At 51.4% G+C, this 71,541-nt stretch overlaps 1 protein-coding gene across 1 annotated transcript; it reads right to left on the reverse strand.

The window, feature by feature from the left end:
• Nucleotides 1-29,492: 29,492 nt before the first annotated feature.
• SDHAF3 (succinate dehydrogenase complex assembly factor 3) lies at nt 29,493-56,646 on the reverse strand. Its single transcript, XM_012551497.2, has 2 exons — nt 56,356-56,646; nt 29,493-29,890 (listed from the first exon to the last, which is right to left on the reverse strand). Exons 1-2 carry the CDS (start codon nt 56,527-56,529, stop codon nt 29,708-29,710), a joined length of 357 nt encoding a protein of 118 aa, XP_012406951.2. The 5' UTR covers nt 56,530-56,646; the 3' UTR covers nt 29,493-29,707.
• Between the last annotated feature and the right edge of the window lie 14,895 nt (nt 56,647-71,541).

Here is a 71,541-nt window from a genome sequence, read left to right on the forward strand (position 1 = left end):
TGATTCATCATACAATATTGCTGTTACTGTTTACAATGTTCTCTCCCCTCTCCCCCCTTTAAATCTCTTTGGAATACAGATCAAAGCAGTGGATCAAAGAATATACACAGTTTTGGGGCCTTTAGAGCCTGCTAGCATAGTTCCAAATTGCTCTCCCGAATAGCTGGATCTATCCACAACTCCACCAATAGTGAGTCAGTGTCCCAGTTTTCCCATATCCTCTTTAACATTTATCATTTTCTTATTGCATCATCTTAGCCAATCTGATGGGTATGAGGTAGTACCACAGAGTTGTTTTAATTTGCATTTCTCTAATCAAGAATACTTTAAGACATTTTCCCCACATGATTATAGATAACTTTGATTTGTCTGAAAACTGCCTGTTCATATCCTTTGACCATTTATCAACTTGAGGAATGACTTGTATTCTTATAAACTTGACTTAGCTCTCTATATATTTGAGAAAGGAGGCCTTTATCAGATACTGTACAATTTTTTCTCCAGTTTTCTATTTTTCTCCTGATTTTGTTTGCATTGTGTGTGTACGAAACCTTTTTGATTTAATATAATCAAAATGATCAGTTTTCTATCTTGTAATGCTGTTTCTTGTTTGGCCATAAATTCTTCCCTTCTCCATAGAGCTGACATGCAAACTATTCTATGATCCTCTAATTTGTTTATGATATTTCCCTTGAGATTTAAAGTCATGTACCAACTTTTATCTTTTCTTGATATAAGTTGTTAGATGTTGGTCTAGACGTAGTTCCTGCCATACTGTTTTTCAGTTTTTTCAGGAATTTTTTTTAATCAAATAATGAGTTTGTTGCGGTCATTTATTACAATGTTGTATCCTGAACCTATTCCACTGACCCTCCCTTCAACTTGCGTGCGCGTACACACACACACACACACACACACACACACACACACACACTATTTCTTAGCCAGCACCAGAATGTTTTGATAATTATCATTGTATAATAGAATTGTGGTATAGGTAGACCACCTTCCTTTACATTTTTTTCAATTACTTCCTTAATTTTCTTGATCTTTTATTTTATCAAATTAATTTTATTACTTTTTTCTAGTTTTATAGAATATTTGTGTTAGTTTGCTTGGTGTGGTACTGAATAGATGAATTTAGAATTGTCATTTTTATTATATAGACTCAGCCTCATCAAGAGCAAGTAATATTTTTCCAATTGTTTAGACCTGACTTTAGTTGTGTAAAAGTGTCCTGTAATTGTGTTCATATAGATCCTGGGTTTGTCTTGGCAAGTAGAAGTATTTTGCATTGTCTGCAGTGATTTGAAATAGAATTTCTCTTATCTTTTCCTGCTGGACTTGTAGGTGATGCATAGAAATGCTGATGATTTAAGTGGGTTTATTTTATTTCCTACATCTTTCCTAAAGCAGCTAGTTATTGCAACTGGTTTTTTTCAGTACACGGTCAGGATGCATCGGACAAGGCCAGGTGGGGTGATGGGGGTCTACAAGAGGAGCGGGGGAGGGGCCTGGCTCAGACCCTCTGGTGAAGAGTCCCCATTTTCAGTGGGTGGTCGCCCACCTCTCAGATGAAGGCTCTCTTTTTTGGTCAGTAGATATTTGAAATAAAAAAAGAAATTATAAATGCAGCGGCTGCGCCTCCCTTTACGTTCCTGTCTCCTGTTCTGAACAGAAGGAAGATGGAGGTTGTTCTGGGAGTTTTTGGGCCTCTGAAAAATCCCTGGTGAAATGAGAGGTGACCCAGACCTGGGGGTCCACTCCCCTCACTTTGCTTCCAGTCACACTGGGCACCTTGGGCTTCCTCCTACTAGGGCTGCCTTTCCTGAGAAGATTCCCTCCAGCCCAGAGTCTTGGGCACCCCTGGCCCTGGCAGAGATTGGGCTGCTCCCGCAGTGGGAGACATGGCAAGGAAGGAAGGGAAGGGGCACTTCTGAAGCACCTACTATGTGCGGGGCACCAGAAATGCTTTGTAAATGTGTTCATTTAATCTCCCAACAACCTCGGGAGACAGAGCTACTGTTATGCGCGTGTTAAAAAATATAACTGAATAAACAGAAGTGGGCAGAGATGGAGGGATTTGCCCCAGTCCCAGAGCTACGTCTGACCTCAGGCCTTTGGGCTTCCAAGTGGTGCCATGTGGCTGCCGCTGGGGACAGAAAGGAACATCCCCACCCCCCTGACCCTTCCTAGAAGTGCCGTCCCTGCACCCGAAGGCCCAGGGCCCTGGAACTTTTGTTCTGAGCCCCGACCTTTCATAGAGCCCCCACTGGGCCCCTCTGTCATTCTGGAGATGCTGCCCCGACAGTTTTCCATGAGAACAGGGGCTTGTGTTGCCTGAGTGAAAATAGCTCCACGATCTCAGCAGTTTGGATGGAGCCTGCCCCAAGTCCCTGCCCCAGCTTGCTGGGTTTCTTTCACACACACCATTTTCCCTTTAAGAACGGGTTGTGTATTTATGCACAGCATTAAAATAGGCCGTGGTAAATTGGGGCAATTTTTAATTCAAACCAAATAAAGCCGTCTCCATAAATGCAACATTTGTTTTGAACCAGATCAGACCCAGCAGTATTGGGGGGGGGCGCAGCTTCCCGGCCCTTCCCCTGCTCCCCGCTCCTCAGAGTTGGGGTTCCGGAGCCGGGGCTCAGCGTCCCTCCAGAGCCGCAGGTGGACGGTCCCAGCAGTCGCCCGACCCCATAGCGGAGCATTTGGCACATAACAGGCTTGTTTATGGCATCTAGGCAGGAAGCAGCTCTGTCACCCTAAGGCACCTGCAGCCATCCTGGCCCTGGAGCCGAGTTCCCACAAAGCCCGGGGGGCAGAAGGAGGAAGACGAAACTTTCCCTCTGCCTCAGAACGTGCTCCGTCTCCTGTGACAGGTGACAAAGGAAGCGGCTGATGGGCCGCCCCCGCTGTGCTATCTTTGCCATTCAATCTGAGCACGGTGGCTGCTGGGTCCTCTGCCAACCTGTCAGCCTTCTCCACAGCGCCAGGCTGGCACAGCTGGGAGCTGCTCCATCAGGGAGCCGTCAAGGGGCAAGAACGGGCCGGACCGCAGCAGAGCGCTCCAGGGCACTGGGCAACGCCGGCAGGCCAGAGCCAGCTAACATCGTGGGCAGCATCCGCTGGGCGCCCGCAGGTGCCCACCTGCTGGTGGTCCCTCAGGTCTCTGGGCGAGGGGAGAGCCACACATTCCCGAGAGTCGAGCGAGAGGCAGGGAGGTGTGGTAGTGAGCACCCCTGGCCCAAACCCGGACATCCACTGGCTACGTGAGCCTGGACAGGCGAAGGGGCGCAGGGGGCAAGGCACCGAGCTGGGAACCAGCTTCCAATCCAGCCTCAGTCACTGCCCAGCCAGGCAGTTTCCTCATCTGTGAAATGTGTTTGATTCCCAGAGTCATCATGGAGATCAAATGAGTCATTCAGAAAGGTCTTTGCCAATTTTAAAGCTCTGTTGAAATGCCGGGTGTAGCATGATAGGGTGAGCATTTCCAGAGAGCTTTAAGGTTCACCAACTTTGTTAGGACACATGACCTTTCTTGACCTCAACATTCCCATCTATAAAAAGGGATGGTGACAGAAATATTGCCCACCAGAGTCCTCACGAGAAGAGCCCTCTATACCCCAGAACGTGGGCTGTCCGTGAGAACTCTGAGGGTCTCCCAGGTGCCCATCGGTGTCCCCGGCACTTACGGCTACTCTGACCCTGCTGCCTGTGGGATTCTAGTCCAAGAGAGGCTCCCCACCCCGGCCGGCCCACTTTGAGCCCCCCCCCCCCCGCTGGCCGGCCCACTTTGAGGCCTCAGGGCCGTGTTGAGGGGCTGGGGCTCAGAGTTGTGCCAGTTGAGCAGAAGCTCTGGCGGGATCTGCCACCTTAGAAAGGTTCTGCATTTGATGCCAGCAGAAATAACAATAAGGGAGGCAGTTGGCCCCCCGATCTCTGAGGGGCGGCACAAAATGGCACTGCCCAGTGACCAGAGATGGCAGGGCCGGGGGCTCTGAAACAAAGGCAGAGACAAAACGGCCCCCTCCCCATGCTGCCCGTCTGCTTCCGCACCAAGGGGGCAGGGCTGGAAAGTGCCAATGAGGGATGAGAAGAAGTGCAGTTTTTATGTCATCCATCACTACGCTAACGACATGGTTCTTGTCCCACGGCTGACATTGGGCCGCAGGAACTGAATCCCAGCAGGTCATGAAGCTGCAAGGCAGAACAAAGCCCCAGATAAAGGGACTCACGTGCTCCCTGAAGAGACAGAGCAAGGTTGAATGAGCTGATTTTGCCATCCAAAGGCAACAAAAGCTCCATTTCCTGGGCCACTGGGTCATGTCGCACTGTGCTTATGATAAATATTTGCAGAAAAGCTCCATGAGAATATCTGCCCTTTATTGCCAACAGCAACTTCAGAGAAGGCAAAGAGCTTTCTGGAGACCTCAGGAAGCCCCCCAAATCAATTCACAGTCACTCCAACAGTCAGTGAGTGACTCCAGTGCAATGAAGATGGTAGAAAAATGTGTTGGAAAATAAAGAGCTGCAGGAAGAATGGAGAAAGAGCAGTCTCGAAAGTCAGAAAACAACAACAAAGCCACAAACTCCCCAAAGTGACTGGATGTGAATGGAAGGGAAAGGCTGGTCGTTGCCGAGGGACTTATTCAGGAACCTAAGTCATAGCCGCTGATTTCTTAGACCAAAGGCTGCAATCGGCCCCATAATAGAAGAAGAAAGAATAAAACCAAGAAAAGATGACGTGTCATTGCACCAGCACCATTCTGGCTGACTTGAATTCTTCATATTGCAAAACAAGGAGCAGCAGAAGGACAGAGACTGACCCCGGCTTCCACTGTTTCCTAAGGAAGTTTATCCTTCCAAAGTCCATCACCACAACCAGGAGACCGAAGGGACCTGGAAACAGACGGCCCTCGACCTCCTTGTCTGACGGGCCCGTGGTAGCCGGGGTGCAGAGCGTCGCTTGTCTGGGAAATCAGAGCAGGACCAGAGCCGGGACTAAAGGGCAGCCGCTGAGTAACAGTAATAACGGCCCACAGCTAACGTGTCTGTGGTGCTTCAAGGTTTGCAAAGCACGCACCTGTAAACAGACGGGCACACACAGGCGATAGTATGTATTTAAATATGTAATCTTTCCGTTGCTCACGACAAGCCTGCGAGGAGGCTGCTGCTCTCATGCCCGGAAGTGAAGAAACGATGGCTTTCTGAATTCTGAAGAGGAAAATAATTCACCCACAATTCCCAGCACACATCGCTGCAGAGGAACAATAATCCTGGGCCACCAGAAGAGATGAAGCAAGGGATGAAAAATCAACACGTAAGGGAAAGGAGTTTGGGAGGAAAGAATATGAGGAAGAGTTTGCAACTGAGGGGTGGGAGGACATGATTATGGGGGTCCCATTGAAGAGCTTGATTCTCAAACTCTCTGGAAGGGGGAGGATACTTAGAAAACTAATGAGCCTTGTTGTTAGCGTGAGGGAAAAAGCAGCCAAGAAAATGTCGGTGTGGATCCATACCTTGACTCTCATCTAAATAAATTTTATGAGAATAAGCTACACACCTGTCAGTGCAAGTCAACGAGCATTTTTTTTAAAGCTCCTACTGTGTGCAAGAACCTGAAATAGGCACAAGGAATAACAAAGAAAAAACAAAACAGTCAATTCCTGCCTTCAAGAGCTTTTCATTCCTCTGGGGGCCCAACAACCTGAAGCAAGTCAGTAGAGAGCAAGGGCAGTTATACATGGAGGAGTGGCGGCCATCTGGGACCAGGAAAGGCGCTGGGTGTGAAGGAGCTCGGCTGTGCTTGGAGGGAAGCAAGGATTCTAGGAGGTGGAGGCAAAAAGGAAGCCTCCCCAGACATGGAGACCATCCGGGTAAAGGCCTGGAGATGGAAGAGTAAAAGTCCCAGAGCCAGTTTCTAAGATTATAAGTTGCCAAGAAGTTGATGGCAATTTCTTCACTGGAAATTTCCCGCACCAATGAAACCCCAAGTCCAGACCTCAAAGGGAGGAAGGAGGGACAGACAGGATGGCAAAAACGTACTTTAACATCAGGAAGGTTTAGGTTCAAGTTCTACCTTTGACTGTGTCAGCCTGCACAAGCCACTTTTTATATCTCTCAGTAACATGTACTTGGAATATATTCCAATCTAATTTCCAATACATATCCCAAGTGAGAGAAAAATGGCAGACCTACTTTGGTGAAGTGAGTCCTCACCAGGAGTCCCCACCCCCATGGAAATGTCAGGGTCTGGATAAAATTAAAAATGCAAGTGGCCCTGAAAATCTGCCGCCCCCACAAGATAGTGGGAGTGTGGTTAGATGGTCGCTCATCTGAAAAAGATCTGGAGGTGTGAATGCACCACAAGCTCTGTCCGGTACCCGGTTGGGTGAGATGGCAACCAAGAAGTGCTTTGCTGGGCTGCATTATGAGGGGCCGGGTGGGAGCCCCCTGTGCTCTGCCCTGGCCTGGGCTTGTGTGATAGCAGAGCAGCCAGCATCTGTCCCCACTGTTGGGTTAGCCAAGTACGCTACCCCACAGTCCCCCTCACCATAATGCCGGTGCTGTTGTGATCTCCATCTTACAGATGAGGAGACTGAGGGGGCAGCAACGAACTGACTTGTCCAGGGCCTCGGCGCTTGTGTCTCTGGGCTCTTTTCCAGCTGCTTTATTCCGCCTGTAACGCTCCATGGCCGCTGTGGTAACCCTAACCCTAAATGCCCAGTTTGCGCCTCCCAGCTGAGGAGCCCTGGGTGAGCCGGAGGGTGAGGAGCTGGACAGCTCCCAAGCAGGAAGCCTTCACACCACACTGCTTCTGCCCGCCCAAGGGACCTGCCCAGGAGCACTGGGGGAAGCTACAGGGAGAGAGAGCACCGCGGCCCCAAAGCAGATCGGTCCCAGGGGGCCATTCTGGGCAGTACTGCAGTGCAGGAGGGTCCAAGGCCGCCCAGCTCCGCCTTGGCTTTGGTGCAGGGACCTCTCCGGGGAGGGCAGCCTCTGAGGGCACTTCTAGGGCCGGGGGGCTGAGATCCGAGATGTGCCCGAGGCTGTCGTTGGGCCAGGGGGAAGCTCAGAGCGACTCCACAGGTGGCCAGGTGCTGACAGGTGCCCAGGTGCTGACAGGTGCCCAGGTGCTGACAGGTGCCCATAGTACTGACAGATGCCCAGGTGCTGACAGGTGCCCACGTGCTGACAGGTGCCCACGTGCTGACAGGTGCCCAGGTGCTGACAGGTGCCCATAGTACTGACAGATGCCCAGGTGCTGACAGGTGCCCAGGCACTGGCAAGTGCCCGGGTGCCAGCAGGTGCCCATGTTCTTCTCCGCCCGTGGTTTTCCATTTGAGATGGGATCCAAGGACTTGCTGACCATCCCCGCACTGGAGCAGATGACAGTGAGAGCATGTAAGAATGCAGCCTCTGACAGGTAAAAAACCAATGATGATGGGTTTCCAGTGGGGTGCCTGGGGGAGTCCTGGTGACTCACCCTACCCACTTGGAAGGACAGGAGTGCAGAGCATCTCCGGGCCCATCTCGCCAGCCCTGACTTTGCCAGTCAGGGAAACCAAGGCTGCCCAGATCCTTGGAGTCGGGGGGACATCTGGGCCCTGCCGCCCATGAGGGGACCGAACCTCGGGGGCTTTAGGTAAGTTCCGGTTCCTCTCGAATCCTGGGCTTTCTCTGATGGAGCACACAGAGGGACGGAGGAGTGTGTTTGGGAGGGGCAGCAGGGTTCATGACTGCGCCAGCCACACACAGTGGGTGTGTTTGGGTGAACACACTGTGCTCCCGGGACTGCCTGGTCCCCAGAGCAGCTGAGCTGGGCAGTCCTTGCCTGGTTCAGATCAAAAAGCCTTTCTGAGTCCCCCAGTTGTTAGTTTTCCAACCCGGAAACGAATCTCCTCCCACTTGTTCTGTGCTGGTGCCACGGTAAGCAGGAGGAGGGGACTGGGGGTGAGAACATCATGTTAAAATTAACATTTATTTTTCCCTGAGACAATGGGAGTTAAGTGACTTGCCCAGAGTCACACACTAGGAAGTGTTAAGTGTCTGAGGTCACATTTGAACTTGGGTCCATCAGCTCGGGCTCCAGAGAGTCAGACCCACACAAACTGGCTGGAGCTGAGCAAGAGCTCTGGGTGGCCAGAGGAGCCTCCGTGGCCGCGGGGCAGAACCAGCTGGGTCTCAGTGTCCTGGTGATTAGGGAGGGGCTGGGTCTGCACCCTCCAGCTCCAGAGCATAGGGATCCTAGCAGGCAGGGGATGGAAAGGCCCCGGGGATGACTTCCATTGACTCATCTGGTGGGCGGCAGCCCCTCTGGTCTGAGTCTCTTCCTGGAGCCTCCAAGCAGAGCCAGAATAAGACACCATTTTGCAGTTTTCTTGGGTTTCCTCGTGGGTTCCAGAACCTTTTCCAGCTTCAGGTGGGGTTTTGTCCCCATTGACTCCCTGGGTCCTCACGCAGATGGGAGGTTCTGGAACCCACGAGAACCTTTCCCAGCTTCGGGTGGGATTTTACCCCCATTGACTCCCTGGGGCCTCACACAGGCCCCCCCCCACAAGTGGGAGGTTCTGGAACCCACGAGAACCTTTCCAGTTTCTTATGACAAGACTGGGGCAACAGCTAGGGACCACAGTATAGGAGGTAGTGCCTTGAGAAAGAGGAAGTTAGAAAATAAACACAGAATTGATGAGAGGTCGGGAGCCCCAAAAGGCATTACACACACTTTTATGTCCTCCAGTGCTTCTAAACCCAAATATTCCCATGTGATCCGAGTCCTGGCCAGGCTACAGCTTGGTTTTCTTGGGAATTTAAAATCTGAGGGTAGTGTTTGGGCCAGCCCGAGATGCTCCTTCATTGGTGGAGGTGAAATGGAAGCAGGTAGCCATGAAGTCTTAAAGTTCTTTTCACAGTCTCATTGTCAGCCATGCTCCTTCAGTGTCAGATGTTTCTTAAATCTTCTCCTTTGTTTTGAGGTTTTTCTCTCTTTCTGTCTCTCTCTGATGGACGATACAAGAGAACCCTCTCTCCCAGGCAGTTAACCTATCTGGTCCCTTCTATTTACCACTTTGGGGATTTCTCCGCATCATCTGGCAATTACCTTGGAGCTGTTTGCCCTGGACACTGCCCTGTTGAGTTAAAAAACAAACAAACAAACAAACAAAAAAAACCGTGTATTCTCCCCAGTTGTAATCTCTTTGTGCCATGTGATTATACCAGAACCTTTCCCAGCTTTGGGTGGGGTTTTGCCCCCATCGACTCTCTGGGTGCTCACATAAGTGAGAGGTTCTGGAACCCAGGAGAACCTTTCCCAGCTTCTGGGGACCCCCACTGACTCCCTGGGTACTCCCACAATTCCCATTTTGCAGATGAGGCGCCTGAGGCTCCCCTTAAGTGCTACGGCAGGAGCCCGTTGTTGGTAATCACCACCACTGCTGCTATTAGTATTATTGGCCCACACACGGCAGCAAAGCCGCTCCCCCAGCATCCGCCTGGGCCCCACCTGCTCGGCTCCCACGACATTTGGGTCCTGGCGCCTCGCATGCTGGGAAGCGGAGCCGGCCCAGCTCCCGGTGCCTGGCGATGATTCCCCCCCAGAGCCCCCGGCAGCACTCCCGGCCCCTCCGTTTCTGAGGGCACATGGCAGGGCCGGCGTCTGCCCTAAGGGATCTTTACCTCGCAGCCTCGGGATGCTCTCCCTCACTGACTCTCCCAGAATCCCACCCGGAGCTCCTTATCTGGGACAGAAGACGGCTTAAATATTAATGAGTGCGAGAGACGCAGCCTCCGTGTTTCTTTCCATTGGAACTTCTCGGGGGGATTGCCCAGAGACCGCCTGATCCAGCGGCAGACAGAACTAGGGCCGGGCCTGCAGGTGCCGCCGAGCGCCCGGAGCTGAGACGGGGCGGCCAGGGCCCTTATGCCTGGGACCCGTTATCCGCCTCGGGCAGCAGAGGGCCAGGAAGAGCCTGGGCTTTTCATGCCCAAACTGTCCCGTGCCCTGGGGAAGAAAAGTGTGGCCCACAGGAGGGACTTGGGCGGCTGCTGCCTGTCTTGGGTCTTCCACTGAAGCTGCTGGGCCTGTAATCCACCACCAGATGGCGGAGATCTTCTTTGGCGGTTCCATGGCCTCTGCCACCTCCCACAACTCACAGCCAGTGATGGGGCTTTCAGCAGGGAACTGCTTTCCTGGGAGGCTGCAATGCTCTGGCCCTCCCCTGCTCCCACCGCCCATACGCCAAAGCACCCGTTCCTCACGTCTCCCTCCCCCCAAAGCTCTCTAGGGCTCTGGCTTAGCCATTGGGGGCACCTTGCTTTAAGCTCTGGCTTCCTCTGCTCTCCAATCTCCCCGAAACCTCTTACGATATCTCAGGAGCACTCGAGGTGCTGAGGGGCCTCCCCTGACTTTTAGCACTGGGGAAGGGGAGCGGTGGGGAGGCCATTTCCACTTCCCACATTTTCCAAAAAGAGAAACACTTTTCAGTCCCACTACATAGAAAAGGCACCTGAGTGCCAGCGAGCTAGCCAAGGACTCGTACCCACTGGACGCTGGCTCCTTATTTTTTGTACCCGCTAGAAAAGCTATAGCCTAAAGCAGAGGCCCGGGACTACTCGGTGTCTTTGGAATGACCAAAAAGAAAGTGGTTGGAGATATGAGGGCTTTTGCGGTTTGGGGAATGGCTCCACCCCGGCCTCCTTCGGCCTCTCCACCCCGGCCTCCTTCGGCCTCTCCACCCCGGCCTCCTTCGGCCTCTCCACCCCGGCCTCCTTCGGCCTCTCCACCCCGGCCTCCTTCGGCCTCTCCACCCCGGCCTCCTTCGGTCTCTCCACCCCGGCCTCCTTCGGTCTCTCCACCCCGGCCTCCTTTGGCTTCTCCACCACTTCTTTGGCCCATGGGATTCTTCTTTTGATGCTAGTTTCTGCATAAGAAATTGTGTATTTTAGGGCTTGTAAGATAGCGTTTTTAAAGCCAGAACTCTGAAATGCAAGCGGATGCAGTTTTTCTTTCCTTTTAAAGAGTTTTAATCAGTTAAGCTTCAATATTCATTTTAAAATTAATTTTAAATAAATTTTAAAATGAGATGTCCACCACACCCGGATTCCTGTAGATGCAGATAGCTTTTTTGTTCTTCTCCAGGCTACAGGTTTCACGTTTTCCTGACTTAGAAGGTAAAGGAAAGGGGAAATAAAGACATGGGATGTTTGGCTAAGAAGCGAAGCTCGGGGGTCACATAGCTCAAGTTTAGTCTTGGGGGCTTGTCCCTCGCCCCACGCTCTGGGTCACGCCCTCCCTCAGGCTTTCCCTGGAGAACGTCGGAAGTTAATTCATGTCTAAACCTCCTCAGCTCCCAAGGCAAGAACTCGGGCTGAAACCGCACTCGGCGCATTGTAGGCTTTAGTTAACATCCCCCTCCAAAACCCGGACAAAGGACTAGCCAGACGGCCCTCCTCTCTCCGGGACTTCCAGCCTCCCAGGGGCCTGGGCAGCCTCCAGAGCTGCTAGGCTGATTCGAGGGGAAGTCTTCCCCCTTTCTTGGTACCCACAGCGCTCTCGCTTGGGGGACACTCGGCATTGCTGGGGACTGCAGTAGTGCACCCCCATGGCCCCCGGGGCCTGGGCAACCTCTGGGGCCCGTGGGAGCCGCCTTAGGTGGAAAACCTACCCCCCCCCCAAGCAAAAAACGAAGGAGCCGGGAGAACCCCGGCTTCTGGGGCTTTCCTGCAGAAGTCGCTCTTTGTGCAGAGCCACAGACTTGGACAGGGACAAGTCCAGCAGGAGGCGCCACGCCGCGCCTCTGTCCATGGTGCTGCTCCGGCTCTCGGGGTTCCAGAGGCTGGGCCCAGGGACAAGTCCAGCAGGGGGAGCCACGCTGCGCCTCTGTCCATGGTGCTGCCCCAGCTATAGCTTAGGCCCAGGGAGAAGCCCAGCAGGGGGCGCCACGCTGCGCCTCTGTCCATGGTGCTGCCCCAGCCATAGCTTAGGCCCAGGGAGAAGTCCAGCAGGGGGCGCCACGCCGCGCCTCTGTCCATGGTGCTTCCCCAGCCATAGCTTAGGCCCAGGGACAAGTCCAGCAGGGGGCGCCACGCCGCGCCTCTGTCCATGGTGCTGCTCCGGCTCTCGGGGTTCCGGAGGCTGGGCCCAGGGACAAGTCCAGCAGGGGGAGCCACGCCGCGCCTCTGTCCATGGTGCTGCCCCAGCCATAGCTTAGGCCCAGGGACAAGTCCAGCAGGAGGCGCCACGCCGCGCCTCTGTCCATGGTGCTGCCCCGGCTCTCGGGGTTCCGGAGGCTGGGCCCAGGTGTTCCTGACTCCAGGTCCCTTTGCTGCATCAGCTCCCAGCCCCCCCCCCCCCCACTCCCTTGCTGCCATCCCTCTAGGGAACCAATACTGTGTGCGCACCTCTCTGCCCTTGTCCTCCTCTCCAGCTTCTGTCTCTGCTTGAATGTGAAGGCCAAATCCAAGGGTACGGACTGGCCGTTAGTCATTAAATTACCCTCCATGGGTTTCCTCCTTGATAGATCAATGTGAGAATTTGTGAGAGGGGCCCTGAGATCCAAGGCCTTGGGGCCAATCCTGACTTTGAAACTTGTTACCTATGCGACCTTGGGCTAGAGGTGCCTCAAGTCCCTTCTGTCCTAGGCCTGGGGGCCAGGAATCCATACCCTTTAAAACCACATGCGTTTTTAAACAAAACGCCTTCTCCCTCCTCCTGTTGAGCACTGCAATTGAGCACTTGCTAAAAGCTCACAATAAACGTCGTCGGCCGTCAAGCAAAGTCCCACGCTGGCCACGTCCCCCAGCGCAGGTCTCCTTCTGGACTTTTAAGTTCGTCACCTTCCTAGCACGAGGTGGGCGGCGTGAGTCATCTTCAGAGCTGTTTTGCTCTTTAATTTTATCACTGCATAAATTGTTCCCGGCTGTGCTCACGTCACTCTCCTTCGGACCTCAGAGGTCTTCTCTAAAACTATTCATTTCACAATTTCTTGTGCCACGATAACATCCCATTATATCTGCCTGTTACAAATCACTTAGTCATCCCCCACAGGCAGGCGCTGCCTTAGCTGCCCACGGGGTAGCTGCCACAAACCCTTCGTTCACGTGGAGCCTTTTCCTCTCTTTCATCTGTCTGAGCCGTGGGCCAGTAGCTAGCCACGCAGGATCAAAGGGGATGCCCAGTTTCGGTTTTTTAGGATGTGGTTCCAAATTATTCCTTCGAATGGCTGGGCTGGCCGTGCATTCTGTTCTGCACCAGTCACGCCAACATCTGGGGTTTTTGTCCTCTTTCTATCATCTTTGCCAGGCTGATGGGTATGAGATGGAATCTGCTGCTCCAGCTTGCGGGATTGCACAGGCTGGGTGCAGGGACAAGTCCAGCAGGAGGCGCCACGCCGCGCCTCTGTCCATGGTACTGCTCCAGCTTGCAGGATTGCACAGGCTGAGTCCAGGGACAAGTCCAGCAGGGGGCTTCACGTTGTGCCTCTGTCCGTGCTTTAAATGGTATTTCTCTAATTATCCCTGATTTGGAGCATTGTTTTCATATAGATATTGAGAGCTTGGATTTTTTCCCCTTTGACAACTACTTATTCCTATCCTTTGGTCAGTTGGAAAATAGCTCTTCATCTTATAAATTGGAATCAGGAATTCATCCTTCTCCAGATGAATAAAGTTCTCAGGAAGGGGGCAAATGGGAGCTTCCCCTGCTTGTCTAGGGGACATGTGAGATCATGCCTGGGCACCCGAATGCAAAGAGGAAGGACCTAAACTCTTGAATGGTTTTCAAAAGTGTCTAAGAGGAGCCTTCTTGAGAGGATTTGTCTTTTACAAATGTGAACCGATAACCGTCCTTTCCTCATGCTGTAGAACAAGTAACTGGAACCTGAGGAGGACGCCATGGTGGCAGTGAGCCTTGAGCTTTGCAAACAGGGCAGAGGACATCTGAGGCCGTGCTCCGCCATTTGGGGATGTCAGGGGCCATCTCCAAACCTAATGTCTGGTGGAGTTTTTAGATGAAGGGACCAACATCCATTCTCTCCAGTTTCTCATGCTGAGCAGACATTCTGGAATCCCAGAATGAAGATAGAGAATTACTGGGGGTTGGAGAGGAAGCACAAGGACCATCCCCCAGAATTACTGAGTTCATTTGAGGGGCAGACATTGTGCTAATGAGGCTATGAAGGCTACGGCCAGCTTCCCGTGCTGCCCCCGCAAATAGCAGGAGCGGGGTTCTCTCTGGTCCAAGGAGGTGGGCCACCTCCACAGTGGCTCCTTCAGTTGGTCTTGGGAGGGCCATGTAGCCCAATATCTGAGCTCTGCTGAGGACCTTAGAAGGAATTTAATGAGAAGTTTCACATGGACTTTGGACAGGACAAAACCAGATTGGCTCAGGTGACTGAGAAGAGAGCAGCATGGGAAGGGAAGTCCCAGGTGACAGGCTCACGGAGGTCTGGGCTTCCAGAAATGACAGGGCTGCATGCTGGGCTCCATGAAAAGCCGCAGATCCCATGAGAAAAGCCAATGACCAGACAGAGGCTGGAACACTGGCCAACACCAAGGCACCAGAAGGGTAAAATGGTCACTAATCAACTATATTATTGGTATATTATATTGAGTTTGAAAGCAGCTCAGATATCCTATGGCCTCATCCTCCATTTGACAGAAGTGGCAACTGTGGCCCAGAAAAGAGAGGGCCACGGTCCCCCACATTCTCAGAGTCCCTCCCGGGTCATCACAGGAAAGCCTGACATACTCAGTCTCATAAAACTCCTTGGGAATTCTGGGGCAGATGGGGGAACTGAAGGGACAAGATTTCTCCAAGTCCAAGGCAAAAGTGACCATGTTCCCCTCTTGGGGGTGTCTCCAGGGAGCACCTAAAATCCCTCTGGATGGGAGGTTAGAGGCCCAGGTTTCCCAATCAGTCTCTGACATCTTCCCCTAAGATCTAGGACTTCATATGGTCTTTACAGGGTGAGAGGGGTGGGCACCATGTACTGTCATCCCAGTTACATAAATTGGGAAAGGCTGAATCCCTGTGGCCAATCAGGGCTTCCAAAGGTTTTTGTGAAACTCGCTAAGTGTGTCCCTTTTCAGGACCTCCCAAATACTGAGGGAGACAGAGGTGAGCCTCTCACAAAGGGTCACAGCCAGCAACTGTCTGAGGCTACATTTGACTCGGTCAAACCAACTGAGGCTGGAGCTGAGCTTTGTGGGGAGGGTGGAATGGAGGGAGTGGGCAGGGACGGCAGGCCCAGGGTCCCAGGCCATGGCATTGGGCCCAAAGATTATGGTTGTGCCAGTGGAGAGAAGGACCCTGTCCAGATACTGGGGAGAGAGACCAAGACAGAAGGGGAAGGCGAGTGATGAACCGGGGACTCCCACCTGAGCAATGAGCAGCCAAAGCCGAAGGGGGGCCTGTTTGGGGCCAGGAGGGTTTTTAGACTTCTCTTTTACTCAAAGAAGTCCAGTTGGCTTTTGGGGGGGGTTGCTGGGGGGTAACAACAGCAGCTGCCTCCTATGGAGGTTTGAGGATGAAATGAGGACAGTTGTAAGATGTTCAGCCCGGGGCCTGGCGCACAGTAGGCACTGTAAAGCTATGCCAATGCTGGTTAATTGCTATTTTCTGCACCTGGGCCATCCAACACCGTGAGAGCCCCCCAGCAGGGGAGCGTGGGGCGGGGCTCCTGGCTGCGGACAGCAGACCCCCACTCTTCCAGCATTGGGGGGGACTCTCAGGACCCTCAGCCTGGGCCACCCCGGGACTTCTCCCGTCAGCCCCATTCCTGCTGCCAACCCACAGCTGGGGGGGGCGGAGCTTGGCGTTTGCCTTCTTCAGATTTCTCCCCAGGGGCGGGAGATCCCCCTCTGCGGCCCTCCCTCCCCCCTTCCCCCGCTGACTTTCTGAGGAAGGCAATCCCTCTCGGCCGCCCTCCCCACGGAATCATTTTCTCTGGGGCGGAGGCTGGGGTGTTGTGCGCATGGAGGGAGGGGCGGGAGGGGGGAGAGAGATGAAGAAGGGGAGGGCAGGGAGAGGGGGAGGGGAGAAGAGTCCCCCCCCCTCCGCCAGGCCGGGGAGGGCCCCCGAGCTCTTCCCTCTGGGGCTGAGGAGGAGCAGGGCCCCGAGCTCCAAGCCTGCGAAGCCGGAGCTTTCTCATCAATGTTGGGGAGCAGGGCTTCCCTCAGGAGGAAGGAGCCGCCGGCCTGGAGGCCCCAAGGTCTCCGCCAAGCCTTTGCCTCCAGGGGCTGCTTGGTCGGGACTGACGGGATGGACTCGGGGGTGGGAGGGAGGAGCCGCCCCCCCTCGCTCCCCTCTCCCAGCGCCCTCCCCCTCCCCCCCTGCCAACGCGCCCTAACCCCCGGCCCCCAAAGAAATGCCTGCAGGGCTTGGCTGCTGTTCCTCCCGGAGGAGCCAATTTCCAACTTTTTCCCCGAGACCCGAGAAGCCTCTGGGGGCGTCTGCTCCCGGCCCCTCAGAAATCAAACAAACAGCGGCCCCCCGGGGCCACTTAGGCACCCGCAGCGGAGAGGGAAGCTTTGCTAAGTCAAACCCGGGGCCCCCGCGTGCACCCTGCCCCTCTGGCCTGGCCCCTGCCTCCCGCTCCTCTCGGTGACTCCAGAGAGATCTCCAGGCACTTTCCAGTGACTTTGTACAGAGGACAAGCTGGAGCCAACCACAGCTCCTAGTAGATGCTCTGGAAGGGGGGAAGTCCAGGAGGGGCAACCGTGTTGGCCTTCGGGCCTGACCCCGGGGCTCAAGCTCCAAGCAGAAGGTCTAGAACGGTCGCTGGGTCCTTCGGCCCCCGAAAATTCGGCCGACCTCCAGCAGAGAGGGCTCACCGCCCCTGTGGTGCCTTTGCCTGGGTCACTTAGTGTGTGTGTGTGTGTACTTTGGAATTGACCTTGGCGGTGGAAGGAGGAAGAAAAGAGGTAAGGAGGAAAGGGAGGGGAAGGGAAAGAGACAGAAGAGAAACTGAGGCAGAGAGACAGAGAGGAGACAGAAAGAGAGCAGGGAGGGCCAAAGCCAGAGACAGAGGAGAGGCAAGAGACAGACAGAGACAGACAGAGACAGAAAGAGAGAGGAGAGAGAGAGACAGAGAGAAATGGGGAGAAGCAAGAGACAGAGAGAGAAGAGAGACAGAGAGACAGAGGAGAAGCAAGAGACAAAGAGAAAGGAGAGAGACAGAGGAGAGGCAAGAGACAGAGAGAGAGAGATAGATTCCCCCTTTGGAGAGTTCAGGATGGTCTCTACAATCCCTGCCCTCAAAGAGCTTACAATCCGACTGAGCCTGATAGTACACAGCTCTTAAAGGGGCTATAGGAGAGGGGCCTGTTGGAACCAGGGCCATGGGGCAGAGGGGGAATGGGGAGTGAGGCCTGGGCTCTCCCTGAAATCTGGCATAGCTGCGCAGTGCAATGTCTCCCGCTGTCCCCATGGCTCCTCCCCAGTGGGTTCACCCTGGGGCAGTCGGGGTGCTGGCCCTTTGCTGCCAAGCCCCGCTTTGCTCCATCCAGCCTGGTCTCTCCCTCCCCGTACCTCGGCCGTCCATCAGCGGGCGCCTGGCGCTGTGCCATTTCCCAGCGGCGCCATGTCCCTGGTAATGACTTCTCCTGGAAGCCTCGCCCTAACCCAAGAAGGCTGGAGCCAAAGCAGCCTCTCGGTCCTGGGCTGGCCAAGGCTCCTGGCCCTCAGCTGGGGCGGCAGCTGGGAGGGCTCACTAGGTGACTGATGGAGCTGCCACAGGAAATTGCCCCCGGCTGCTTCGTGCTTTCTCCCCCCGCCCCCGTTGGGCCTGTGCAGACTCGGGCCTGGGCGACAGCCAGGAGGGGGAGGCCGGTGGGAGCGGCGGCTTCCGTCTGGCCCCGGCTCCCGCAGCCTGCCAATTCCGCCGAATGGGGCCCTGGGGTCCCCTGAGCTGGGCAGGGCCTGGCTGTGGCTCCCGCTCTCTGGAAGTCAGCGCTGAATAATTTAGAGGCTGGGCAGCGTTTCCTGAGAACTCGGCCTCTGGGCTGCTCATTAGCAGTTTTTGAGGCGCTGTGTTATTGCCACAAAGTCCTGATCACCAGACCCGGGCCCTCAGGGCCCAGCGTTCTAGGCACATTTACCAGGCTCTTGCAAGGAAACGTGGGCTCCATCTGTCTGTGGAAGGGCTGAGGGAGCCCTCCCCTGACCCAGCCTGTCTCCCCAGCTCATTTTCCCGGGACTCGGTGTCTCCCGGAGTCGCTCTGTCAGAGTGAGACGCAGCTGTCCCTGCCATGTCTCCCTGGGCTCTAACCCTCAGTGCCGGGTGGGAGGCGTGCTGAGCAGGGGCTGTCAAAGTGTCAAAGCTCCGCCTAAGGGAGCACTAAAGAGGTCCCTGAGTGACAGGCTAAGTGAGGAAGACAGCCGCCCGTGATAAAGGCTTACTCAGCTCTCCTCCTGTCCCTAGTTTTATGGGTTCTGCCTGAGCTGGGCTGGGGGCTGGGGCAGGAAGTGGTGATTGTCAATCTACAAACCTCAGCAACGCGGGGCTGGAGGAGCTAATCTGGGAGGTGGAGGTCGGAGCATGAGACCGGAGAAAGAAGGGATGAAAGCACTAGTCAGCCTCAAAACTGGTGGCCAATCCGAGGTCCCAAGTTTCTCTGCTTCTTCCTTCTTTGCCCTGGATGCTGCTACGTGCCCCGCCGTCATCCCAAGCTGTCACTGGAGATGGCCATTGGGCCACCCTCTGAAACAACTCTCTGCTGGCAACACACTCTCGGCTTTGATCACAAAGGCTCAGCTTTGAGAAAGGGTCTGTTAGGACAGAACTCTGACCCCCAGGAGATGTGGGTCAGCACAAATACACAAGGAGAACCGGGGCAAGTTGAGGCAAAGCCAAGTCTCCAAAGGGCAGCATGCCCTGATATAAAGACTGGATTCAAGAACTCAAGAAAGAGAGAGGGACAAATAAAAAACACTATTCACAAAAATCAATGCAAATCTCAGTCTTCTAAAAGAAGTAAAAAGAGGGACTCAAAGAAAAATCGGGCTTTCCCCAAGGACTGCCAGATACCTTGAAGAAATAAAGCAAAAAAGTTCTTAAAATGGAAGAAGAAACTCTCTGGGGAAAAGAATTTGAGGGACAAATATAGTCCTGTGATATTTAAAAAGTTTGAGAGCCATAATTTCTGGATAATTAATAATTTTATGAATAATACTAATAAAAGAGGTCAGTGGCACTCTTGAATGCTAAACATGCTTCATGCTTCATATGCTCTTGGAAAAGATGCACCTGAGTGTGGCAATCAATACCGATTGGTCAACAAGTAATGGGAGAATGAATATTATAATGAGAGGTGGGCTTATTCATGATACATGATACTGAGCACCCAAATCTTGGTCAAAGATCTTACTTTAGCTTTCTGGGTACGCCCTGATTAAATTTCCATATCACCCAAGTGACAAAATGGAGAATCCACATTTTCTTCTAAACCCAATCAGCAGAAATCTATCCATTAGCCTAAACTTAGAATTTCTTTACTGTCTCCGATTAGATTTAGCTGGGGTAAGTCATTGTTCAAGATTCCTCACACAGGTTGATTTATGGAGGAGGAATTGGGGGAAAATCTTTAGTTCAATTCAATAGTTATTAAGTACAAGAGGGAAATGATCACTTTTCAGTTCAGAAGAGAAAGTGGTAAACCTCCCCCAAGAAATGGCTCCCTGAAGATGAGACCAAATCAAAATCAGTGGCTGTACAAGATAGAGAAATATTGGAACAAAACTAAAAAGCTGAGAAAAATGAAGATGTAAGAAATCAGACTTCAAAAAACAAACAAGGAGAGACTTTTAAAAACACTATCCTCCCCAAAAAACCATCAAGAAATCACAAACCAAAACGGCCCAGAGGACAAAGTAAAGGGAAAATGATCTAGCTCCCCAAAATCAAGCCCCCCAAATCTGACTTCTTGTGCCCAAGAAAAGATACCATAATCACCTAGAAGCAAGGTCCTCAAGTACCAAGGAATTTCCATCAGGATCCCACAAGATTTGGCAGCTCCTCCCATAAGGGAATGCAAATCTTAGAACACAATGCTCCAAAAGGTAAAGAAGAAGGACTTAAAGCCAAGAATAATTTCCTTCGCAAAGCTGAGAAATCTTAGAGGGAAGCCAGGATCTTTAATGAAATGAAATACTTTAGACTTCCTACCGAGAGGAACAGAACAAGAAACTGGAGTGCAAGGATCTGCCAGAAAGTACTGTGCTAACATTCTAATGAGTGAGAAGTAAATATCCCTTTGGCACCCGAAGGTCTTCACTGAGTTCGGTGAGACAGGCAGGCTTCTGCCTTCTGTTTGGAGCATTTTTAAAGGAGAGAGAGAGGCTACTCTACTAAAACTAGGATCCCCAGGACCCTTGCCCGGTTTGGGGCATCAGGTGCATCTTAGAAAGTGAGTGTCCTTGGAGAAATGGAAGGGTGGGTTTGGGTCCATCCTTGAGGGCAGCTAAGTACTTTAAACCTGGAGTCAGAAAGTTCTAAGCTAAAATCCAGCCTCAGATACTTGCTAGCTGTGTGACCCTAGGCAAGCCACTGACTTTGCCTGCCTCAATTTTCTCAATTATAAAAAGGGGAGAATAATAGTTCTTACTTCCCAGGACTGTTGTGAGGATCAAATGAGATAATATTTGGGGGTTTTTTTGTTTGCTTAATTTTTGTGAGTTTATTTATTTTTAATACACATTGCTTCATGAATCATGTTGGGAGAGAAAAATGAGAGCAAAAGGAAAAACCATGGGGAGATTAAAAAAAAAATGAAATGAACTTAGCATGTGTTGATTTACATTTGGTTTCCCTACATCTTTTTCTGGATGCAGATGGTATCTTCTGTCCAAAATCTATCAGGGTTGCTTTGGTTCACTGAACCGCTTAGAAGAACGGAGCCTTTCATAGCTGATCATCACACAGTCTGGCTGTTATTGTGTGCAATGGATTCCTGCTTCTGCTTGTTTTGTTCAGCATCGGTTCATGTAGATCTTTCCAGGCCTTTTTATAATCAGCTTATTCATCATTTTTTATCGAACGATAATATTCCATTTCAAATGACATAATATTTGTAAAGTGCTTTGTAAGCCTGAGAGTGAAATGTCCCCAGATACAGTTCTTATTGTTACTTTCCGGTGTACAGACAGAAAGGATTGATCTTACTTTAGCTTTCTGGGTACGCCCTGATGCCTCAGGGAAGAACACAAACAGGGAAGCTTCTGAAAGCTTGATGCATGATGACTTGTGGTCATTTCCTGTGCCACTAATGAGCCTGTACATGGGAGCTCTCATTTAAACTTAATTAAAAGGCAATAAACTTGCACTTGTTTTCTCCAAATTTGCCTTCTTTGTTCTATCTGAATAATAATAATCGTGCTTTGTACAGTGAAGAAAGGCATTAGACCCCTTCCCGTCTCATGGCTGAAGGGAACTCGCTTCATTGCATTTTCATTAATGTGATGAACGCTCATCAGCAGTAATCACGGCATAACCGGCTCCCCGAAGAAAATGCATTTGGGATGAGCCGTCTCTCTTGCCGGTGATGGAGGCCAGCCTTTCTCCTCCTGGTGTGAAGGAGGCTGTGGTCTCAGAGAATGAAATGCTGCAAGACCACAGCCAATCCATCATTTTGTAACAGGGGATGCTCTTCCCAGTCGCACCGATATCCCATAATCCTTAGTTTGCTTATTTTGACCCCTCTTTTACGGGTCAGTTTCCAACACGGATCCCAAAGCAAGAAACACCCCTTCGATCCCCTTAGATCTGCTGTGATTGTGGCTGTTTGTGTTCAGTGCATCCTTGGGCATCTAGCAATTGCTATTCTGCCCCATTAGTAGACAGAGACACAAATCCTTTTCCATCTTCCCCCGTGCCTTTGCTCACACTCTACCTGCCATCTGGAATGCCCCCTTGCCCATCCACCCCCCAAGTCTCGGCCATTCCTCAAGCCACTTCAAAGGTGACCACCACCTTTTCCTACGTAGAAGATGTCATGTCTACCCCTTGTTAGTTACGTGACTCTGGGCTCTGCTGTTGTGTTCTTACCTAGCCTGACTAGAAAGGGTTTGAGTTCTCAGCCTTTGGATCTGGAGCCCAAGCATCAACCCACAGATACCCAACCCACACACTCAACATGGGGAAATATTGTCGAGGGATCTGGTCCAAGTCACTGTCTAGGTGATCCTGCCTCCTCTTGGTGGCTTTTTCCTATCTGTATAATAATAATAATAAAAATGATGAGGAGGAAGAGGAAGAGGAGGAGGAGGAGGATGGTCCCAGCTGCCCATCAGCAGGAAGAGGCTATTGTGAGGAGGGGTGGCCAGAGACAGATTGACTTGTGTTGTGATTGAGCCCATGGAACTTTGGAAGAGATCTTGGGGACCATGTTCTGTGGGTACAGGCGATGCTGAGCTCCCATCCAAACAAGGACCCCAGGGAGCAGCCCCTGCCGTCAGAGAACTTCTCGGGGAAGACAGAGCCAGCCCCTCGTTGGGGAGCTTCTGTGGGGAAGACAACATGTATGCATACAAGTAGCACGGACTAAACAAAAGGTAACTCAGGGAGGAAGGGTGGGGAGAGCTGGGTCCTGGCGGAAAGTGACCTTGAGCTGAGTCAAGAAGGGAGGAAAATTTCCCAAAGGAAAATGGGAGTGTGGCCCTGGCAGAGGCGCGGAGATACGCCCCGCTATTGAACAGAAGCTTTCTTTCTAGAAGGGTCAGGTGGGAGCAGGCCCTTGGCTTCCTCTGCAGGTGGATTCAGTCCCAGGACAGAGAGAGGACAGGACCTTGGACCCCTGTCTGAAGGCAGCTGCACCATCCATTTACCATCCAAATCTCAGGCAAACTGGAATAAAAGTGTTAGTGCGGGGATATCCCAGAGCAGCCCACGCTGAGCTCTGTCCAGCATCTGTTTCTGAGACCAGGGTAAGAATTATGGCAGCTAGTGTTTGGGAAAACACTTGACAAACATCACTTTGCTGGATGTCTACAGCCTGATCCCAAGTGTCTGAGGCCCTATAGGTCCAAAGCATGGCACTGAGGGATGGCACTCATGGGATGGCATCAAAGAAGTGATACTGAAGGGATGGCACCAAGGGGATGGCCCTGAGGGGATGCCATCAAAGAAATGATACTGAAGTGATGGCATCAAAGGGATGGCACTAAGGGATGGCACTGAGGGGATGGCACTGAGGGATGGCACTGAAGGATGGCACTGAGGGATGGCACTGAAGGGAAAGCACTGAGGGGATGGCACTGAGGGATGGCACTGAAGGATGGCACCAAAGAAATGACACAGAAGGGAAGGCACCAAAGGGAACGGTATCAAGGGCGGGAACTGAAGGGGTGGCACCAATGGGATGGCTGGCACTCAGTGAACAGGGGCCGTGCAGTTCAGAAACAGGAGGACAGCAACAAGTCCACTATTTCCTGGGGGAGGGGGAGGGAATGGAAGCCAAGGGAAACCAAGTGGGAAAGGACTGGCGTGGCTGGGCTGAATCATGAGCCCCCACCAGGAAGCTCGCCTGCAAGCATCAGTGACAGACACAATGAGCTCAAGGCAAGGTCCCAGGGCTCTGGGAAGGGGTCTGGACTTCAGCTCTCTCTGCTGTTCCCCTGCATCTCTGTGAAGCTTTTCTATTGGTTACCATAGTGATGGTGCATTTTCTTCCCAGTCTGTGGGGATGGAGGCCGGGTTTCTCTCACCTCCGTTATCATTTAAGGCCTGACTTTTCCTGTGGCCTTAGGAGTGCTGCAGGTGCGGCCGGTCCCAGTGAGCCGGCTTCCTGAGCTCAGCAGGTCTGGGCTGGCCGAGCTCGGCAGGTCTTCGCTCTCAGCAGCCGGACGGGCCCAGTGCGGGCTCATCTCTGTGCTGAGAGTTACCCTGAGGACACCGGGGGTTCTCAGACTTTGGGGCGGCTTCAGAAACACTTCTCACAGAAAGGTTTCTCACAGAAATACGGGGGGGGGCGGGGGCGGGGAAGAGAATCCTGTAACAGGCAAGCTCCGGAGCTACAAGCCGCGTGCTTTACTTCGGGGAAGGAGGAGCCCTCTGGTGGGCACCCTGCTCCTGCCAAGGCAAGATGGTGGCCACCACGCCCTCGCCTTGCTGGGGAGATCACGGACACACCCGCAGGTGAGGCGCGGCCTCCCCCCGGCGAGAGCTCGGGCCTTAACAAGTCACAGAACGTGGAAACAGTCAGTACCTACCCACATACCTGTGTGCTAGCCAGTGCCCATCTGCCCGTGTGCTAGCCAACACCCGTCTGGTTAAGTTGCCCGAATGCTGCCAGCTCGCTCAGATTGTATTCAGGGCCTGTTCTCTTTAAGTTACATGATTGATGAAGGACATTCCTTCCAAACCACGTCTGGCTGCTTTTCACCGAGTAATTACTATTCTTAATTAAACGCTAAATGGCTGTAATTAATACCCCCCCACACACACCATTGTCGAGGGGATTCTTCATCGATCCGAGTTCAGTCTTGCTTCCCAGAGCCGGGCATGGGCCCAGAGCCATTGAAATTTCCCCCTCAGCCCTCAGAACAATTCCACATTGTCCCTGCCTGGGAGGAGCAGCCCTGCCCCCTGCCCGGGGTCAGCTTTTCCCAAGGCCTTACTGCAGGGCGCCAGGGAGCCCCTCCCATTAGGGGGCTGAGGCTCTTCCTCAGGCAGATGGGGGCCGGCTCAGGATGCGGGTGTGGCCCCTTTCCGGAGTCACTGCTAGGGGTGGGCAGCAGGACCTGCTGCAGGCTACCCCCGGACCTCCATGGCCAGGGGACGGCGGGAGGAGGGTTAGACCCGCCCACGTGGCCTCTCTTTCCCAAATTGTACTTTGTTGTGAGGTGGGAGCTCTGCTCTGGGAGGCGGAGGGTCCTCACAGTTTGATGGTGACTGAGGAAGGATTTACAGTTTTAGAGGGGACATTTTCAATGGAGTAATGGGGCCATAAACCAGGTTACAAAGGGCTGAGGAGTGAATGGAGAGGAAAGAGAGCCAGGCAGTGCAGAAAGCTTTTTCAATTTGTTGTAAGAAAGGGAAAAGATACGGAATGATTTGATTGGATGGTACTGCTTTGTAAAAATCAATTTAATGATGAGGGAAGTCTGGACATGTTAGAAAGCAATAGGAAAGGAATCGATGGGAAAAACTGAAACTTTAGTGAGATAGAGGATTACTGAGGATGCAATCTGGTACTTAAAAAATACCCTTATCTATATCACCAATTTATCTCTCACCTCTATAGATAGGTACCATCATCTATCTCTATCATCTGGATGGATATCCATCCATCCATCCATCCATCTATCATCTCATCCATCCATCCATCATCTTGTCTATCCATCCATCATTCTAAATATGTTTCAATCTCTTTCACCTATGTACCGGTACGTCCATCCATATATATATCTATGATTCTACCTATTTCTATCCATCAATCCTCAATCTATCTACCTATCCGTCCGTCCATCATCTATCTAACTGCCTATCTCCTTTAACAGTTTTATTTCAAACATACTTTAAGACTTTTCTCCTTCCATTCCGTTACTATTTATTTCCTCTTGCTTTTCAGTTACTTTTTCCCTATTCAATTTGACACTGGGGCCTTTGGAGTATATGAGTTCATCCTGATATTTCCTTTCAGCATCAATCCCCTCCTTTGACCTTAGCTGCCAACCAAGTCATTTCTTCCTTTTCCTCTCCTTTCACGCCTTGGGAGGCGGAGTTTTGTACCTGGAAGGAGCAGTTTTAATAGCTGATTCACTCTAGATGACAGCGGACCCACTTGGATAGCACTGATTCTTGTTTGTTCTTCCTTTAGAGCGGGGAGGGGAGGATGGAACAGTTTGGGCTTTGATATGCAATTTTCTGAGACTGCCAGGGCATGGAGCCCTCAGGGCACGGGGCTTCCCCTTTCCCCCAGCCCACGCCCACACACAGAAAGTCCCCATACAGGTGGCACGGAGAGCATCCCACTAGGGATGTGGATGGCTCCAGCCGGCAATGCCCACATCCCAAAGGGACGGGAGAACTTTGGGCTTCGCCCTAACCCTCCCAGGCACCCAGTACCATCCCACCACCCTGCTCCCCCCGGCCCCAAACTTCTCTGAGGCTTTAGAAAGTTCTTGTGACCCCTGGGGATACTGGTCTGTAATACACCTTCTGTGGAACATCCCCTGCCCTGGGATGAGAAACCGATTGGAAGATTTGTGACCCAGCCTTAATCACTGAACCACATTGCCTCAGTCAGACCAAGACCTTTAACAAACAGGCCGGGCTCCCACTGCATCCAGGGCTATCTCCAGTGATCCTGATCTCTCTGTGGCCACTGGACCCAGATGGCTCTGGAGGAGAGCCCTCTCTCACTTCAGTCCAGTTCAGTTGCTTGTCATAGCATGGTCACCTCCCTAAAGTTGTGGTCCTTTTTGAGAAAGACAAACAACAATTAGAATATAAAAGGAATCTGGTAAGGGGCTTTCTTTCTCCAATTCTGAGACTAATTTGTATAGTATGAGCCCCAATTTTTCTTTAAGTTTGATAAAATCTACTGTGAATTTATCAGTTTTCTCCTCATCTTTGGTAGTTCCTTTAAAGCCAGTTCTATTTCTTTTTTCTGAGACTGGATTATTGAAGATCTGTTTGATGGTCTGCTAATTTGAGTATTTTATATTTTGAAGGTAAGCCTCTATTTCTTTTGTGTTCTTGGCTTTATTAGTATGTTAACCATGCAAACTATGTTCTGATCATTTAAAAAAATTTCTTCTGGTTTGATTGTGATTTTACTTTGTACATTTGCTATTTTGTTGATTTGATTTTCTTCTTTTAATCAGGTTGGCTAAAATTTTATCAATTGCATCAGTCTTTTAGTTTAGTTTTGTCATTTATTTGTCATTTCAGTAGTTTTTTTGTTTGTTTCTCATCTATTTTTCTTTCAATCTTTAAAATCTCCTACTTTGTGCTGATTTCAGGTGTTTGTACTTTGACTCTAACTTTTCAGAATGCACATTCAGCTCATTAATTTGCTCTTCTACTTTGTTAGAGTATGCTAGGAGGGACGGCTTTCCCCAAGGACGGCTTTGGCTGCACCCCTGCTACCTTGTTTCATCAGATCTTTTTTCTCGCCTAATTAATAATTGTTGCTCTGATTCCTTCTCTGCCCTGCTCCTTCTCCCGGCTCCCTGGGAGTCGCCCCTGGGCCGGAAAGTTTTGGTCCCGCGGCTCCTCTGACCATGGTTTTGATGTGAAAGGCTCGGTTTCCCCTCTGCGCGGTTTCCCTGTTACCCGAGGGACTGTGGATGTCCGTCTTTGCAGGGTCAGAAAGCGCCTGTAGTAGCCGTTAGACGGGCTGACACGGCCGGCGCTGGGTCTGTGTCTGTCAGCGCCCTCCGGCCGGCAGCTGCCCCGGCCGTTCTGCACAGCGCTGGTCGCCGCTCCGGGGGGCAGACCCCATCAGGACGCGGCGTGTCTGCCGGGGCAAGCCCAGACTGAGCGAGCCAAGGAGCCGTTCGGGCCCCCGCGGCTGCGTCTGAGACAGTCACCTTGGTTCGGGCCCCGAGTCAGGGCTCCAGCTTCGGTCCGGCTTGGTCAGGCTCGCGCTCCGTCCCCGGCGCCCCGTCCCCGGCGCGCTGCCCTCATGAGGGCTTGGTCCGCGCAGCCTTTCCCTGCTGCTCTGACCCTGACACAGCCCGCACCCTCCATGCCACCGGCATTCACGGGCGGACGCGCTCGCGTGGGGGACCCGAGGAAGAGCCTTTCCCTCCCCTGTCCCGTCAGAGCTGCCTCTTGCGGCCCCGAGTCAGTCTCGGGCCTCCACCCCACCCTCCCTGGGATACCCAGTGAAGTGAATCCAAGATGGCGCAGCTCTGGTCCGACCCCCGCCACGGAAGACCTCCAGCTCCAAACAGCCCCTTAACAAGTGTCCCCACGGGATGGGAGAAGCCCCGCCGCTTCCTGCACTTGGGGGATTCTTGGGGGAAAGCATTCAGGCCCTGGGAGCGGCTCCCCTCTCTCCCCACTAAGGGTGTGTGGGGGAAGTCTCTGCCTTTCCTGCCGAGGAGGGGTCTCCTATGCGAGGAGGGGTCTGGGGGAGGGGAAGCTTCCAGTTTGCAGATTTTAGCCTCCCTCTGCAGCTCCAGAGACCGTAAAACTCTGTTCTCCAAGGACACGGTAACAACCGGAGGGATTGGAAGGGGTGCCCCTTAGGAGCCCCATGGCGGCCCTGGAGGAATGGGGCTTCTAAGGAGACCTAAGGGGAAACTGAAGGAAAGGGGACCCCGCAGGGCGGGGGTGGGAGGAGCGTGGGACGTTAAAGAGCCTGCTGCGCGCCCTTGGCCGATTCCGTCTCTTGGGTGGGAGAGGCCCTGGGGCGGGCAGGACTCCTCAGCAGGGCCGCGGGCCTTCCTGCGGGCCCTCCCCGCTCCCCAGATCCGCCCGGGTGTGCGCCATCCTCGCCCCTCCACAGGACCCCCTCTATCCCGATCAGCAGTTATCAGTGAGAGTCCTCTCTCTGTGCTGCTGCCCAAGTTCACGCGCTCGTTGCCGGAAGTGAAGGAAAGGCCCGGTTCGGCCTCCTCCTGGTGACCGGCCTCCTCCTGGTGACCGGCCTCCTCCTGGTGACCGGCCCTGTGGGAGGGACCCCACTCCACGACACGCCCCCCCTCGTCCAGCAGGGCGGGGAGCCAGCTTCCGGTCCCTTAGGTCACTGCCGGGAGGGCCTTGCTCTGGCCCATCCTAAGCCTGTCCATGTGATGCCCTCCCCGCTGTGAGCCGGGACGGGCCGTTGTGCTATGTCAGCTTATGTCAGCGGGATCGCTGGGGCTTTGGTGCAGGTGTTCCTGGAGGGCTGGGCCCTGGGTGGGGCGTCTCAGGGGAGGAGGCCCAGGGTCCTCTGCATTAGGGGGCTGCGGTCCCTTTAGGGACGTGCCACCGGCCCGGGCCTCTCCCGGGCGCTTTTGCCGTAGGTGGGACCGTTGTAAGCCCCACAGCTCCGGGGTAGTTCCCGTCTGAGCCCCGGGGCGGGAGTGGCTCAGGGCCGGGGAGTCTCTGAAGCGCCTGCAGCGGCCGGCGCGGTCTTCTGCTCCCTTCCAGAGCACGACCCCCCAACCCGGGGAGAGGGAGCGCGGGCCAGGCCTCCGCCACCGTCCCCGGGCGCGGCCACGCCCGCAGCCTCTCGGCCCTTTCTCGGCTCCGACCGCAAGCCCGTGAGACCGCAAGCCCGTGAGACGGGGCGCGAGGAGGGGGCGCGGCCCGCGCTCCAGGGGCTTCTAGGAGGGGCGCGGGGCTGGCGCGAAGACCGAGTCTGAGGGCCCGGCTAAGAGCGAGGGGCCCCGGCTTTGGCCCTTTAAGTCTCTGCCCACACGGCCCGGCCCAAGCACGGACTCCGAGACAGAAAAGCAAGAGCGCGCCCAGTGGCGGGGCGGGATCCCATGTATTTGACTCTCGGCCGCTCGGATGCAGGGAGTGCTGGATCTCAAGGGATCGATATTCGGCGTGCCCCAGATGGGGGGCCCCCCACCCCCCACCCCCCCCCCCACAGTGGCTCCTCCCAGCAGGGGGCCCGGTGGCTCGGTTGGTCCAGACGGGCCAGCTGGGCGGGGCCAGCCAGGTGAGCAGGGCCAGGTGCTGGGCCAGCCAGGTGGGTGGAGTCTGGCCGGGAGGGGTCAGCCGGCTGGGCGGGGCCACGTTGGCGGGTCCAGCCGATGGGGGGGGGCAGGCTAGCTGGGCGGGGCCGGGTCTCTGAGGCTGAACTGGCGGTTGGGTTTGGTGGCTTCCTGCATCAGCTCCTGCAGCTGGCCGATCTGCTCCGGGCTGAAGGCGTCCAGCTGCTCCTGGCTGAGGCGGGCGCCCAGCTGCGCCCCCTCGGCCCTGGTCTGCTGGGAGAGCACCGCCGCGTACCCCTGGGGGAGAGAAGGGAGGGTGAGCTCCTGGAGCCGAGAGCGGGACCCCGGACGCCCCTGCCCCTCCCGCAGGGATTTGTCCGTCTCACAGATGAGCCGGGCTTTCATGCAGCCCTAAACCCGCAGGGAGCTTAAAAGCATCCCCCAATATACTGATAAGTAAACTTGGGCCTCAACTGGTCTGACAATCAGCACTGATTAAGCGCCTACTACATGCCTGGAACTGTGCCAGGCACCGGCTGAGCGGCTAATCCTCCCTTAGAGCTCCGGGGGACTCGGGGGTCGCAGGTCTGATCCGCTCCCCTCATTGCAGAGATTGGGAGACCGAGGGGGTTCGCGGGGCATCAGGGGAAAGCATTTGCTAAGCGCCTCACCACTACTATTTTTTTCGTGGAAGACATGTTATTATTACCCCCATTTTACAGAGGAGGAAACAGGCAGACAGAGGTTTTTGGGGCGGGTTCAGGTTTCTTCCTTCCTCTGGGTAGTTTGTAGCATTAAAAGTGAAGGAGATTCTCTTCTGAGTGCTGAGGCCCCGCTGCCATCCCCACTCTCAGCCCCCCGGTCTCTGTGCCCCCTGCACGCCACGAAGCCCAGGGAACAGAAACCGTCAGGGCACCTCATTAGTTAAGCCGAAACCACAGAAGTGACCCAGAAAAAGGAACGCTTGGGATCCCCCCCCCCCCCCGAGGTGATAGGCCTTCACTGCGACCCTTTCAGGACCTGCTCGTGGCCTCAGGCCAGCCCATCCAAGGTCCAGGGCTGGTCCCTTCTCCCACAGCAGCCAGGCCCCTGCAGCCCTCCCCAGTCCCTCCAGCCTCCATTCCACTTCTTCCCAACCAAATCCCACTCTCGGCCTTGGCTCACCCCACTGCCAGTGACAGCTGGTATGGCAGCCGCCTACCCAGAGTCCTTTGTGGACACCCCCCCCCCCCCCCCCCCCCCCCCCCCCCGCGCCCCCCCCGCCCCCCCCCCCCCCCCCCCCCCCCGCTACCCCTACCTGGGGCTCCCAGAAGCTGCAGCCCGCCCACACCCCGATAACACTGGGGGTACCAACAGCCCGCGGGTGTCGGCCCCAAGCACGGGAAGACTTCCTGTTTGTGCCAAGGGCATGAAAATGGTGGAGGGCCAGGAGCTTGGCCTGACACGGAAGTGGCCAAGGGGGTCCGCCACTTCCCAGGCCATCCCCGGAGGTCTTGACCTTTGTCCTGCCCTGGACACCGATGAATGTGGTAGAGACAACAAGACCCATGACCTCACACAACTAGGCTCACTTCTGTCAAATTAATGTATGATGAGGGATGATTCCAGAAAGATGGTGGAGGAGTAAAGTTAAAAAAAAAAAAAAAAAAAAAAAAAAAAAAAAAAAAAAAAAAAAAAAGCTGCTTCTATGCTAAAAAGTAACATGCAATGGTTCCCTGCCCAGAGAGAATTTACAGAAGAGCTCAAAAAAGATTTAAAAATCATATGAGAGAGACACTGAGGAAAAACTTAAAAAAAAAAAAAAAAAAAAAAAAGAACCATCCAAGAAGAGCAAGATTATGAAAAGAAAGTCAACCAACTGGAAGAGGAGATCCTGAATCTTAGGAAGAAAATGACTCTGAAAATTAAAATTGGGGAAGGGGAAGCCAGGGAAGCTATGAGAGACAAAACAGATTATCAAGAATGAGAAAATAGAACACAACGTGAAACATAAAAACAACAGATCTGGAGAACCGATCAAGAGAAAATCTAAGAACAATCGGATCACGTGAAAGTTGTGACCAAAAAGAAACTTGATACAATTATATAAGAAATATCCCAAGATAATTATCCTGAAATGTTAAAACAAGAGGGGAAAGTAGAAACAGAGAAAATCACCACCTCAACGAGATCCTACAAAGAAAACTTTCAGGAACATTAGTGCTAAATTTCAAAACCCTCAGATCAAAGAGAAAATTTTACAAGCATCAGCAACCATCATAACAACAACAAAAAAAGCAACAATTCAAATATGCTGGAGTTACAATTGCATTTGCATTAGACTTATAAGTGGCTACAATAAAAGGTCAGGTCCTAGAATACCATATATCGACAATCAAAAGAACTTGGGTTGTGGCTGAAAATATCATATCCAGCAAAATTAAGTATACGGTTGAATTGAAAAAAAAAAAAAAGTCATTTAATGAACTGTCAGATTTCCAGAGTTTTGTCTCAAACAAACCAGGACTCGATAGAAAACTTGACACAGAAGAGCCAATATCAAAGATTACTTTTAAAAGGCTCATTAAGGACAAAGTGTTTGTTTTATATGTGAAAATATAAACCATGTCTAAGATTGTTATTAGTGGTGTGTGTGTGTGTGTGTGTAGGGAAGTGTGATAAACAGGGAGAGAAAGATAATGGAGGGATTCAGGGGACGGGGTGGGGAGGAGGGAGATTAAGTTCACAAGGTTAAGCTGGTGAGTTAGCAGGGATAGGAAACCAAGATATCTACAAGCACAGTAATAAGGATCTAGAGTAGAATTTATTAGAGAAAAAGGGGCTAGTAACAATCCCAGTCAAAGTTTTAAAAAAGTCAATCAAGGAGAAGCCTACACTTTACAATAGCCATATTATTTCAGACACATATGTGCGTGTGTGTATGTAGGTGTATATCTGTGTGTTCATGCGTGTATATGTGTATACATGAACATATCTGTGCTTAAGTGCAATCTGCTTGGGGAAGGGGGGACGGAGGAGAGGGGAAAAAAGAATAAAGTAAAAAAGGGCATAGCAGAAAACAAAAGAAAACCCATAAGGAAGCAAAGGAAAGCTGGGCAGCTCGGAACCCACGGTGCATATTTACCACACAGGCTTTCCTGAGACAGACACTTACTGTTATGCGTTCTGAATCCTCCCTTACGGTCCGCGGCACAGGGGACAATGCTTTTGCTTTTCTATTTTGCACAGAAGTTTTAAATAAATACATTTTAAGAAATTAAAGAAAGCAGAGGCTGAACCAGAGCTTTTCAGACCCAACATTTTAAACCTTTAACTTTAAATCTGCATCATACCCAGCATGACGTTGGGAGACAGGATCAGCCCCAACAACGCTGTTCACTGTAGTCACAATAACCAGGTTTTCTTCCTGTAAGACGGGTGCCCGCCCTCAGCCAGGGCCGTGATATTCGGGGGAAAGTGTCCCCACACCCGAGTGGCAATGACCGGCTTGCACAAAATCCTGTTAGGATTAAAGGTCTGGCACAAACCACAGGAACATGGCAATTCGCAGCCATGGGAGGGGGCACCGAGGTATCCAACGGCCTGGCATCCGAAGAGCGAGGCTGGTGACAAGGAGAAACTGCCCCCAAAGTCTGTCTGTTTTTGCTTCTGAATCCACACCAGGCAAGGCGACCACCAGAAATGGGCACGTGTGCCCGGGGCCAGGGCATGCTGAGCCGCTACCAGTGAAGGGGAAGAACGCTGACCCTCGCCCCGAGGAATGGCCATCCTGGCTATGGGCTCTTCGTTTTCCTGGCAGCTTTCTGCTACAAACGACCCTGCCAGGGAACTCCTTCCTTTTCAGACAGACTTCCTCAGTGAGGAGATAAGGAAAATGCCTATTTCCACAAAGCCTGAGGGTGCCTCAGGTGCCCAGAGCTGACAGGCTGCTCCATCAGGCAGGCTGGGGTTTTCAGGTCAGGCATCTAAATGCAACCGATTCCTCCAGTCCCTAATCCTGGCTAAATCCAGGCCTAAGGCTGTACAGAGTGGCCACCTGCCTAGACAAAATCTTGGGGCAGGTTTTTCATAAAAGATGAAGGCAGGGGAGCTAAGGAAGGGGAGGGAAGGGAGAAGTTTTGGAGGCTCACCTCCAGTATTTTCTGAGAAAAGATGGGGAAATCCTGGACCTTGCTCCCTGGCCCCTGAGGAGCTCATTGTATAACCTGAAGCGCACCTCCAACCCCCTGCCCCATCCAGCCCCTCTCCCACTTTGAACCTGCCCTGACTCCTACCACTGCACTCTGGGAAACCTGAGGATCCATCATGTTCTGACCCCAAAGTAATCCACATTTGCCAGATTCACCATGAAGCTGTTCCCAAAGGACTACTTAACAGGGTTTAATGAGGTCTCGTTTTGTTGTAACCAAGGAAAAGGCGCCCACAGACAAATGTTCCGGATAATCGATGGTGCAGGCACCGGGGGGGGGGGGGGGGGGGGGGGGGACAGCGGTTCAATAAGCCCCAAGTGTTAGCGGCAGCCGGCCTAAAGCGGAGATACTGAAAACATCAAGACAGAATGTCTTTCCTGAAGTCATTGTAATTTACAGAGCCGCGTCTTCTTCAGGAAACAGACTGGGCTCCCCCTCGCTGCTCGCCCAGCTGGTAAGGGCAGCAGGGTGGCACTACCAAGCAGCTGGCAGAGGGAGCCATGGCAGGGGCAGTACCAGTCACCCAGCTGGCAGAGGGAGCTTGGCGGTGTGTAGTACTGCAGAGCCAGGTGTCAGGAGAACTTTAGTCTGTCAGGGAGAGTGGGCACCATGGCACCAGTCAGCTGGCACTGCTATTTCTCTATCACTCCAGAGGGAGCTGCAGCTGCCCATTACGAACCTGCTAGAATACCTGCTTGCCCTACATTCACAGGTTGGCTCCTAGAGCCCGGGAGGCGGGAGGTCCAACACTGTCTTAGACCCTCACTGGCTTAACCTCAGTTCCCTCGGCTATGAAATGTGGGTGGCCAAAAGCCCTGCCCCCCAGGCAGCCATTACATCCACAAGACGGGAGGACAGGGTCAGGAAGGCTGGGCCCCGGGGTCCTCCCTGATCGGGGAAGAACGCCGGGCTCCGGGTGCAATGCGGGGGAATTGGCAAAGGAAGGAGGGAAAGTGAATGGCAGTTTCCTGGGGAAGGGTCCGGGTGAGGGTCCGGGGCTGTTCGCTGGTTCAGTTGTCCTGCTCACGACCCGACTTGATACTGAGGGCAAGAGCACCACAAGGAAGTGGGAGGGGCCTTTGGGTATGGGGGCCTCCCTCTGCTCTCCCAGGTGTGGGGGCTGCAGCCGGCCAGGGCTTGGGGAAGGTGGGCAGTGAAAGGCTGAGGTCCGAGAGAGCCGGGCCGGGGTGGGGAGGCCTGGAGGACAGCACCTAGGAAACCCGACCCCAAATGCCTTTTAGAATAAAAAAGGGCTCAATATGATTACAGGTCTGGCCATCACTGACCCACATGCACCTAGAAGGGATGCGGGCTGCCCGGGATGTGCATCCCTCAGACCAAGGGAAGCAGAAGAAGCCACCTGCCGACCTTCCCACCCTGCTGACCTTCCCACCCTGCCAACCTGCCCACCTGCTGACCTGCCCACTGTTCCCCGGCTCCCAGGGAGCCCACACCAGCCAGGCAGCCCTCACCCCCACGCTCTCACTGACTGGAATGGCCCCAAGAAAGACTGACATTTCTATGGATCGAAGTGGGGTAGAAGGAATCATTGTGTCCCCCGTCCTCGGGTCCAATCAGCGTTAATCAGGTGGACAGAGTGGCTCCGAGTTCTGTGGAGAAGGCCTCCCAGCCCTGAGCTCGCTGGCTTCCCTCGGAGCCGGGCCGCCCCCTTGTTTTACCTTGGGCTAGTGCCCAGGGCCAGCTTGGCGGAGATGACCGGAGGGTCCCTAATTTATCTCCGAGCCCCCGGACCAAGCACTTGTCCCACGGGGGCAGTGGACCGCGCCCCCCGTGAGCTGCCCCTCACCGACCACAGCCGGGACCCTTTCCTCCTTCCCTGTCAGCCCTCACAGCTCCCGACCTGTGACCCCATGTGACCGATTCAGTCTGTGACTGGCTGTTCTGGAATGGGCCGACGCATCCAGCCCCACGGACAGGCCTGGAGGGAGGAGACATCTTGGATCCGGAGGAAGCCCCGAGGTCCCCTTCCCTTCTGGGGCCGAGGACCCTTTAGTGCCTCAGTTTCCCTCGTTGTTGGTGGGATCATTTTAATCTGCCCAGAAGGAGGGAAGCGGGGAAGGAGGGAGGGAAGGAAGGAGCACGAACCTCCCTCACAGAAGCTAATCCCAAGCATGCGGTAGCCCAGTAACGCAGCCAGAGACTGAGGAGAGGAGACCCGCAGGAAGAGCACACACAGAGGACCCCCCTATGCCCCCGGGGCAGGGGGAGGCCAGACCCCCAGCACAGAGCAGGCGCCGAACCTCGGTCCGAGGCAGCGTGGCCCGATCGTCCAGAGCCCCTCACTCCATTTGTCCGCGAGCGCCCGTCCCCAGTGCCGGGGGGGGGGGTGAGGGGAAGGGGGGCAGCTGGAGAAGTCGGGCTCGCCTCTCTGATCCGAGAATCCTTGTGTGTGGGCGCCGGGCCCTTCCCCGCCTTCTCCTCTTCCTCCATTTCTCCCACTGTCCTAGAACTGGAGGGACGTGTTGGGGGCTCCCCTTGGGAGAGGTCTTGGATCCGTTCCGGCCTGCGGGGGCGCAAGGATCAACCAGCTGCAAGGAGGCCAGCTGGCCCTGGCTAGCCGGACACTTCCCCGGCTTGAGCTTTTCATGGAAGGGGGAGGCTTGTTCGGACCAGCGCCTGGCCAGGAGGTCCTCGCCCCTTCCAAGCCAAGGGGCTCACCCGCCCTCCTCGGGCCTGGTGGGACCGGCTGCCCCAGAGCACTAGCCGAGCCCTCCCTCACCGGTCCCAGTGAAGGCGAGCGCTCCCTGCCTCCCCCTCCAGCCGCCCCCCCCCCCCCCAGGCCTGGGAAGGCTGGGCTCTCTGGGACCCCCCTCCCAGTCGGAGAGCAGAAAAAAGGGTTCCCTCGGCTTTGCCCGCCCCGCCCGCAGCTGCTTCTGCCGCCCCTGCCCTTGGGTTTGCTGCTCTTTGGTCCATCGGGGAACGTCAGGAGGGGGTGCGGGGATGGTAAGAGGCAGGGGAGGCTTTGGGGTTCTAATTAACAAAGCGAGTGTGATTATCCCTTTGGCTGAGGCTGAAAGTGAGGAACAAAGGCCCGAGACAGAGAAATCAGGCCCGCTCTCTCGGGCTCCTTGGCTCTGCAATTAAGTGGTGCTGCCCCCCAAGCCCCAGACATGGCAGCCCTGCCCCCCCCCTTAATGCGCCTCCCAGGCTTTTCTCCATTTAAAACTAAAGTTTTTCCAAAGTCACGGAAAAGACAATTGCTATTTTTAAACCTTGCCATTAGAAAGGTTTCACTGTGTTCCTTTCACACTCACTCACACACACACACTCACACACACTCACTCACACCTCAATGCAAAATGAGACATTTCTGCCATTTTGGGGCAGAGCAAGATGAAAAAAAGCGACCTCCCACGGGCCTGGGACAAACAGAAAACATGGGGGGGGGGGGGAGGCGAGCACTAGCAAGGAAGTCAAAGGTTTCCCAGAGGAGACACCAGAACTGGGGGGGGGGGGGGAGAGAGGGGAGGCCAAGATTCTCGGGCTGAGGGAAGGGAGGAGGAGCCAGGCGGGGCCAGGTTCGGTTGTCATCCCCCAGAAGGCCCAGTCTTTCCTCCCAAACAGAACTCCTCCGTGTCAGTCACTGTGCGTTCACTTTCCCTCCCTCCACCACCTCTTCAGTGGACCCGCCATGACAACTCCACAGAGCCAGTAAGTCTCTGAGTCCGTCTCTGGCAGAAGGTGGGCAGTCCCAGAACACGGCACCGAGCGGCCCGACAGCCTGCCAGCCTTCCCTCCTGCCCCCCAGACTTGCCAGTCACTGCCAAGGGCACCACCGTGCTCAGGCTCCCAACCCAGCCGCCGTCCTCGGCACCCCGCTCTCGGCCCCCAAGCCTGCGGCTTCTACCCCGACCACATCACTCCTGTATCCCCTTCTCTCTGCTCGCCCGCTGCCACCTGGTACAGCCATACAGGAAGCACTTAATAACTGCTGCTTATTTAGTGCCATTTTAACATAGTCTTCTAATAAGTGAAGTGATGCCCCCATCCATGGGGAGCAGCTGAACAAGTTATAACACATGGATGTGACAGAACACGCCAGGGTAAGAAATAACAGAGGGACAATTTTAGAGAAACCTGGGGAAAGCCGTACAAACAGAGAGAAGCAAGCGTGTCCTGGGCCAGACGCTCAGCCCAGTTCTGACTCTCAGCCTGACCCAGATGCTCAGCCCAGTTCTGACTCTCAGCTCAGTTCTGACCCTCGGCCTGACCCAGACATTCAGCCTGGTCCAGACACAGCCTGGCCCAGATGCTCAGTCCAGTTCTGACTCTTGGCCCAGTTCCGACCCTCAGCCTGGCCCAGATGCTTGGCCCAGTCCAGATGCTCAGTCTGGCTCAGGAGTAGCAGGCCAGAGTCTTGGCTAAGGTACAGAATACATGAGTCTGCATGAAGGGATATGGGAAATGGCCAAAACACAATCACACATTAAATATAATATTTACAGGATGAATCTGCAAGAATTTTTAAAATTCAGAATTTTTAACTCAGAAAAAGTCCAAACCAAAACAGAACATCCTTGAAATCCAAAGGGGAACCACAAAGAGAAACTTCAGTTTAAAAAGTTGATTTGAGCAACGAACAGATTAAGTGGTGAAAACACATCGGTGGGTTTATTCTTTCAATGAACGGGTGGTTTCTGGCACGTTAGCTCTGTTTTCCAATTAAAAAATTGTTATTACTTTGCAAAATACACTTGGGGAGCAATTAAAACTTTCATCTCTTCTATTCTTCCTTTTCCAGTCTAATTATGGCTTTTTTTAAAAGAAACCTTTACTGGTCACTAGAGAAAAAATTATTTTCAGTCCTACTATTTTGAGAATCCCAAGAGATGACGACACGGTTCAGTTTCTAAAACACTGCTCCAAATTTTCATGGAGTTTGTGGGACATTTCCAATTTTGTCCGACATTTCCAGATAATGACGACAATGGGCAGATTCCTCTAGAAATAACGATGAACCTCTTCCATTTCCTAGAACAGGGAGGCCCGTGACACATGATTGGGTGAGCTGGATTAGAAATGGGGGGTTGGCCCTGAGAACGGCCCGAATGGGAAGGCTGAAGAAGGGCAGGTAAAAGTTCAGACCGCCTCAACCTGGTGAAAACCTGGAGCTGGCGCCAGGAAAGTCCAGGTGGCCGCCGCAGAGGGAGGGGACCCCGGCTGTCGGACAGGCCCCGTGGCCAGCACCAGGGAGCACCGGCTCCTCTCCTACCGCTGACCAGTCAAGCCAGTGACAGAGAAAGGACAGAGTCAGGATGTGACCCAGCAAAACCCCAGGTGTGACTCCGGAGGAACAAGAAAAGGAGCCTGGCTGGGGATGGGAAGGCCAGCATTTTAAGGGCCATCTGTTTCTTCATCAAAGGCAAAAACAAAAGTCCTTTAGCTTCAAGTTCTCTCTCTCTCCCTCCTCTTCTGTTCTTGTTCTCTCTATCTGTCTGTCTTTGTCTCTCTTTCTGTCTCTCTCTCTGTGTCTCTGTCTCCATCTCTCTCTCTCTCTCTCCCCCTCCTTCCTTCCTATCTTCCTCCCTCCCTCCTCTCCCACCTTTCTCTCTTTTATGTATTTGTCTAGCTTCCTTTCCCTGTTTTCTGTCTTTCCAACTCAAGCTGGTTTTTGGCTCCTTAAATCCGTCTAACCTCATCTCCTCCTAAGCCCTCTGCTTTTTAATAGTTTTTATTGTACTCTAATCTTAATAAACATGAATAAAACACTCAGAGAGATAATCCATAAAACGAGGCTACAGATTAATTACAATTTATTTACAAAGGAAATGACAAAAAGCCTGTCAGCATCTCAGGCTCCCTGCAGGCAGCTGGGGATAAGGGAGGTAGGGGAGCTCTGAACTCCAAACCCACTCGCAGGCACCCAGCTCATCTGTCTCAACCTCAGCTTTCTCAGCTGTCAAATGGGACAACCCAATCCCAGCCTCACCGGGTTGCTGTCAGAATCAGTTGGAACAGTAGCCGCCACACAGTGCTCTACAAACCTTGAAGGGCTATGAAAAGGTTGGCTGGTCCTATTACACTCCCTTTCATTTCCAAGTATTTCTGCTAAATTCTGTCCCTGTTCTCTAAGCATCACCCATGGCAGTGTGGACATACAGGAGTCTCTTCCTGGGTCTGCACCTTTCTACATATTTCTCTGTCTCTTTCTCTCTTTTTTCTTTCCTTTCCTTTCCTTTTTCCTTCCCTTCCTTCCTTCCTTCTTTCCTTCCTTCCTTTCTTTCCAAATTCTGTCCCACCCTAAGCCAGTAAGCAGTTAGATACTCTCAGCCTGGCCCGGATGCTCAGCCCAGTTCTGACTCTCAGCCTGGCCCGGGTGCTCAGCCCAGTTCTGACTCTCAGCCCAGTTCTGACGGCACACAGAACATTTCCACCCACATCACGCCATATTTCTCTCTTCTCACAGTGCAATTAATAGAACGGTCCACCCCATTAACCCAGCATACCTGGTTCTTCCATTTTAGGGTCAGCCATGACAGCGGAGCAGGAGAAAGCCAGTCCAAGCCCCAGACACCCATTCCAATAAAAACTAGAGAATGCCAGGCTGAGGGATGATGGGTAAACTGAGAGAAAACACAAGAAGTCATTTTTCCAGCCCAGGTTCACAAACCTGGCCCACAGGCCAGTGAGCCCCTGGACTCACACCAGGGCTAGGACCCGGTCCCCAGGATCAGGGACCAGAGTGAGGGCTTAGTACTTCTATGGTTCTGAACCTGCGGGACCTTGCAGCAAGATGCCAGAGGATGGCACCAGCAACTGTCCACCGGCACTCATCCCAAAGCAGGCCTGCAGTTGTGCTGTCGGATTCCAAACTGGAGTCTGAAATCTGGAAAGTCTAGGAAAGGACTCATCAGTCCTAGATTAGATTAGAAAGTTTATAGCTCTCTGGTTCAAGCTGTCTCTGAAACCCTTGAAGAATGCACAAACAAAAAGAAAACAAACAAAAATGAATCCCATGAAAAAGAGTTGATGTGGTACAAAGGTTACCTGAGAATAAATTCAGAAGAAAAAAAGGACTTCCAAAGATCATCAAGATCAAATAAAATTCCTAGAAGAAACAAACAAATGGTATTATGCTTTTTTTTCTTTAAGACTTTAAAAAATAATATTATAAATTAGGTGAGAGCACTAAATCAAGTAGAAAAGAAATGTGAGTTCTGGAGGAAAAAGAAGAATTAAGAAAAAGAGAATTAAAGTCTTATCCAAGAAGGAAGATTCTGAAAATTAGAAAGGGTTAAACAGAAATAAATGACTTTAGGAGAAAACAAGGAATATCAAAACAAAGATTAAAAAAATGTGAAGTATTTCTTATCAAAACAATGGAGTAGGGGCAGCTAGGTAGTGCAGTGGATAGAGTATCAGCCCTGAAGTTAGGAGGACTTGAGTTCAAATCTGGTCTCAGATACTTAACACTTCCTAGCTGTGTAACCTTGGGCAAGTCATTTAACCCCAATTGCCTCAAAAAAAAAAAAAAAAAAAAAGCAGGAAAACTGATCAAGAAGAGAGAACTTAAGAATCTGTGGAATACCTGAAAGCTATGACCCAAAGAAAAAGCCTAGTCATGACATTTCAAGAAATCATGCCAAATCAAGAAATATTCAAGAAAGAATATTGCCCAGATCTATTAGAACAAAAGGGTGAAGTCTTAAAAATAGTAAGAATCTGACAATATCCTCCTGTAAGAAACTCTGAAATGAATATCTGTCATCACCAAAACCCAGAATTTTCAGATCAAAATAAAAAAAAAAAGCAGACAGAGAGGGTTCTAATATTGAGGAGCTGGATGGCATGGTGTAAAACTAAGCAGCTCTCACTAGAAAAGAGCAGAGAGCACGGAACACAAAGATACAAAGCCCTCAAAGAGCTTCCATTCTACAGAGGAGTATATTATGTACAACAAAGAATACCATCTGGGTTTAAATATGTGTCTGATACACGGTGCTACTTGTGTGATCCAGGGCAAGCTCCCCCTTCCTCATTTGTCAAATAACAGCACTGAAGGAAATGGCTGCTGAACTAGATCTGGCTTTCTCCCTAGATCTGGGGCCCACTAGGAAAATAAACATACACCAAAAACATGGAGTTTGTGAAGGTAAATTCAGAGTGTTTTATGTGACAGCTGGAGAATCGTTTTTGTCCTCGGAGGCACTAAGAAGACATTAGAGCCTTCTCACTGGGAGAGATACTGATTGGTGCTTTAGGAAGATTCTTTTGGCAGCTGAGTGGGGTTGAGGGGCAGAGAGGAAAGACTGGAAGCAATGATTCCCTTCTATGTCTTTAGGTAACTGTGTCTCCTTTCATTGGTTTGCCCTTTCTTTTCCGTTCCTTTGCCCAGCACCTTAGAACTGGCCCTAATCCTCTCAAACTTGGATCAGTATTAATCACAACATCTCACGGGGCTAGAACGTGCCCAGTATAGATAGAAAGACAAATAAGACAGCAGGACCAGTGATTCCATTTTCCCCACCGGCCAGAATGAGTGCTCCCATGGATTTCCATCGGGCTCCTTCCCTGGCCACAGAGTTGCAATGGAAGGATCTCTATGACACCCATCCCTGAAGGCACAATAAAAGGCCATCACCAGGAGAGGAAACAACACAGAGGACCCGGCACCTGGGGACTCTAAGCCATCAAGAGGAGGAAGGAGCATGTTCCAGACATGCAGCAAGGAGCAGGGGATGAAGGCCAGTAGTTCCCAAGCTAAAAATAGGAAATAAGACAAAAGGTAGAGAGGGCTTTAGCTCCTAGTTACACTCTTTCTTTTTAGTTAATTCTAAAAGCAACAAGGAGCCACTGGAGTCTTCTGAATATGAGAGCCATGGCAAGACCCCATTGTCTCCAATTGTCTATGGAAGCTGGGCTGCTTAAAGTGCAACCTTCACTCCTAAATTCTCAGGTACTGTGCCTGGTCAGGAAGTTCTTGCATTCTGGTTCTCTCTCTCAGGCTCAAGCTCCATCTGCCTCCTTGTAACTGGCCCTTGTTACCTCAAGTCCTGCCCCGTGGGGCCAAGCAGAACCATCAGAGACCCTCCTGCCCGCGGCAGTGTTTCAAGTCCTTAAAGCCAACCGTCAGGGGCTCCTATGTCTGTATCATTAGTGGTCATCATGGAGCCCAGACTCCATACAGACTGCCTTCTTGTGGAACTCTCCCTCCTCCCTGTGGCAGTCTTTCAGGTCCTTAAAAGCACATACGATTAGCAGTTAATGTTGGTGAAGATTCATTGGTGGGAGAAAAGATAAAGGGGCCAGTCTGTGGAACGTGGGACACCCAAGAGTCTGGCAGGACTGAGCCGAGTATGGGCTGATGAGGAAAGCTTGACGCGAGCGGCTTGTTGGTTCCCATTCTTTCCCTGCTCTGAATGGCCGAAAGGGAGGCCTTCAGTGCGTGAGCCACAACCCAGTAACGTCAGCATCATGTCAATGAGCTCCCTAGAGTCCCAACAAGGGCGCTGGACGCACTTAAGGTGAGCCTGTAATTTTAGAAAGGGCAAAGGGAATTCCTGAGGCAGGTACCAATGACCCAGACACCTTCCAAGTCAGCTGCTAGAGGGAAACCCGAGGACAGCCCTGGCTCATGCAGAAAGAGAAGCTACCAGTTTGGCCACATCGGCACCAGAACACAACCACGACACAAGAAATGTGAGTAAAAATCACAAAGACGAGTGAGACTTTAATCCCTGTATTGGTATAAAACAAGAATTCCACAAACCGAGTCTAAAGACATGATACAAATGAAGAGTCCACGTGAGAATGCCCTTGAATTACTAGAGCCATCGGATCCCAAGGCACCCGACGTTGCCTCGTCAGAATGCTCATAGGCCCTTTTCAAACTGCTGTGGGAAGTAACAGGCAAGGTCTGGGGGAGTGACAGGGGTGACTTGGTCTGTTTACTTTTTTTCATAATGGCCCACCGCTACTACACATATCGAGATTACATGTGTAATGTAATGACCCAGTCAAAAGCACGTGCTAGCTGATCTCAATGACAAATCAGGAGTAAATTCTCTACACGGTGCGATTAAAACATTATACAAACCCAGAGAAAGAACATGGAGTCTGAATGCACATCAAACAAATTTTCACTTTCTCTATTTGGGGGGGGGGGAGTTGTTTTCTTTTGTTCTTCTTTCATAACACGACTAATATAGAAATATGTTTTACATGATTGCACAAACATAGTTGACAAGTAATTGCTTACCGTCTTAGGGAGGACGGAGAAAATTTGGAACTTAAAATTTTACTTAAAGAAATGTTAATCCAAGACAATCCCAACAAACTCCAGACAGAAAATTCCATTTGCACCCAGCAAAAGAACTATGGAGATTAAATGTAAATCAACACATGCTTTGTTCACTTCTTTGTTTTTTTTTCCCTTTCCCATGGTTTTTCCCTTTTGTTCTGATTTTTCTTTTGCAACATGTTTCATAAAGCAATGTGCATTAGAACATAAATAAAAATTTTAAAATGTTTAAAATTGTCTCAATATGTAATTGGAAAAAAGAAAAGATTAAATGATATACTTTCAAAGCAGAAGTCTAACAGTCTCTGCATATTTAATAGCTCTTAGAAGTTTTAGTTAGAAAACCACCTCCAAGATGGGGACACATCCCACTAGATTTTGCTGCTCACCACAAAGTATTCATTTTATTCCATTCAAAGACAGGCTAAGGTTATGAAGGGACAAACACCCATGAGTTGCCTGAGGGTGTGTACAATGCAGCTAAGGGAGGCCTGTCAGAACTCATCCGGAGCTGGGTGATCCCAGAAGTCCAGAGTTCTGGGAGCCCCAGGAAATTGGGCCACATCCCCCCTCGGGCACAGGCGACTGCCCAATATCCCCAAAGGAAACCGGCTGGCCTGCAGCCCCTTCACAAGGTCCTCAGCTCTGCTCTCAGACGACATGGAGGAGACCTCCAGTCCACTGTCTCTGCAGACCCCTCCTCAACACCATGGAGCTACATCAAAGTCTGTTCAGAGAGAAACAGAGCGCTCCTCCTCCAAGAGCTCAAGCTTCTTAGCCTCCAAGGTCTCTCAGACCATCCCCAGCCCGGGGAAAAGGTGTCACACCTTGGAGTGGCTGACCCAGAAAGGCCGACTTGTGAGGGTGCAAAAGAGCACTCCATGAGTTGCAGCGTGGGGATCAAAGGGAGAAAACGCGAGGGTCTCCTGTGAGACCCAGCGAGGTGGCCGGTGGGCCCCCCACAGCGGCATGTCGGGGTGAAAGTCTGGAAATAGGAAAAAGCTGGGGGCGGGCTGGGGAGAGGTTTAGAAGCGCTTGAGTGACAAGCAGAAGATTTTCCATCACAATAATTCCAAATTTCACTGTGCAATCATGAAGCCACCCAGACAAAATGAAACCCTAAGCCTGTTATTATCCACAGCTGAGTCACATAATCTCAGAGCTGGAAGGGGCCCTGAAGATCATTTAATACAAACTGCTGGTTTTACAAATGAGGAAACTGAGGGTCTCAAGGGGTGAGCTCGGCTCTGGTTCTCCTGACCCCCGTCTCCCGCCTCGTCTCTGAAGCGGGAGCAAACCCGAAGCCGCTTTCAGAGAGTCAATGGTGTCGGGCTTCAAATCTCTTCAGGGTCACGATTCCTTTGTGCTAAGACTTGCCTCCGACTGTCTGTCTTCCACAAAATGAGATTAGCGGGAATTATTACTTCAGCCTTGGGACTGCACGAGCTCACCGCCCCGGCCGGAGCCGCCGCCCCGGAGGATTGCGCGCTGACATTTCGCCCCAGATGCCTGGGCTCGAGGACTTAGCGGAAGCTCGGGCCGTTCGGCGGCCCAGCTGCGCTTCAGCGATTAAATGCTTCCCCGATAAGAGCATCTGGGCTCGGCTCTATTATTTACAAGGATGAACATTTCCTGGTTAGTTTAAAAACTCCATGGAAATCTCCCCGTATTTGCTAATCGGGCCATTGTTGTCCCACCAGTGGATCTTCCCCTTCCGCTAATGAATCGCTGACCCCTGATCTTCCCCCCTGGCATCTGCGGCCGCGGCCATCCCGCCCGGTCCCAGAGAGCCGAGGGCTCCTCGGCCCAGGCCAGCGCGCCCAGGAGCCGGAGCCGGCGGTCACAGTGTCCGCGCGCTGTGAGCACGATGGGCGCCGCCAGCCCTTCTCGCCAGGGGCCGCCCCTGCTTATGCCCGTGTCCATCCGCGGGTGACGGGACCTCAGAGACGCGAAGGACCCGCCCTCGGGGGAGGAAAGAGACGCACCGACAAAGCACCGACGCCAGCCCGTTCTGGGGGGAGGGGGGGGAGATGTCACCCCGTGTGGTTCGGGTAAAACAGAAAAGCCGGGGGCGGGGCTCGCACGCTCGCCGCAAACACGGGCGGACACAGGACTCTGGAAAAGGTCTGAGGCACCTACTGTGTGCTCGGGCACGTCCCTGTCCGGGGCCCTGCCTGACATGACCGTTAGGGCCTCATCTTCTCAAATACTTGTTTCATTTTCAGCCTTTTGCCGAGATTCTTCCTTCCATTTCTTCCAAATAAACTAACGCCTGAATCGCAGAAACGAATGTTAGAAACGCAGTGCGCAAAATGCAGCTGGAGAGAAAACAGGGGTTTAAGGCAGAAGGATCACAGGCCTCAGGAAGGGGGGTGGAGGAGGGAAGGGGGGTGGAGGAGGGAAGGGAGGAGGAAGATTTAGTAGGACTGCCAGAGCACAAACAATGGCGGCGCGGCCTGGGGGAAGGGAAAACAAAAGCCTGGGATGTCTTGGGGGGGAGGAGGGAAAGTTCCATTGTTATCATGGGGGTAAAGCTGAAGCCCAATAATGTGACTTCCCCGGAGCCCAGAAAGCTTCAGCAGGGGGCGCCAGAGGAACCGGGGTGTCTGGTCCGAGCCCGTGCCGGGAGAAATCATGCTCGCTGGGGAAGGGAAACAAGGAGACCCAGCAGGAGCGTCGCCGAGCATGTGTGTGTGTGTGGGGGGGGGGGGGGGGAGGGGGGCGGAGAGCTGTTTTCTCCCAGCCCGTGGGGGGACAAGCTGTGCTGCCCTTCTCCAAGGAAACTCCGGTTCCCGCGGCCCGGCCCGGCCCTCCCCTCCGCTGGCCATCTCCAGCGCTGCCCCGGGGCTGGTCTCGGGGACGTTTCGGACCCCCCAGACTTCCAGTTTCTCAGACTGCCCCCCCCCCCAGCAATCTGCTACCCCTGACACAGTCCCAGCGACACATGGGCGGCCAGAAGGGAAACGACGGAAGGGCTGGGCCAACACTGGGCCCGCCTCCGGGTCTCCCTGCAGGCTGACGGCGCTTTTCACCCTCCCCTTGGGGGGCGCCGCTGAGAACACCCCGGGCCCTCTGCCCTTCCCCTGCTCTGCAGACTCACCCACCGAGGTCTGGTTCATGGAATCTTTGCGGGCTTTTCTGCTGCCGTTTCCTACACCAGCAGTGCCCCCGACTCCGCGGGCAGCCTCCCCAGTCCCAGTCCTCTGCCACCCCTAAAGCCCCCCCAGAGATTCTGGGGAAATGGATCCTTCGCCCTCTCACTGAGCTCCTGGGGACACAGACCTGGGAGAAGCGCCGTTACCTTTAACTCCACACTTCCAAAGCGGAACTTCCCCCCAGACCCTCCCCTCGGCCAGCCTTCCCCACTGCGGACTCGGCGCTGACCCGTGCCCAAAGCCTGTCCTGTTCAGCACCCCCATCTCTCCTCTCCCTGCACCCCACTGGACCATCGTCCTCCCCTGGACCACCGTCCTCTCTGCCTCCGCCTTCCCCCCCCCCCCCCCCCCCCCCCCCCCCCCCCCCCCCCCCCCCCCCCCCCCCCCCCCCCCCCCCCCCCCCCCCCCCCCCCCCCCAGCCATCCTCCACTCGGCCCTAACTCGACTCTCCTGAAGCCGACTCTGACCCCTTCACTCCCACCAGCTCCAGTGGGCTCTCCAGTGGCAAACACACTCCCGGCTGCTTGGCCTTCAGCAGCCTCCTTCTGCTGGGCCTCCACACACTACCTAATCCCCCTCCACTGGCTTCTGAGGATCCTCGAGGGCTCACCTCCTTCTACCCCCTGTAGAGAGACATCCACAAGAAGGATCCCGCAGGAGACTCCTTCAGGATTTCTGCCTCCCTGGGCCTCGGCATCGGTGTCTGCAGGCTGCCCTCCCCCAAACTCATTGGGGGCAGATCCTTCCCTTACTCCCAGGGCCTGGGGGTCCTTCTCCCTCTTGGTGACATCCAAGGGCACAGATCAAATCCCCACCTTCACGCACTCTTGCCCAATCTACACTTGTTCAGTCATGCAGCAGAGCCGTGCTCCTGCCCCAGGCAGGTGCACCTGCAGAGCCCGTGTGCTCCCTCCCGTCCCCGGGCCCCTTCCCCCTCCAGCCATCCGCTTCACCATCACATCGGGGCTCCTTTCGCAGCACCTTCATCTGGCCCAGCAGCCTCCTTTGGGCGGGACGCTGCACCCCAGAGCGCCAGCACAAGGCCGGCCCGGCCCAGTCCGTGCTCACTGGTGTGCCCCGGGTTAGGGCGGCAGCCGGCTGGGCGAGAGTGACTTCGGACTGGTTTCAAGCTGGGACAGAGACCCCCACTCTCTCTGTGTGTCAGAGTCACAAGTGAACAGAGTCATTGCCATGTGATGGAAAACGGACTGAGCGTCCAGCAGCTCTGTGGGATGCGCCCGACCGGACCTGCGTCTGCTCCACAAAGCCGCCACATCCACCCCGCAGCTCCCCCGACTGACCCAGGACCTTCGGCCTGTCTCCTCTCTTTCTTTCTCTTTGTGTCTGTCTCTGTATTTCTGTTTCTCTTTCTCTGTCTCTCCCTGCCTCTCTCCTCTATGTCTCTGTGTGTCTCTACATCTGTTTCTCTCTGTCTCTGTCTCTCCTTGTCTATCTCTATCTTGTCTCTCCTTGTCTATCATTCACCGTGTCTCTCTGTCTCACACTCCTCATATCTTTGTGTATGTCTCTCTCTGCCTTTGTCTCACCCTGTCTCTCTCCTCTCTTTCTCTGTGTATGTCTCTCTCTCTGTCCCTCTGTCTCTCTTTGTCTCACTCTCCCTGTATCTCTCTTTGTCTCTGTCTCTCTCTGCCTTTGTTTGTCTCTGTCTCTTCCTGTCTCTCTACTCTTTCTCGGTGTCTGTCTGTCTCCTTCTCTCTCTTTTTCTGTCTCTCTGTCTTTCTCTCTCTCTGTTTCTCTCTCTCTCTCTCTGTTTCTCTCTTTTCTTTGATCACAAAGGAGAAGCCATTTAAAAATCTGAGCCAACCACCCTCCAGCCCCTGATGGAAAACGAGCCCGGGCAGCCGGAGGCCGCCTTGTTTGGCACAAACAGACAGGACTGGAGGAAAACCAGCCCCAGGCTGCTGCCGATGGTCTTCCCAGACATGGGGCTCTTCCGCCCTCATGTGGCAGCCTTGGGTCCTGCCGCTATGGAAGCCCTCTGGAAGGGCTCCCTGGCAGAGAGGCACGGTGGTGCTATCCGTGGCGGTGGAAATAGGGGCCGAGTGTGGGACGCTGTGCGGGGGTACCCGGGGCCCTGGTCTCAGGGAGGTCCTGCCCGGCTCTGTGACCCAAGAGGCCAGGAGTAAAGGCCGACCCCATGGGCAGGGATGTAGGGGGGAAGATTTCACCTCAAGAGGGGAGCAGACACCGGGCCCTGTTCAGCCTTTACCGAAGAGCCAAGGAAGGGGTCCTTCCCCTGGAGAAGCCTCCTCCCAGGAGGGTCCGGCTCTCCAGACCAATGACAGACCCCACCTCGGGGGCCCAGCTACAATCACTCTCACTTTCCATCACCCCAGCCTCCACCCCTCGTTCAGCTACCCAGTACCTAGGATGTACTGCGCACCTAAGGAGTTCCCTGTCTGTCCATCCGTTCTTCCGTGCAGCAGGAAACAACGGTAAGCAGGATGGCTTTGAAATGAATGTGGTGCATTTGTTGTACTCGTAGAGAGGAGTTTCTCATTCGGTCACTTTTTCTGTTGTTGTCTACAGAAATGTTCCTGTTTGTTATGTTTAAAATTTTTAAAAATTAATTCGGAAAGGGGGGGGGGGAGGACAGAGTGAGCCTGAGTCATGAGACGCCAGATAACCCAAAAAGCCGTTCTATTTGATCGGATGGAGCAACCGGTCGTCCAGGCGAGGGTGATTCCTAAATCAGCCAGGGCTGCACCGGAGACTCCAGGGGCTGAGCCTGACACGGCTCGGCCTGATTAAATGGCAAATGGATAAAAGAGCCCCCGATCACCAACATGTCCCAGGAAGTTCAAAGAAACCGCCACAAGGAGGAAAGACCCAGCAGAGCCTAGAAACGCCTCATGCGGCGAACCTTCGATGTCTTTGCAGAGAAACGGTGGCCGAGGGCAAGCCCAGCTCAGGATATGAGTGTATTTACATCCTAAAGTTCCCACAGATTTGAGGACTGTGAGCAGCATGACTTCATCCCAGGGCTAGAAACAGTCAAAGAGAGTCACGGCAGCAGGAAGCTTGCGGAAAAACCCACTAAGCCGGATCTCCCCAAAGCCCCAGCGGGACAAGCCCGGACGAAAGGGGGGAAGCCCGTGCAGGTTCCTCTGTCAGCGGCAGCAGATCTTCCCTGCAGTGGGCAAGCCCAGGGAACGGGAATGTTCCCTCACGGAGTCATCCGTGGGCAAGAAGGCCGGGTGCCCGCGTCAGACCGAGCAGCATGAGCCTGTTGGGGACGGGGAGCGGCTGCGGAGGCGTTGCAGCAGCACGGTGACGGAGGCGGCAACTCTAAGGAAAATTAAGCTCTGTGGGCCAGACGGGCTGGGGAGGGAGGAGCTGCTGTGGTGCCCCCGGTTATTCCTAGAGCAGGGGCGGGGGGACAAACACAAGATGGGCCGATGGGACCCGTGACTGACCGGCTCCGCAGAGGATGTGAAGGGGGGGGGAGGTCAAGGACGGCTTCTCCCTGGAGGGGACTGGGAAGCAGCCATTGGGAACCAAATGGGGAGAAGGAAAAGCAAGTTTGGGGAGCAGAAAAGAGGAAGAAGCTGGTTCTCTTTGTGTTTGACTTCAGGTGACCCATCAGTCTGAAGCTTGGAGGTCAAAGCCTCTGCTTCCCACACACCGGGCCTAGAATGTTCCCTGTGCTTGGAGAAGGCGTCTCCCTGCGCTGCCCAGGCCTGATGCCGAGAACCTCTGACCCTGTCCCCAGGCTGGCAAGACCCGCCTCTCCCAGTGTGAGCGGCTGCAGCAGGCGCAGGGGTGAGGGGGTGGGGGGGAATGGGGGAGGGCTGAGAGCTCAGTCAGAAGCGGAAGGCGCCAAAGGTATCCCCTGCCTCTCGGTGGTCTCTGGCCATCCTGACTTTTGTCCTGCCCTGGGCTTGGGGGCAGTGTTGGCCCACTAAGAGCTAATTCACCCCAGGACTGTCACTGGTCCAACAATGCCTGGAGGTCTCCTAAGGTGCCAGACTTAGTGTGGACACCTGACTCTTGAACTCGTGTGACCCCCAGGTCCCCACTCCCAGCATCAGGCCTTCAAGGGGAGACACTAGGCCTAAGGCTTGATGGGCAGAGGGGCAGTGTGGAAGGAGAGGGGCACAACCATCCCAGTGTCCCTTGCCCTGGACAGACAGCCAGACAACCTGGGAACCAGACAATCTGGGAGCCTGATGCTTGGGGGGTCCTGGGCACCATGTTAAAAAAGATGTTAAACAATCAGCAGGACATTATGTGGAAAGGATGAAAGGTTCTGGGTGGCCCTGTGAAAGATCACATCCTTCCCATCACTTCCTAATGACAGAATTAGGAGAAAAGATTAGACTGTAGAGGTCTGGCTTCCGGTCTCCTATCCACCACCTGCCGGTGACAAGTCATCCGATCTCTGAGTCCCAGTTACTCATCTATAAGATGTACAGTTTGGACCCAAAGTTCTCCAAGGTTCAGTCAGGCACAAGAATCAGCACAATTCTGAAGCTATGAAGGGAGCAATTCTCAGGATATTTAAAAGGAAAAAAGCACACCAAACACTCCACTTAAAAAAAAAAAAAAATCAACAAACTTACTAATACCCATAAATTCGACCAAAAAAATACTCGGTCTTACTTTTAAATTCTATGAAAACTCCATGAAAATAATCTCTGTGAAAATAAACAGGCATCCTTGATAACAGTTATGAGAAAAAAGTAGAGAATTCAAGATCCCACTTTGCTCAGCATCTGAGAGAAAAGAACACTGACTTCAAGGAGGGACGTAGTTCCTTAAAAGGCTCTCCTCCCTGCAGATGTCCAAATCTCACGACAATCCTTGGGGTACATAACAAAGGTCAGTTTATTGGCTGACCCTCAAATGAAGCACTGATGAGGGACGGTCCAGTGAACAAGTATCATTGATACTCTGAGAGATAAACCTCATAAGCCATCATAGAAAGTTTTTAAAAAAATTAATACTCCCATGATAAAAACAATGGTCTTAAAGTTTCCTTTAAAGAGATCAAATATACCGGATGTAATTTTTTTTTAAACCCCATAACAAAAACCTATTTGTTTTACATTCCCCTTAGGTCTCTTTTTTTCCATTAACTAAGGATCACACCATTATTGGAATGGAAAAAAGCTGTAGCTTTATTTATACGATGTTAAACAGGAACAGTTAATTAAACCTTGTACCACATCAACAGACAACAAGAATAAACACAAAAACGCTGACCTTGGAGTAGGCTTTCCCACCCGGAGGTACCAGAAGCTGCCCGTACTACTGAGCAGATGCGTCCCACACATACAAACATATCTCTTGAACAAAGAGGCCGGGCATTCCTCCTTATTCTCCCCAGTCTCCTAATCCACTGGTCAGCTCCTAATCCACTAAAATGTGGGACTTGAGTCCCATGGTGAGCCCTGGTGTGCTAGCTAACAGAGAGAACATTGTGCTGCTTATGGGGAACAGTAGCTTGGGTGGCCAAGCTAACATCAAAAGGCTTCCTATCTCCAAAACCAAACTGCCATCCTAGTTTTGTAATGAACTAAGAAAAATGTGCTTTTTAATATTTCCATGAATAGCAATACTGACAATATACATGAGCTGAGGATTCAATTAAGCTGATGCTTATTTCACTATTAACTGCAGTTAAAAATCAGGAATCACAACCCCAAGATGCTCCCATGTCAAGTCCCGCAAAAACAGGGGCTTTTCTCCTTCCAAAAGACAAGAGGCAAAAAGTGAAATAAAACCAGATTGCTCTGATCCCAGAGATTTTAATTTGTGTCTCTGTTATCAGAACCAAAAAGGTCGCACTAACAGAAAGGCCCAAAACAACCTTGTGACAGAAGAGGGGGAAATTCATGTTAGATTTCTTTCAGACCAAGAGTAAGGAAAGCCAGAAGTTCGAATCCCATCTTTGGCTCAGCTTAACTGTGTGACCCTGGGCAAGTCATGTAGCCATCTATAAAGCTTGCTCTTGTTCCTCCCTCCCAAGCTGACTAATGGGCTTTCTTTTTATACTAGCAGGGCATCCTGAGAGAAAGTTTAGTAAAACCCTATCTGCAATGGCCTCATCTCAAGGTCCACAAAATTAGAAAAGCTTCTCACAAGCAAATCATAAACCTAAGATTAAAAGAGAAATCATAAGCTGAGAAAAAGGTAGCAAAGTCACATCCAGCTGCTTTCTTAGAGGCCGCCTCAGGCATACCTGCGTTCTCACATCCTGCCTTTGTAAAGAGATGTAGCTCCTGTGGAGGTAATGAAGTGCCCCAAAGAGTGGGATAGCAGTGAGTGCATATACAAGTAAGCATCAAGATGGAATTCCAACCCGGGTATCATTATCCTAGCATCTGTGTTCCTAGCACTCAAAATGCCAGGAGCACCTACAAGTCTCCAGGCACTCTATCCATATGGCTCCTCATTAGTGCCCCCACACCAACTACTTTCCAGCTAAGCTCCTCCATAACATGACACTCTGTTCACCCACTCTGTGGAAGTCTTCAGTGATCTCCCCAAATGGAGATCATGCCAGACTCCACAAGTTTTTCATGCTGATTTGCGGATTAAGTTTTGATGATGAGAACACTCATCATTCCTGACTAGGATTATGGCAATTTCTGTGCACGTATCCCTAAGTTCCTAGAAGGGAAGGGAAGAAGGTGGGGATAGAGATGGCAGGGAAGGAACAAATATTTCTATAGACTCTGCTATGTGCCAGGCACTATGCTAATTACTTTACAATTATCCTCTCATTTGATTCTCACAATCCTGGGAAGTACCTGTTATTATGCTCCCCATTTTACAGTTGAGGAAACTGAGGCAGGTAGGGGTATATAGGGTTATAATATGCTCCCCACCCGCCCTATTTTACTGCATAGCCTCCACATTCTCTCTAACCCTCCGATCCAATATGGTGCCAAAACCTGTCGATTTTATCTTCCCAGCATCTCTGGTCCATTTTACCTTCACAGTATCTCTGGTCTATTTCACCTCCCCAGCATCTCTGGTCCATTTCACCACTGCAGCATCTCTGGTCTATTTCACCTCTGCAACATCTCTGGTCCATGTCAGCTCTGCTCCATCTCTGGTCTTTTTCACCTCTACAGTATTTCTGGTTCATTTCACTTCCCCCTCATCTCTGATCCATTTCACCACTGTAACATCTCTAGTCTATTTCACTTCCACAGCATCTCTGGTCCATTTCATCTCTGCCTCTGGCCCCCATGTATACCCTCATCTCCCACACTTAGACTACTGCAAAAACTGCTGGGGAGAGGGGGGAGTTTACCTGCCTCAAGTGTCCCCATGCTCTATCTTTCATTTATTCATCAAAGTGAATCTCCTAAAGCCCAGATCTGACCTTAAAACTCTCTATCCAAAAAACTCTAGTGGCTCCCTATTACATCAAATATTAAATAAAAATCCTATTTATAACCTGCTCCCTCCTTTTCAGTCTTATATCTTAATTCACTCTATGTACTCCTAAATCCAATGCGCCCCCCCCCCCAAGCTAGTCTATTAAGACCTTACATCTCCCAGCTTCAAGTATTCTTACTGGCTGTCCCCCATACCTGGAATATCTTTCTCCTCATCTCCAACTACTGATCTCCCTGGGTTCCTTTTGAGTTCTAGCTAAAATCTCACCATCTAAAGAAAGCCTTTCCCAACTTTTCTTAATTGTAATGCCTTTCCTCCCTTCTTTCCTATTTATCCTGCATATATTCTGTAAATATATATATATATATGTATATATATATATATATACATATATATATATATTTCTTTTTGATATTTCCTTTATCTGCATATTGTCTCCTCCCTTAGACTGTGAGCTTCTTGAGGAGACACTGTCTTTTCCTCGTTGTATCCACAGGCATTAGCACAGTGCCTGGCACATACCCAATGCTAAATTGATGAACCTGATACACAGTTGGTGATTAATAATTGCAGCTTAGTATTGCAGTGAAGAGAGCACTGGGTCTAAAGTCAAAAAGACCTCAATTGAAATACAACCTGAGACATATACTAGCTCTGTGGGTTTCTGGTAAATCACTGAACCTCTTGAACCTCAATATCCTTAGCTGTAAAATAGGGACAACAGGTCCTACTGCCCAGGGTCGTGAGATGTTTGTAAAGCAGTAGGCACAGTCTCTGGCACACAGCAGCTACCATTCTTTTACCATAATTGTTATAATTATTACTACTAATAATAGTGCTTGACATACAGTAGGTGCTACATAAATGCTATCGTTATATGTCATTATGAGATAATCACTGTAAAGCAACTGGCACAGAGTCTGGCACATTGTAACCTCCCACTCCGAGGCTCCTGATTGTCAGGCCCTACATACCAGTCTTCCCCAGATAGACATGAAGAAGAGCCGATGTGAGGTGCCAAACAGCCTTTCTTTACTGGTAATCTCAGCAGGGGTTGGCAGGAAGCGGGAGCAGGTGTATGCATGGCTCTGTGTCTCTCGCAGCTCTGAATCTCTCTACATCTCTGCTCTCTCTACTTCTCTCCACATCCTTCTTTGCCTATGGACTCAAAGCTGGTTATTTATATTTTCTCTCCTCTGGGATTACCCCCTGCCTAACCCACTCAGCCCTGCGTAGGTGGATCCACGGAAGGCAGACACCTGGCGTTGGTGCGGCCCCCTAAGCTGTAGCGAGAGGCCACGCCCCTCGCCTTTTCAAGCAAACACCTGAGACACAACTCCTGCCCCGAAGGCCACGCCCCCTTCCCTCTCCTGGGTCCGCCACCAGCGGGCACTGCACACACGGCAATTCTCTAGCGGCACGTAGTAGGCCCTTTGCATGGCCCAATGCTCAGCACACAGCAGTTACTGCACCCATCTATCATGACTAGGGTCATTACATATCATCGATGTAAGCACTGGGCACAGAGCCCGGCACCCGGCAAGCGCTTGGTAAAGCTATGAAAATGAGGACAAAATCTGTAAGCGCTCGGCACAACGCTCAGCACACAGCAGGCGCCGCATATGTGCGCGCTGCTGCCGTGATCATTAGTAGCAGGCAGACTGAAGACGCAGCGCCCAGCAGACGCTTAATCAACGCTGGCTTCCCAAAGCTCCAGCTGGGGGGGGGGAGACAAGAGGGGGGGTCACAGGGCTCGGCGCGCGCGCACGCGCACTGACTTGCCTCCCACTCGCTCAGGAAGCGCAGCGCCTCCTCGCGGCCAACGCCTTTGTGCCGCCGGAACTCGTCCTTCACATACTGATCGCCGAGGGCGCGCAGGTCAGGCGGCAGCGCGCGGTGCAGCGTCAGGAGCCGCCGGTACAGGGCCCGGACGCGGGACACGTGCGGCCCCGGCATGATCCTGCGCCGGCTTCTGCGCCTGCGTGAATCATGCGGCGCCTCGGGGAGGGGGCCCCGATGCGCCTGCGCGCGCGGCTCTGCTTTGCTACGTCGCGCTCGGGAATCTTGTCTTTCGAGATCCGCTTCCGCCTGCGTGCATTGGGAAGTTCCCAATGCGCCTGCGCATTGCTCCGCCCTCCACCCCGAGCCTCTGGACGGCCTTACTTCCGGGATGGTGCCCCAGTGCGCCGGCGCACTCTCCAGCGTCTTCCAGGCTCTTCTGGGTCCGGCTTGTTGAAAGGCGGCTCGCAGCGCGCCTGCGCGCTCTCCCGTCTCTCCCGTCTCCCCCCCCCCCCCCCCCCCCCCCCCCCCCCCCCCACACACACACACAAGACCGATCGCATCTGCGCCTTGGCTCTCCTCAGTTTGTCCGTCGCATGAACTCTGCAGTGCGCCTGCGCCGGCGCGGACCCGAAGCGGGATTGGCGGGCGGCGGGAGACCCGTGATGGGAGCCGGGCCCTGCTTGTGGACGCCTCGGGGCTTAGCGTCCTTCCGGCGCCGGGAACCGGAGGCGGCGCCTCGGGCCAGGAGCTTCCCGCCTGCGTCTCTGGGAGAGAGGGGGGGAGGGGCATCCTACAGAGAGGGGAAACTGAGGCAGCGCCTCCGGCTGGGAGCTTCCCGCCTGCTCCGAGCGTCCCCCCTCATCTGGGGGGGGGGAAGGGCATCCTACAGAGAGGGAAACTGAGGCAGCGCCTCCGGCTGGGAGCTTCCCGCCTGCTCCGAGCGTCCCCCCTCATCTGGGGGGGGAAGGGCATCCTACAGAGAGGGAAACTGAGGCAGCGCCTCCGGCTGGGAGCTTCCCGCCTGCTCCGAGCGTCCCCCCTCGTCTCTGGGAGCGGGGGGGGGGAAGGGCATCCTACAGAGAGGGAAACTGAGGCAGCGCCTCCGGCTGGGAGCTTCCCGCCTGCTCCAAGCGTCCCCCCTCATCTGGGGGGGGGAAGGGCATCCTACAGAGAGGGAAACTGAGGCAGCGCCTCTGGCTGGGAGCTTCCCACCTGCTCCGAGCGTCCCCCCTGGTCTCTAGGAGCGAGGGGGGAGGGGCATCCTACAGAGAGGGAAACTGAGGCAGCGCCTCCGGCTGGGAGCTTCCCACCTGCTCCGAGCGTCCCCCCTGGTCTCTAGGAGCGAGGGGGGGAGGGGCATCCTACAGAGAGGGAAACTGAGGCCAGGCAGGGAGGGACCCAAAGCGCACAGAAGTGGAATTGTGCGTCTTCAGGGGTCTGATGGGGGAAGGGGGCTCAGGAGAGCCCACCTCTGCAGGGGTGATGGGAGGGAGAGCAGTGGCCTGGGGACAGCCGACTCCCCAGGTGCTCAGAGGCTTCTGGCTGAAGCAGGTGCTTCCCTCACGGTGTTACATAGTAGCAAGTGCGTCACCCACTCCGATCTCCCGACAGAACCGCCTCCTTCCCTGGAAAGTCCGAGCTCCCTCCGCCTCCTTCTCCTCCGATCTGGTCCCATTCTGCCCAGGCCAATCCTCTGCCGTCCCCCACGTCCTCCAAGTACGCTCAGGCCCCCCCAGCCTCAGTCCGTCCCACCCAGCGGGGTCCTCCATCCCCCTACCCCAGGGGCCGCAGGCCTTGAGCTTTCCTGGCCAGCCTTTGGCTCCCTGGGTGTCTGGCCTCTGCGCTCCCCATTCTCAGCAAAGCCACCAATGTGGAGGAAGGAGAAGTCCCTCGCTGTCCTCTTGGCCCACCGGCCCTGCTCTTGCATGGACAAGAAGCTCCTTCACAAGAATGGAAGGCCCTCGTCCCCTCCCTTTTACCCTCACCGGGGCTGCTTCGCCACAGGCGGCTCCTGATTGCCTGGTGCTCAAGCTGGAAAAATTACTTTAAAAAAAAAAAAAAAAAAAAAAAAAAGAAGCATTATTTTAAAAAGAAAGAGTAAAAATACTTTTAAAAAGAAAGGACAAAAGAAAGAAAAATCCGTGCCCTGCAAATGAAGCAGTTGTTGGGTAAGCACGGCCCCCCTAGCAGGCTCCTAAGGGATTTCGCCCTTCTTTTATCCCTCTCTCCTGAGAGGCCCCCTTCCTTTTGATAGAATTGGCCAAGGGCCTTTTCTCAGTCTTCCTTCTCCTTGACCTTGCTGCAGCCTGGGACTTTCTCCAGGTTCCCAGGAGACGCCCAGCCCTTCTCCTCCCTCTCCAACCAGGCCTTCTCTGTCTCCTTGTCTGGATGTGCATCCAGGTCCCCACTACTAACTGTGGGAGTCTGAGAAGTGGGTCCTGCTTTCTTTTCCCTTCTATCCCATTTCACTCGATGATCTCATCAGCTCCCATGGATGCAATTATCTCTGTGCTGATGATTCCTTAGTACCCAGTCCTAACTAACCTCTTAGAGAATAGCTACCTATTAGACGTCGCAGACAGGGCGCCCTACAGCCATATTAAACTCAACACGGCCATATTGGACTCATCTTGTCCCCAAACCAACCTCCGCCCTGGTTCATACGTAGTTGTTTTGGAGGTTTGCTCATCAATACGATGGTTGGAGTCCCCTCTGAGGGAAGGAACAGAGTTAAGGAGGGAGGCTGTGATCCTCCAGGGTCTTAGAGTCTGGGAAGCAAGAGTGTCAGGATACGGATGGCACCATCTGTCCAGTGTGATCCAGGGGGCTCCAGGTTCCAGGGGGCTCCAGACAATGGCGGACACAAGGCTGAATAGAGCAGATATTGGGGGGCTCAGTGTGGGGGAGGGGGTGCACAGAGGTGGCTGTTCTTTGGCATTGGAATTTGATATACTGAGATGGGGAGGACAAGAGGAGGAGGGAAGCATGGATTGGTGGATTCGGGAGCTTCATGAGGGCGCACTGGGATCTGGAAGGTAGAAGGTCAGCAGGAACAAGGGATTCAGGGGTGTAGAGCGGTGCCCAGTGGGCAGTCGGCTGGAAGTAAGACCAGAGCTACACCAGCATGAGTGCATGAACTCATGGCTGTGGAACAGCAAAGAACAGCCTCAGGTTTGGAGGCAGGATCCTTTCCCCGGGTCCCACCAACTTACCTGCTGTTGTGTCTCTCAGTGTGAGCACCTTATGAACGGGGCCTGGCATACAGTGGGTGCTTAATAACAGCACAAATTTATAGTGCCTGCTGTGTGCCAGTCCTTAGGTCTAATGCTTTGTGGTGATCCATTGTATCCTCCAACAACCCTGGGAAGTTAGTGCTTTGGTGTCCCCATTTTACAGATGAAGAAACAGAGGCAGAAAGTTGTTTAAGTGACTTGCTTAGGGTCACACAGCCATTAGTGTCTTTAAGTCTGGATTTGAACTTGGGACCTTCTGATTCCAGAGTTTGTGCCCTAGCCACTGGGATACTTAGCTTCTCAACTTGAAGCCTGCTTAGTAGCGCCCCTAAAGCTCCTCATCTGGAAAATGGGCGTCATTACAAGTGTCTTGTTCAGTTCACAGAGTTGAAGTGAGGATGAAGTAAGAAAGGGGGTGTGAAACATTCAGTAAACCCCAAGGCTTGGGTGGGGGAAGGGGAAAGGAGGACAAAGCAGGGAGGCTCCCCACGAGTAGCTGAGCCAGCCTGTCTCCCAGCGTTTGTTCATGTCCTTCCATAGGCTCACTCTGTGCTGGACACTGGGCGAAGCTCGAGGAGCTCGCGTTCTAATGGGGAGATGAGATGTAAAAGCAGAGGGCGAAGGAGAGTCGGGGAGGGTCCCCCGCCCACCAGAGCAAGCCCCAGGAGCCGAGCCCAGAACGAAGCTGGACGAGCCCTGCCTGGGCCGGGGGCTTCTCGGACCAGTCCGAGGACAGAGTGGTCTGTTGCCATGGCCTGGGTTGGCTGTGAAGGCCAAAGGACCGTTAACTTCCAATGGATCTCACCTTCTCATCTGCCATAAATAAGGGAAGTTTTCTGCCCAAGGGAAATCCATGTCATGTTGGTAATCTCTGCCATGAAGGGGGATGGGAATCTTGGGGTGGTTTTGTTTGCTTTAATTGAGGGAAAACATTTGCTTAGAAGGGATCCCGGCATTATTGTAATAGGTTTTATTTGCTATTCAAAGAGACCACATTAAGGGAAAGCCTGGCGAGGTTTAAACTGTACTGTGGCTATTTTATTTCAGGAAATTCTTTCTAACCAGACATCATCTGTTAATATTCTTGTAAATTGGAAATTAATTTCTTGTTCCATTTTGCTTTTTTCTGGTTTCCCCTTTGAGTCAGAGAACATGTATTATAAATATTATTTTGTGAGCTGAAGTTCTTAGAAGAAAATAGAAAAATATATTTTTCCAATGAATTAATAAAAATGAACTCGTGGATTCAGCCTGTAGGGAGCAGTAAGACCCAGTGCATGTGACGATGCCAGCAGAGGGTAGGCTCCGGCTGGCGGCAGTGAGTGGCGGCGAGGTGCTCAGGTGGGGAAAACCTATTGACTGTCTGGTGGGCACGGCAGGACATTGGAAACGGGGAGGGCACAGAAGGTGGCGAGAAACAGCTTTGATGCATCAAGTTGGTCAAGACACCGTGATTCCAAACTGTTTCCTAACTCAGAAACCCCTCTTTAATCAAGATTTAGGGCACAAGCCGGAGACAGAATCTTTAATTACATTCTTCTCATTAGAAGCAGCTCTGCTAAGGGCAGGGTCTCCCAGTACGGTGGGGAGAGCTCCACATTTAGACTGGGAATGGCTGTGGGAAAGGGCCTGTCACTAATCAGTCTCATTTTGTGCCTCTCTCTGGGGCTCATGGGCAGTGGCTTGCTGACCAGAGGGTTTGGGGCCCTGGGCACGCTGCTGCCTTGGGTCTCCCTCCACTCTCCACTGCTGCCGAGTTCTCCCTTTGGTACTTGCCCCCGGCTTCCTCTTGGGGTCTACCTTCCTGTTGTTCCTGTTGGAGCTGGGGGGCAGGGTACTTCCCCCTCCCACTGAGGTTTGCAGCCATTCCTCCCACTCCTGTAGGGTCCTTTCTTGTCCCCTCCTCTCAGCTATCCCCACTCTCTTCCCCAGGTTCCCTCATCTTCTCGGACATCGAAACCCGGTCCCTCCTTTCAGTCCATCGCTTGTTTTGTACTTCAGCCTTGATGCAAAAAACCCCTCTGTGAGTTGAGGGGGTCCCTCTCCCTCGTCTTCCTGAAATCCCCTCAAATGGCTCAGCACACTGGAGATGAACTTGCCCGGGGTTCTCCAAGGCTTGGGCACAGCAGTTCATGGGCAGCCCGGGTCCCCTCTCCCAGCAGCCCTCGTCGGCTGCCCCGTGATGGCCAGCGGTGACCCCAGAGAGAGACCAGTCATGGGAACTTGGAGTTCGTCCTTGTGATGAACAGTGATCAGCCAATGGGCCGCTCCTCAAGGACCTGGACCGGGCTGATTCTGACATTCTCAGAGTCAAAAGCAGAGCACAGAAGGACCCAGTTGGCGGCGCTTCCGGGCTCTCCAGGAGGTGGCAGGGCTGGGCTTTGTCTCCCAGAGGTAGCTGGGCTTCTAGCCCAGCTCCCAGCCCCCTGGCACTAAAGGGCTCCCCCTGCCAGGACTTGGCTGCTGCACATTGCCTTGGGGTCCTACGACACTCCCTGGGGGCTCTCTAAGGCTGTATGCCCTCAGAGGCCCCTCCAGGGTACTTCCAGCCCTCTTCTCCCCTGTACTATTCAGTTCAGATCTCAGCAGCAACCACAGAACTCGGGACACTCCTCCTGCTACTGATTCTTACACCCACTTGTCCCTCGCTCCGGCATCCAGCTGACCTCCAGCCTCACTTCTGCGCCTGCAGTCACTTTGAGCTCAACATGTGCCAAATGAGCTCCTGGTCCTTCCCTCTAGCACCTCCCAGACAAAGCCTTCCGGGGCTCTCCCTCCCTCCCACCTCTAGTATGGTGCAAGGCTCCTGATAGTGCCCTTGCTCCCCCATGCTGCCTTCACCCTGGGGCAGGCTCTCAGCACCTCCGCCTCCACTATTGCGGCAACTGCTCAGGGGTCGATTCAGTCACAAAGAGATTGTCCCTAAAATACAAGTCTGATGGCATCACTGTCTGCCCCAACCTGTGGCTCCCTCTGGGAGGGAGGTGCTCAGTGGGGCCTTCAAAGCCTTTTCTAACCTGCCCCATCCTCCCTTCACACTCTCTTTCCCAGTGACTTCCCAAAGACATTCTCTGTCACAGCGTTGCTGGCCTGCGTGCTGTTCCAGAACAACACACTTCTTCTCCACTGCAGACATTTTCCCTGGCTGTCGCCCATGCTTGCAGCACTCTCTGCTCGGCTCTAAGATTTCCCTGACTTTCTTTTGGTTCCAGCTAAAATGCCCCCCCCACCCCCACCCTTGTTTCCCTCTTAACTCCAATGCCTTCTCTCTATTATCTCCTATTTATCCTGTGTGTGTGTGTGTGTCCACACATTTGTCCACACTGTCTGCCCCCTTAGATTAGAAGCTTGAAGGCAGGGACTGCCTTTGGCCTCTTTTTGCATCCTCTGCTTCACAGTGCCTGGCACATGGCGGGGATAGCTTAATAAGTGTTTCTTGAAGTGAGTCAATTGTCCCTTTGTTCATCAGCCAGGCTGCCAGAACCAGCTTTTAGAGAGGGCTGGGTTATTGGGGCAGTATGGTTGCTAGCTACATTCCCCTCCCCTGTGAGTCTGCTACACAAAAAGAATCCAGGGGATGGGGAGCTTCAGACCAGAATCCTCCTCTGGAGAGCGTCTGTGAACGTGGAGCTTTTCTTTGGGGCTCTTGATGGCTTCACTTTGTCTCTGGTCTGGCCTTAGCTCCCAATGCAGACTCTGCCTCGGGCTGATGTGGGGATGCTGCCGGAGTGCCGATGGGTCTGGGACCTCCGAAGTTTAACCTCCGGATTAGGGAGGAGGAGGAGAAAGAGCCTAAGACTGAGACCCCCAAGATCTGATTTCCCCCCTCACCCCAGAAGCTAAGGTAGAAGCGTCTCCCCTTCCCACTTCCTTGTGGTTCAGCCCTCGCTCCCTACTTTGACACATCACTCTATCTTCTCAGTCAAGAAGACTATTCTTCCTGTGCAAAATCATCCCGGGTAACCCTGACTTTTTCACACATGGTCTAAACACAGGTTTTTCTTTTGGGGTCCTTAGACCTACTAGGAGTCTATGATGGGCAACAAAATTTTTCATGTTTATTTTTTCTCACCAAAATTTAGCATTTCCTTCGATTACCCATGAAAGCAGCTAATGCTATTCTGACTTACCTCGTTAAGGTCTCAGAGTATACGATTTTATCATTTATTGTAATTGGGATGGGGCAACGATTGATTTTCTCAATCAACTCACTGTTACACACGCAAAGCAACAAGAACCATCATTTCATAGGCTAATTGACTCATTTTTGTGCCCTTAGGAAGTATTTGCAATATAATTAAAAACAACTTCAGGTTATGTGTAATTATTAAGGATGAAAGGGAAGAGGGAAAGATGGTCAAGAATTCAGTAATAAATGAATGAATGAGTAAATAGATAAAATAATAAACTCCAAATTGTATCTTTGGGGGGTCCTTGGTGACTTCAGTGCAAAGATGGGAATGGGGTAGATGGGGCTAAGTATCTTGGAAAATAAGATTTTGGAGTAAGGGAGGACAGAGGCCAAAAGACTTGAGGACTACCCACAAATCTCACACCAATACATTGTGTCCATTTTCATTAAAGAAAGCATTTAGAAGGCACTGAACATGAGTCTCAATAACATCATGAAACTTGGGGCAGCTGGATGGTGCAGTGGATAGAGCATTAGCCCTATCAGAAGAACCTGAGTTCAAATCAGGCCTCAGACTCTTAATACTTCCTAGCTGGGTGATCCTAGACAAGTCACTTAACCCCAACTGCTTGCAGGGGAAAAAATATCAGAAAACTGAAATTGATTCATTTTAAAAGACAGAAAATGACTGATTACTGATGTGTGAGTCACTTCTACTCAGAGTCAGAAAAAAGATCAAAATCCCTATAACTATGGAGAAAGAATAAGCACGAGAAAAAGATGAAGCCCACCATAAATGCCAAGTGGATATTAATTATCACACGAGAAAAAAGTTAAGAGAACAAACAGTATAGCTTCCAAAACTGAACCAGGGCAAGAGGTGGTAAATTCTGAAGCAAAGGGGCAAACTCCAACTTCAAAAGATAAATAATTTGTATTACATGAAATTGGAAAGCTCTTGCATAAAAAAAAAAGTTACAACAGAAGGCAAATTGTCTATTAGGAAAAACTACTTTTAGGAAAAGTTTATGATAAGGGGCTGATGTTCAAGGGAGTGTGCATGTATGTGTGTATGTATATATACACATGTATGTATACATTTATATATAAATATGTGTGTTGATCTTTTGATATTGTTCTGATCTTTTTTGTTGTCTCATGGAGTCATTGGTTTTAGTTTGGTCTATTCTGGATTTTTAAGCTCTCTTCCTAACTAGCTGGATAATTTATAAATGATCCCAGAGGCAGGGCAGAGCCCATTCGAACAGCTTCCTGCTGCCCATCATTTCACTTCATGCAACAACTTTCAAAGATTTTATGTATAGTCTGAAGATCTGTTGATTGACTGACTGAGTTGTGTTCTCATCTAGTTGTAGCATCAGAGCTATAACGACCCTAAGCCTTACATCATACAAGAGTATTACAGCACATTTAAGCACCGTAGTTGTTTTTCTGTTTTTGCTCTCCCCCGCTGCTTCTAACCCACTCTGCAAGCATCCGCTTTGCTACTTTTTTTCTATCACAAAACATGATAGTATGATTTTTTATAAGCTCAGCCGTAAGGCTGTTGATCCAAAGGTTTGGAGAGTTCGTCACGTTTCTGGACAATTCCAAATTGAAACGCAGAAGCAAAGCAATACTTACTAGTTCCACCAGTGATGCAGTTTGCCTGTGTTCCTACAGTCCTTCCGACATGGACTGCTTCCATCATGTCACCTGGATTTGGGCAAAGCATTGGAGAAAGGAGCTTCTACTGTTCTAGTGGGAAATAGGAACCAATGTGGATGAGAGGATGGTCCAGGTGGAAGAGTTCAGTGTTGTTTGATGAGCAAACTTGAAGAGTATTCACTATTAATCTAGAAGGAGTCAAGTCTCTGAGCTCTATCTGGGTTTGACCCTAAATTGTTATGGATATGTTGCAAAAATCCCATGCTTATCAAACTTGCACGTTACCCCCAGCTGAGAGGGGGAATTGGGACATTTCTCCTTGAGGTGGTTTTAATTTTGGAGAAAATTCTCCTATTGAGTCTACATCTGTCTGCTTTTCGGCCATCTGGGGCCAGGCAGAATAAATCTCAGGCCTCTTGTGCCAGACCTTAGTCAGACACTTCCCCAGATCTTCAGGCTAAATTCCCCTAGGAAGGTGGGTGGCACAAATAACCTGGAGTGAGGAAGACAAGAGTTCAGATCCTTACTCAGACACCTACTAGTTAGATGATTCCCCCATCCCTGAGATATTTAATCATTCCTTGCCTCAGTTTCCTTATATGTAAAAGTGGAGATAACAGTAACATCTCTGTGTCATAGTTGTTGAGAGGCCCAGATGAGGTGATCTATAAAGAACTTTGTTATATAAACGGTAGCTAAACAAAGGGTTACTCTTATTATTTCTACAGTGCCTTCCATGGATTTTCCTAGAGGAAAATCTTGGGCATCTTCATCATGCTGATTGTGTAGCTTCCAGGATTCAAATCAATGCTCCAGATGTGTTCAGACCAGGTGAGAGGCCAGCAGGTGCATCACCTCCCTGTTCCCAGAGTTCTGAGAGTCCATTCTATTCTGGGCCGTCTCCTAGTCCCTGACTCCAAGTCCAGTGCCTTGTCCGCCGTGCCACCTAGCTGCCTTTAGCTCGTAATCCCTAAAACCCCCAAAGTGACCACTTTCTGGTCACATCCTTCGCCATTCCCCCCTCCCAATGCAGCTGACTTGCATATTGAAATTTCATCCCCATTAAGGTTAATGTTTGGATCTGTCAAAGAATAAATCAACAGAGAGCATTCAGTAAGCACTTCCTGTGCCATTTCAGGGTGCCGAGAATGGAGACAGGGATGCAAAGGGGAGACAATCCTCCCCCTCACCGAGGCAGAGATAGCAAATGCAGAGGAGCGCAAATTAGAAAGGGGACGTGGGTGCAGTGATTGGGGAGCCTCTCCTTGCTGCCCCACTTTTAGGCAAGGTAGAATGAGAGTTGGGGTACCCGGAGCAGGGTTCCAGCAAACAAGGGTCAAAGGCAGGGGCCCGGCCCAGCTCACCGGTCAGAAACATGTCCTCCCAGCGTTGTGCCAGCCACTCCCTGGCCAAGCAAGTGCCTGCGCCCCTCTTCACATCCTCCATAGCCTAGAAGTTTGAATCCCTCCCAAGACTTCCCGAAAACTCAACCTTGAGCCATTAATGACCAGCCTCTGGGGTCTGATTCAGCGAACACATAAAAGGAGGCGGGAGACTGAGAAGTGAATGAAACAAGAACAATCTCTGGGGCAGTTTTGGTCTTTAAAGGGGCAGCATCCCACTTCCCTTTGTTGTCCGTGGCAGGGTGGCCCAGATCAGGGAAAGAGGCTTCTCGGGGAGCTTTTACAAGTTCTACCCCAAGACTTTAGGTCAGCGGGATTGAGCTTAGCCTGGAGCTGCCCAATCAGAATGGCTTTTATGCCTTTACGTGAACCCAAAGGGAATTTAAACACCACATAAACATATATTGAAATGAACTGAGAAGAAAGCTTGTTGTCCTGTCTCCAGAGTTAATGAGATGTGTCTTATGGAAGGCGCACGTAAATGCCGGCCCTGTGGTTTCCCTGGCGGGCCACTGTCGTGTTATTGTGTTTGCTTTTATCCCTTAATTAAGTGGCAGCCTCAGCTCCAGCAGCAACGCCTGTGGTAAGGAGGGGGGTGAAGGGAACCCGAGCCGAGTTTCTTGGGTTTGTCCCAGGCTGCCTGTCCCTGGGTTCGGGGCTAGAGCAGCGAGCGGGAGGAAGTGGGAGAGAAGCCAGGAAAGGGAGAGGAAGAGGAGGAGGAGAGAGAGGAGAAAAAAAGAGGACGACAAAGAGGAGGAAGAAGAGGAGGAAGAGGAAGAAGAGACCATCCCAGCCCCACAGTGCTCATACACACATGTCCACACATACACAGACATTAGGTGCTGAAGACCTTAGGGAGTGAATCCCGTGAGCCTTTCATTAAGAAAAGGCCGTCACCTACCAAGGAGATTGAGACGCTGGCTGCGGTGCTTAGAACAAAGCAGGGACTTCTCAGAGATCGCCATCCCCACTCCTCTGGGTCCAAAGGAGGAGGAAGCCCTGCCGGTATCTCCTTTCCACATCTCCAGACCAGAAGCTTCTCTCATTATAATCTCAAAGGCCACAAACACATGTTTTCATTCAACTTTGCACGAAGCAGCACAAAGCCCGCAGCTCGGCCATCCTTTTTCTGAGTAGTGTCCTTGGAAGCCAGGGCCCAGAATCCCCAGCTCAGGCTCAGTGGGGCAGGGGCTTCCCCTCCATCCCTCCCAGACCCAGCACTTCCCCCAGAACCTCCCGGAACTTCAGACTACAGCGCCTGCATGTGACTAAAAGCTGCCCAGCCTCTGTGCAGACATTCAGGCTTCACCCTCCTCACACCCGGGGCCCGCAAACAGCCGGCACTCGTCCCTCCTCTTTCGGGGGGCCCTTCTTGGGCATTCATCTGTTCTGCCAGACTGGGAGAACCTCCCTGCGGGAGGGGGCGCCTCGGGGGCAGGGCGAGCACGGACATCTCGGCCCGAGTCAGGTGAAGGAAGCTATGGGAAAACATGAATTATACGCATCAGGCTTAAAGGTGTTTTCCCTAGAGAGCTGAATGTCTAGAGGACCACCCCCCCACCCCACCCCCCGCTGGCTAAGGTCCAGCTCCCACTGTCCCGGTCACATGCCCTGCTCCTGCTCATAACAAGCACCATCTTGGGATGAGGAGGCTTCCCATGGGGGTGGGGTGGGGTGGGATGAGCCCGGGCTCGAATGTCCCCTCCCCATGACCCTTCACCGGGTGAGCAGTCTGCTGCTCCCTGCCCATCTGCACGGGACTTTCCTCATTGGTGAAGATGGGCGCTCAGTGCTGAGGGCTGCGGGAGGGCCGGAATGGGCCAGTTCGGAGGAGAGATCCCCCTAGACTTGCAGCTTCACGGGAGAAGATGCCCAGTTCCCGATTCTCTTCGGGCCCTGAATGGAGAGAAAGACTAAGAAGGCGACATGTAGAAGAACTGCATGGAATTGACTTCCATCCCACCCTCATTCCCGGCACTTCCGTCCTACCCCCATTCCCAGCCGGCCACACTAGAGACATGGAAGAATCTCCCCTGGGGTGACATTGAGATTCTCTCTGAGCCAAGGAATTATGGGGAGACTCCCTCCCTCTGTGAACTGCCTGGCACATATTCTCCTGGAATATCCACACACTTGTGTGGATATGCTTATACATACAGACATAGAAATACATGCACATACACATAGAGAGATACATCTACATAGAGAGATACATCTACATATAGAGAAAGATATATATATATATACATATACATACACATAGATACATATGCATATGTAGATACATATAGAGAGATACATAAACAGAGAGATACTTATACATACACATAGATATACAGATACATACACATATAGATACATATACGTATATAGAGAGATACATATACATATAGAGAAGGATATATATGCATATAGAGAGATACATATGCATATATAGATACATATACAAATAGAGAGATACTTATACATACACATAGATATACAGATACATACACATATAGATACATATATGTATATAGAGAGATACATATACACATAGATACATATGCATATATAGATACACATAGAGAGATACATAAACAAATAGAAAGATACTTATACATACACATACAGATATACAGATGCACATGGACATAGATAGATACATATACGTATATATAGAGATATATAGAGAGAAGGATATATATACATATAGAGAAATACATATGCATATATAGATACATATACAAATAGAGAGATACTTATACATACACATACAGATATACAGATACACATACATACACATACATACATATACAAATAGAGAGATACTTATACATACACATACAGATATACAGATACACATACATACACATACATACATATACAAATAGAGAGATACTTATACATACACATACAGATATACAGATACACATACATACACATACATACATATATATAGAGAGATACATATACATATACATATAGAAACAGATATATATATAGATAGATACTTATACATACATGTAGATAGATACATGTACATATAAAGATATATATATACATAGAGATACATATACATACACGTACATATACATATAGACAGATATATAGACACATATACATACATATAGATACATATACACACACATATATAGATACATATAGATACATATACATACACATATATAGATACATATACATACATATATAGATACATATGCATACACATATATAGATACATATACATACATATATAGATACATATGCATACACATATATAGATACATATACATACACATATATAGATACATATACATACATATATAGATGCATATAAATGCATATGCATACATATACATGCACATATATAGATACATATACATACATATACATACACATATATAGATACATATACATACATATAGATACATATACATACACATATATATATGCATATACATACATATATAGATGCATATACATACACATATATAGATACATATAAATGCATATACATACATATACATACACATATATAGATACATATACATACACATATATAGATACATATACATACACATATATAGATACATATACATACATATAGATACATATACATACATATATAGATACATATAGATACATATACATACATATATAGATGCATATACATACACATATATAGATACATATAAATGCATATACATACACATATATAGATACATATACATACACATATATAGATACATATACATACATATATAGATGCATATAAATGCATATACATACATATACATGCACATATATAGATACATATACATACATATACATACACATATATAGATACATATACATACATATAGATACATATACATATATATATATATATGCATATACATACATATATAGATGCATATACATACACATATATAGATACATATAAATGCATATACATACATATACATACACATATATAGATACATATACATACACATATATAGATACATATACATACACATATATAGATACATATACATACATATAGATACATATACATACATATATAGATACATATACATAACATATATAGATACATATACATACATATATAGATGCATATACATACACATATATAGATACATATAAATGCATATACATACACATATATAGATACATATACATACATAGATACATATACACAGACATACATAGATACATATACATGCATAAATACATACACATACACATACATAGATACATATACATATACATACATAGATACGTATACTTACACATATATAGATACATATACATACATATAGATACATATATACATATATATATATATATATATATATATATATATATATATATATATATATACATATACATACATAGATACATATACATACACATACATAGATACACATACATATACATACATAGATACGTATATACACACATATATAGATACATATACATACATATAGATACATATGCATACACATATATAGATACATATACATACATATAGATACATATACATACACATATAGATACATATACATACATAGATACATATACACAGATATACATAGATACATATACATATATATATATATACGTATACATACACATATATAGATACATATACATACATATAGATACATATGCATACACATATATAGATACATATACATACACATATATATATATATGCATATACATACATATATATATACACATATACATACACATATATAGATAC

Source organism: Sarcophilus harrisii, chromosome 5 (assembly GCF_902635505.1).
Source record: "Sarcophilus harrisii chromosome 5, mSarHar1.11, whole genome shotgun sequence".
NCBI lineage: Eukaryota > Metazoa > Chordata > Mammalia > Dasyuromorphia > Dasyuridae > Sarcophilus > Sarcophilus harrisii.

Excerpts from the sequence above, each read along its gene's own strand:
- SDHAF3 (XM_012551497.2), bottom strand. The coding sequence starts at position 56,529 with ATGCCGGGGCCGCACGTGTCCCGCGTCCGGGCCCTGTACCGGCGGCTC. Across the intron at positions 29,891-56,355 it reads GCTTCCTGAGCGAGTGGGAG|GGGTACGCGGCGGTGCTCTC; the intron begins GCAAGTCAGTGC and ends TCTCTCCCCCAG.